This window comes from Lycium barbarum, chromosome 9, assembly GCF_019175385.1.
Source record: "Lycium barbarum isolate Lr01 chromosome 9, ASM1917538v2, whole genome shotgun sequence".
NCBI lineage: Eukaryota > Viridiplantae > Streptophyta > Magnoliopsida > Solanales > Solanaceae > Lycium > Lycium barbarum.
The window spans coordinates 28,981,733-29,053,821 of record NC_083345.1 but is presented as its reverse complement, the minus strand read 5'-3'; the positions used below and the strand labels follow the sequence as shown (position 1 = coordinate 29,053,821).

Here is a 72,089-nt window from a genome sequence, read left to right as displayed (position 1 = left end):
CGTTGTAAAATAATGTGGCGTAGGGAGAATCACTAACATTCCCAAACGTAGAGAGTTAGTCTTATGATACGCTCAAATTACACCTTTAATTAGCGTAAAGCGGACGATGTCAAATATGGTAACCCTACTAGGTTGGGGTCGAATCCCACAGGGAATATGGTGTGAAAAGGTTACTAAACTCGTAGAATGCTTAATTTAGGTCTAATGTCTTAATCCGATGATTTTTGTAAAAGTTTGGTTGTTGATGACTAATTGCTAACTAATTGCTTTGGGTTGTAATTTATGGTAAAAGAAACCAAGGTTGTGTCCCCGTTAGATAAGGTGTATGATCATGGGTATTGATCTCGATATACTTCTAATTGATCATTATATGAATGCACTTAACCTCTATATGAATCTCTACTATTTCTCAATAAATAAAGATTATCTCTTTCTGTGATTTTCCCAAATATAAGAAAGTAGCTATGAAGAACAGTTAAATATGCCAAGTAAATTCTTCTTATTTCTAAGTGAAATTATTAAATAAAGTTTAAAGCTTTGAGTTCTTGCTATTTATTCTTACCAACCCTAATTGTTTTCCCAAACAAATCAAGATTTATGGCATTAATCAATGTTTGCAACCATTAATTATGAATGAAGAATGAAGAATAAATAAGCCCTAATAATCTATTATGTGAATATCAATCACAAAACACCCATCATTGGGTTCACAACCCTAGTAAGGGAATTTAGCTACTCATGACAAAGAACAAGAAATAAGAAATTGAAGAATTCATAATTGCTTACTTTGGAAGAAAAGAGGAATTGGTAATACTTGAATTGATGTTTGAATCTTCAAAAACTAGAGAAACTTCAAATACGGTCAATAAAAGTTGTTCGTATTTCACATCTTCTTAGCATGCCTTTCTGGCTCTGCTTAGCCTTAAATACGCCCATGGAGTACGGCTCGTATTTGAGAATACAGTCCGTATACTGAGTTTACGGCGAACTTCTGCACTTTAACTGTTGTCATTCTATATCTGCTCCATTACCTGAAAAGCACTAAAAACACATTAAATAGACACTAACTTGCTTAAAAACAAGTAAAACTTCTCGTAAAATGGTCTTGGATGTGCCATAACTTCCGGGCACATTAACACCCCCAACTTAAAGTCTTTGCTTCTCCTCAAGCAAGCCATACAACACAACGACTAAATCTAACACCTAGATATCACAGAGTAAGAATGTCTACATTGGATTTGACTCTCAACTACCGGCACTCATATTGTTCTTCCAAGAACCACCCCATTTTTCGATTTTCAGACCATATACACAACCCAAGAATGCTATGACTAACAATGAAGCTTCAATGCATGACATTACATTACCGAACATATTATGATGCACACAAACGCTACTTTAGGTGGTCACTTTATTTTGCTCAATTCTCATCCTTATGCTCTCACATAGGCCAATGAATGTCCCAACACACATATATACAACAAGAATGGGACAAAGACGAAAGAGAAACACTCACACTCACAAATAAATCCATATCTACACATGCAAATACCATAGACTTGCCCTTATTTTCTATGTTTACATCTTAGGCTCGTTCGGTTGTGATCACATTAGGACTTGTTTTGGCTTGTAATGTAGGCTTAGGGACGGGTAGGATACTTTTTGGATATTAGTGACTCACCCTCCTTGAACACTACAACATCTCTTCACCTTAATTCACCTTTTTTCTTTCCAACACCTTTATTTTCTTTCAAGCTTTCGACTTCGATGTGGTTTTATTCCTAACTAACTTGCAAATCTTTTTATGTTACCATTTTTTGATTTTTTTTTATATATGCAATTACCACATCGAATCTCCACTAGCAAACTGCACCAACCCTAACTTATGTTTTTAACATCTACTCCACATTTAATTCACCCCCAACTTAGGCATTTTGCCTCATCTATCTAGTAGCATCAAGGAGGGAACGGGTGCGAAGATGGATTAATTGCACAAAGGGTAAGGTTTCATAATTGGCTAGCCAAGAAAAAGGTCAAAAGGCTCAAAAAGGGAAACTAGGGATATTTGAAATTTTTGGTAAGGCTTATGTAGGCAAAGTGACTATTTACACAAAGAAAGCCTAAGATCATCTCACAACCAAACTAACTTTCGTATTTCAAACACGACCAATCGAGCAAGTTCTAGATTATACATGCATAAATAGAACCAACTAACAACTCACACATATATTGGCATAAGGACAATTAGTTTTACACTTTGTGACCTCCTAAGTAGTCATTCATCACACACAATACCCCAATAATCATAATGTCATATAAAGAATCAATCATGTCAACCAATAACTATTCTAAGTATGCATTTTTCAAATTTCGAGGGGTCCAAAATTTCCAACAAACCATAACAACACGCCATCAGTCACAGAGTAACACCAAATAATTCAAAACTACTCTATTCAACCTAAGCAACAACCTAAACATGCCAGTTTCAACAAAAACAAATCCCCTCAGGAAAAGAACTCTGGCAAAGAAAAGCCGAGGGGGTTCATAAACATATATTTATAATACAACAATACCAACACTCCCGCCCCCAACAAAAAAAATCAAGCACTGTCCTCAGTGCGCCAATAATAAGATCCAAAGTGAAAGGGAGTCGTACCTGGGCGCCCTAGGAGCTGTGCATATCTCAAGACTAGCCCGCTGCATCAGGCGGCTGACTAGTGGATTCTCCCGGTCAGCGCTGCGGCTCGACTAAGGACTCAAGGATGGCCTGCTACATCTCCTTTTCCTCAGTCTTCTTCAATCTCTTGGCCAACTCCTCAGGATCCTCAGATGTCTCTCGGACCCTCTTGCCTTTGTCCCGCCAACGGGACGCATCATCCTCATCCTCCTCCTCAAACCCTAACAGATCCATCACCGGAATGATACTCGGCAAGGTGATACGAAGTGCTGGAACTGGTGCGGCTGCTGTACCTGGCACTCTAAGCGCCTTAAGCTCCTTTTTCAACCTCTCCAACTCACTCCTCAAAGAAACATACTCCCCACCTGGTGTGGTCTTCTCTTGAGTCATCAATCTAGACTCAAAGCTATCTAGTCTAGCCTGATATACTTCGTGCTTCTTCTGGAACTCCGCACAGATCTCTGTGGTGGCCTCTGTAACTAATGTCTGCACTATCTTCACCATTTTTGGATTGAACTATTGCAAGAGTTTTGTGACCTTCCTTCACTACCTTGAATGCAATCTGACTGTAATTAGAATGGGTGAAGTGAAGTAACTCCAACTCTGGATCGGGAGGCTCGACTGATGCAGCAGCTGTGGAAGACCCTGAGGGAGGACCCTGTGTGGCAGATGTACCACGGGCTGTCTCGGCTGAGGAGGCCGATGGGTCAACCGTCTGAGCTGCACCCTCAGTACTCGCGACAACCCTCTATGGAACACTAGTAGTAGTAGCAACAGGCTCAGTAGTCGTATCATCAAATTCAAGCTCTATCAGATCAGTCCCAACAGCATGGCTCAGACTCCACTCTAACTGAGCGTCGTCGTCATCACCGGACTGATCTGCCTCGTTGTCTTTCTTGCTCGGAACTTTATTCTTTCTCCAATCTCCCACATGGATAGCCTTTTTTGTGTTGTCCCATTCCGGAAGCTGAAATATTCTCGGCCTTCTGCACAATTCTGTGATAAGACACGAAAATACCATGGTTTGCTTGGGCTTGTGTGCCCTCACATGTAGCTCCTCCGCAATGAGCTCTCCAATATTCATCGGATACTGTGACATCAATGAGGCAATAATGACAGCCTGACTGGTAGAGAGGGTGTTGTCCACCTGGGTTGGAGTAATCCGGTACCTAAGCAATGTCCACCAAAACTTAGCTTCTGCCAACAAGCAACTCTTAGTAATTTTTACTTTTCCATCATTTGTCCATTTTTGCTTATGTGGCTCAGATGTGATCGTGGCGACAGTCCACTCCCTCACAAATTTGTTGTCTTTCCTGTCCCTCTTGTCTAGGTACAGGCTCAGATCGGTAGGTGCCACATACTCATTGCCAAATAGAACTTTGTTGATGACCTTGGAGGAAATATCAACATGGGAATTTCGGACTGTCACATTTTTCAATATAGGCATTTGATGCCAAGCGCCACTAGGCTTCTTCATAGACATCAACACAGCCCCATATGCCGCATAGAATTCCCTCACGATGGTGCGGAGCATACTCTCCTGGTTCGTGAGTGAAGACATCCAGCTTGTACATCTTGACGGTCTCGTCCAGATGTGGATGTGCCGAAACCCCATCGAAAATCAGTTGCCGCTCCACGAATATTTTCCTCTGTGGCTTTCCCCCAGTTTCTGTCCCAGCCATCCATTGATCATACAATTCCTTTGACCTTTTGACCGAGAATTGAAGTTTTTCTTCCTCCAGTCATTTGGTCCTGACGGCTAATTTACGACCCTATGGCGGTGTATCATCATTTGGAGCATGACTAGCACTTGGCTTCTCTGAGCCACTCTCCCGCTCCATTTGTTAGGTTTCCCCCCTGCTTGATACTTTCGCGTCAAGATCCCCCTTTTTAGATTGGGAGTCTTCCGACACGGACTTGGATGATGTTATGGTTAGAGGCGTAGATGTGCCTTGCGTGGGGGTCCCTCTGACCTTCAGTAGTGGTATAACTTTTGCGCACTCGGATCCTGATTTTTCCCCTTTCGAATTGGAGGGTTCATCTCTCAAATTAAAGTCCGAGTGAACTTTCTTTCTTGTGCCTTTGCGTTAGGCCCCCACTTTCCTTGAATTCTTTTTCTGACCCATTCCTACAAAAGACACATCTTAGTAACTTCAATGGAACAACCAAACAAAAGTGAAAACAAAATAACTGTACACAAAAACTATGTTTTGTCTGTGACCGTAAAGGCAAAAGACGAACCATAAACTGAAATACGGTCTGTAAACTGAGATCGTAAACTGCTTATTTCTTTGGATGACCTTTCTGTCCATCAATTAAATGCTTAAAGACGGACTTTAAACTAAAATATGGTCCGTAAACTGAGGTCGTTTTTCGCATTACACAGTCACAGACATAGAACATGTTTTGGTTGTTCGAGTTCATTGCAAATCCTGGTTTCACATTTTTTTGGGGAGTGGGTTACTCAGACTTCACCCAATTTTCTATGGAATTCTCATCAATTACTCATGAGTGATGCCATTGGTGGGCATACCAAAACCTCAAATTTGAAATTCAAGGTGTGGAATGACCTCCAACCCATTTGGGTCTTATTATTATACTTCCCAAGAGATTCAAAAAAAAAAAAAACTAAACATCATTAACCCCACACAAGATCATTTACCAAGACATGTTCATACTTAATTGCACAAAACCCTAGTCTAATCAACACCTACTAACTAGTTCATACTCAATTGAGTAAAGTAAGAGTGGAGATTTTCAATCATACCTTTAATGATGAACCAACATATGACAACTTAAAGGATTTGAGAGAACAACTTAACGCTAAACAATTAAACCAAGGGCAGAAAGAGATTAGGGATTTTTTTTTCTTCCAAATTTAGTGAGAGTGGATGGATTTCAGAGCGTGGATTGGTATATTTATGGAGTTTAGGAGCTGAAAGATGATGGGTTTGTAGTGGGAAGTCGTGGGGTTGTGGTGGAAGAAGGGAGTTATGGTTTGAATTCGTGGGAAATAGAATTTAAAACGGTATATATTCTTTTTCTCTGCCCATAATTTAAATGACTGCCCCCCCCCCCCCTTTTTCTTTTCTAAATATGGTCTGTAAAGGGATTTACGACCCGTATTTAGAGACATCTATTTAGGCAGTACACTGTATTGTGCCATGAAGGATTACGACCAGATTACTGGCCATATTTTAAAATACGGTCCGTATTCCATGGTCGTAATTTTTCATGTTACAAAATAGTGCTACTGTTTTGTGACATTGTTAAATACGCCCTGGTTTACGACCCGTATTGTGAAATACGGTCCGTCAACTCCAGGTGTATTTTGCAATGTTGCAAAACAGTCTCTTTGATTACTTAACTTACCTGCTATTCATCAATATTTTCTACAATATGTTCCTGCACCAAAACAACCATTACACAATATTCAACAAAATAAAAACAAAAAGAACATACACATTACACTTGGGTTGCCTCCCAAGAAACGCTTAAGTTAACGTCGCGGCATGACGGTGGTACTCATTCACTCCTTATCAGCAAACACCGAGCTAGAGTTCGTTCCGAGGTGCTTCAACCGGTATCGGTCAACAATTCTATCCCCATCAACCATCCCATGATAGTGCTTCACCCTCTGCCCATTCACCTTAAATGTCTGAGTTTCATCTTCGGACTTCCGTTTAATCGCCCCATGGGGTGAAACACCTACTACCTCAAACGGACCAGACCACCTTGATTTTAGCTTGCCCGTTAGCAACTTTAAGCGAGAGTTAAACATCAAGACTAGATCACCCTTGTAGAATTCTCACTTTAGGATTTTCTTGTCATGATACTGCTTTATCCTATCTTTATAAAGTGCTGCACTCTCATATGCCTGGTACCAAAATTCATCCATCTCATTGAGTTGAAATAACCTTATCTTGGTCGCCTCTTCCCAATCTATATTCAATTTCTTCAAAGCCCACATAGCCTTATGCTTAAGTTCAACCGGCAAGTGACAAGCTTTTCAAAAATGAACTTGAAGGGTGAAGTCCCAATCGGAGTCTTGAAAGAAGTCTGGTATGCCCATAGGGCATTATCGAGCTTGCGGGCCTAATCAGTCCTGTTTGCATTCACCGTTTTAGCTAGAATACTCTTGATCTGTGATTAGATACTTCAACTTTCCCACCTGTCTGAGGATGATAAGGTGTTGCCACCCTATGTTTTACGTCATATTTCTCCATCAATCCCGCGAAAGCTCTATTGCAAAAGTGGGACCCACCATAGCTGATTATAGCCCTCGGAGTACCAAATCGAGTTAATATGTTCTTCTTGAGGAATCCCATGACACTCTTGGCCTCATTGTTAGGTAAAGCCACAGTTTCTACCCATTTCGACACATAGTCCACAACAACCAAGATATATTTCATGCCACAAAAACTCACGAAGGGTCCCATAAAGTCAATCCCGAGACATCAAACACTTCTACCTCCATCACAAAATTCATAGCCATCTCTTGCCTTCTACCTATATTCCCTTGCCTTTGACAATGATCACAAGACCACACTAATAGATTTGCATCATGAAAGATAGTCGGCCAGTAATAACCGCATTCAAGAACCTTCGCAGTAGTTCGGTTACCATTGTGATGACCCCCAACAAGAGAGTCATGGCATGCCTTTAGAATCGCCATCACTTCACTTTCGGGAACACAACGCCAAATGATGTTGTCAGCGCAATTTCTGACCAAATAAGGCTCATCCCAATAGTATTGGCGAGAATCTCGCAAGAAAATTTTCTTTTGGTAAGCTTTGATCTCTTCTAGAACTATGCCTATTACCAAATAATTGGCAATGTCAGTATACCACGGTGCTACCTCCATTGATACAACCAACACCCTCTTATCTGGAAATGTATCATCTATATCTAGCTCATCAGAAGGTTTTCCAGCTTCTTTAAGCCGAGTGAGATGGTCAGCAACCTGATTCTCAGTTCCCTTGCGGTCTTTCACCTTAAAGTCAAACTCTTGCAGCAATAACACCCATCGGATCAGTCGCAACTTTGCTTCCTTCTTTGCCATAAGATATCTCAATGCTGCATGATCAGTGTATACCACTACTTTGGACCCCAACAAATAGGCCTGAAACTTCTCAAAAGCAAAAACTATTGTAAGCAGCTCTTGCTCTGTCACTGTGTAATTCATGTGGGCAGCATTCAGTGTTCTGCTCGCATAGTAGATCAGGTGCATAATTTTATTGTGCCTTTGACCAAGCACAACACCTATCGCGAAACCACTAGCATCACACATTAATTCTAATGGAAAGGACCAATCAGGAGCAACAATAACAGGAGAAGTAGTGAGGCGCTCCTTTAATTCATCAAAAGCCTTGCGGTACTTGTCATCAAACATATACTTAGCCTTTTTTTCAAGAATCTTGCACATCGGGTTAGCAATCTTAGAGAAATCTTTGATAGACCGCCTATAGAATCTAGCATGTCCCAAGAAACTTCGGACACCTTTGACTGAGATCGGTGGAGGAAGTTTTGCAATCACATCTATCTTCGCTTGATCGACCTCAATTCCCTTTTCAAAGATTTTGTGACTAAGGATGATCCCTTCTTTCACCATAAAGTGGCACTTCTCCTAATTTAGCATGAGATTTGTCTCCTCACATCTCTTTAGTACTTGACCCGGATGGTTAAGACAATCATCAAATGAATCACCCACAACAGAGAAATCATCCATGAACACTTCTAAGAAGTCTTCTACCATGTCAGAAAAGATCGACATCATGCACCTCTAAAAAGTGGCTGGTCTATTACACAACCCAAAGGGCATTCGGCTGAACACAAACGTCCCATAAGGATAAGTAAAAGTCATCTTCTCTTGATCTTCTAGAGCAATGTTAATCTGATTGTAGCCAGAGTATCCATCTAAGAAGTAGTAATAAGACCTCCCAGCCAGCTTATCCAGCATCTGATCTATGAACGGCATGGGAAAGTGGTCTTTACAAGTGGCAGTATTCAGCTTCCTATACTCCATACACAGACGCCATCCAGTAACTATACGAGTGGAGATCAGCTCATTCTTTGCATTAGGCACCACAGTGATACCTCCTTTCTTAGGAACACATTGAACAGGACTCACCCACTTGTTGTCTGCAATTGGATACACTACCCCCGAATCTAACCATTTTATTATCTCCTTTATCACGACTTCTTGCATGTTCTCACTCAATCTCTTTTGATGCTCCACACTAGGCTTGCTATCTTCGTCCAACTTGATTTTGTGTTCACAGATCCTAGAAGGAATTCCCCGAATGTTTGCTATGGTCCAACCAATGGCACGCCTATATTCACGCAATACCTCCAAAAGTCGCTCAATCTATTCCTCATTCAGTAATGCTAAAACAATCACTGGCAATGTATTATTCGGACCAAGGAACTCGTACTTCAAATGTGATAGGAGCTGCTTAAGCTCCAACTTAGGTGGCTCAATGATCGAAGGCTTTGCTGGAGGGGTGTTCTATTTTTCAGATCAAGATTTAGCTTCTTTGGGTGGTAATAATATGAACCCAACCCATCAAGAAAATTAACTGTCTCCATATAACCCTCCATATCTTCAGTATCAAAGTTCACAAGAATACCGGCTAGAGCTTCACCCAAAGTTTCTTCTTCCATCTTGAACTCCACCTCTTCATTAACAACATCAAACCAATCAATTGCCGAAATGCTCTCGTAAGCGCTTGGTAACTTCATCCCCTTGATATCCTGAAAAGTAACTTTTTCATCATACTCCAAATCCATCAGAGCTCTCCCTGCAGCAAGGAAGGGTCTCCCTAGAATAATAGGAATGTCCCGATCAACAACACAGTCAAGAATCACAAAATCAGCGGGCAACATAAATTTACCAACCCGCACAAGAACATCATCAACCACGCCAACAGGCCTTTTAGTAGACCTATTAGCCATCTGTAACCTCATAGTAGTCGGCCTTGGCATCCCCCAACCTGATTGTTTGTATATATCAAGTGGCATCAAATTAATACTCGCCCCATTATCACACAAAGCATGAGCAAAATCATGGTGCCCAGCAGAACAAGGAATGATGAACGCCCCAGGATCTCCCTTTTTCTAAATAGTAGTTGTTGAAATAATAGAACTCACAGTGTGAGTCAAACTCACGGTTTCATGTTGCACAGTTTTCTTCTTGGTCAGTAGGTCGTTCAAATAAATAGCAAAATTGGGCATCTCCTTGACAGCTTCCAAGAAGGGAAAATTCAAAGATAACTGCTTCAACTGATCATAAAATTTCTTAAACTTAGCATTTTCCTTCTTCTTTACCAACCTTTCACAGTCTGCTTGGTCGTGTCATCAGCCTCCTTCACAATCTTTGGAATATCAGCAACCTTCTTGTCTGTAGGATTCTCTTCAACAATAATAATATGTTCTTCAGACTGTACCTCTTCCTCTTCATCTATTGGCTCAAGATCAACAATCTTCTTATCAGCGCCTTGGAGTATTCTACCACTCCTAGTACTGATAGCAAACACACGATCTACACCGCCTCACCCGTTCTTTGGATTTAGATCAGTGTCACTCGGAAGTCCTCCCTTTTTAGGAGGGTGCTGCTCTCAAGAAATATCCTGCATTTGTGACTCGAGCTTCTGAATAGCTGTTGTGTGGGAACCCACTGTCTCTGTCAGCCCAGATAAAGTCCTCTCAAACTTTGATTGATTTGCCAGAACCTTCTCAAGCATTGCTTCAACCTTCGAACTACCTTGCTCTGCTGATTTCCCTTTTGGTGGTATATAAGGATTGGAAATCGTGTTCCCAAAATTGTTGCTGTTCTTGTAGCTCCCTTGGTTCGCACCACCATAATTGTTATTGTAGTTCCCTAAGTTGTTGTTGTTATAAGCACCTTTACCTTGTTGAGGTCTCCATTGATTTTGAATCTGGTAACTACCTTGGTAGTTCTGTCTTTGATAACCCCCTTGAGAATTATTCACATAGTTAGCATTTTCTACCTGCATAGGAGGTCCCTTGTGAAATGGACCCTCTTGGGTTTGGTACATCCCTTTCAGCATATCTGCATCTTCCACACAAACATTCACCTTCTTAATCTGGGTTTCATTTAAATTCTTTGTTAGCAAGGAAATATTTGTTGCAACCTCAGCCAATGTTTGCTGGGTATCTAGATTTTCCTTTACCATATTCTGGATCATAGCACTACCGTAAGGCACAATGTCAGCATTGTTTGAGTGTCAAGCCTGATTGTGAGTGGTCAGCCTATCAAGTATGTTGGTCACTCGTCGGTATGATTTATTCATGAAACAACCATCAACTGCATTGTTAGCAACGGATTGTGTCACTGGATCCATCCCTCGGTAGAACTTTTCCATTAATATGTTCTTCAGAAAACTATGATTCGAAATCATTTGCAAATACTCTTTGAATCTCTCCCAAGCTTCATATAACTGTTCCCCCGGTTGTTGCTTAAATTCATAGATCTTGTCATGAATCTCAGCCTTCTTGTTAGGAGGGTACCATTTCTTGAGAAAGACTGTTGCCATCTCTGCCCATGTAGTAATAGAATTCCGGGGCAGCTTCTCAAACCATGCTCTTGCATCTCCAGTTAAGGAATATTTGAATAACCTCAGCTGAATAGCATCTTGCGGAACGTTATTTTGGATGTGATTAGCACACACATCCATAAAATTTTGCAAATGACATTGAGGGTCATTCTCGGTAGAGTTCTGAAAATAGCCCTCAAGATTCAACAACTGTTATAGAGAGGAGTCAATTTTTACACTTGCCGCTCTACACCGAGGATGAACAATATCAGAGCATAGTCCTCCTTCGGAATAAGATCAACGGAAACATTTTCTTCATCTGATTCATTTGCCTGATTATTCAATCGATTCTCCTAGTTACCAGCACGTTGGTTTTGCTTATTCTGATTCATGTTCACCTGGTTTACAAGGAATAGCAAACAAGGTGCGATGGAATAAGAAAAATACTTCAATCAAAGCAAATACTATTTAGTAATTTCAAAATCGTATTCCCCGGCAACGGCGCCAAAGTTTGATACACTCAAATTACACCTTTAATTAGCATAAAGCGGACGATGTCAAATATAGTAACCCAACTAGGTTGGGGTCGAATCCCACAGGGAATATGGTGTGAAAAGGTTACTAAACTCGTAGAATGCTTAATTTTGGTCTAATGTCTTAATCCGATGATTTTTGTAAAAGTTAGTTGTTGATGACTAATTGCTTTGGGTTGTAATTTATAGTAAAAGAAACCAAGGTTGTGTCCCCGTTAGATAAGGTGTATGATCATGGGTATTGATCTTGATATACTTCTAATGGATCATTATAACCTCTATATGAATCTCTACTATTTCCCAATAAATAAAGATTATCTCTTTCTATGATTTTCCCAAATATAAGAAAGTAGATATGAAGAACAGTTAATTATGCCAAGTAAATTCTTCTTATTCCTAAGTGAATTTATTAAACAAAGTTTAAAGCTTTGAGGTCTTGTTAGGTATTCTTACCAACCCTAATTGTTTTCCCAAACAAATCAAGATTTATGGCATTAATCAATGTTTGCAACCATTAATTATGAATGAAGAATAAATAAGCCCTAATAATCCATTATGTATATATCAATCACAAAACACCCATCATTGGCTTCACAATCCTAGTAAGGGAATTTAGCTACTCATGACAAAGAACAAGAAATAAGAAATTGAAGAATTCATAATTGCTGAGGAATTGATAATACTTGAATTGATGTTTGAATCTTCAAAAACTAGAAAGTATTTGATGTTCTAAGTCAAGAGACAAAAAAATAATAATTGATTACAATTAAAACCCTACAATGGCTATTTATAGGTTCTGAAAGCGTAAAAGTTACAGATTTGCACTTTGGTCCCCGTTGGTACAAAATACGATCCGTATTTTTAAATACGGACTGTAAACCACAGGGTTTCCTTTGAGAGTTGCTCAACTGCAACCTCTTGAAATACGGACCGTATTTTGATTTACGGTCCGTCTTCTGTATAGTAACTTCCAAAACTTCAACTTTCTGCCAAATATCTAAATGATTAAATACGCTTTGAAATACAGACCGTAAAGTGGAATATGGTCCGTAAAAGTTGTTCGTATTTCACCATCTCCTTAGCATGCCTTTCTAGTTCTGCTTATCCTTAAATGCGCCAATGGAATACGGCCCGTATTTGAGAATACGGTCTGTATACTGAGTTTACGGCCAACTTCTGCACTTTAACTATTTTCATTCTAAATCTGCTCCATTACCTGAAAAGCGCTAAAAACACATTAAATAGACACTAAGTTGCTTAAAAACAAGTAAAACTTCTCGTAAAATAGCCTTGGATGCGCCATAACTTCCGGACACATCACCTTACATACCTTAATTCTGGCCTTTGAGCATAATACAACGTTCGTCACCCCTTTCAACTTTAATCTATAGCAACACAAGTCAAAGGGATTCTATATTAGCAATAACGTCCATGCTTTAGTCACCTAAGCATTTTATCAAACACTTAGTGGTAAAGCTCCACAACCTTCATTAATGGTATTTTCTTCACCCAATTCCTATTCTATTACTTCTAGGTGATTCTACAATATCAATTTGATGAAATTAACATCATTCTTCATCACCCATATGATTACAACAATCATGAGTTAATAATCCAAAACCCTAGCATAGTTCATATGATACTCTCTATCAAACCCATTTACTATTCTCCTAAGAACTCATCAATTCACAACCATAAGTGATTAGAGAGTAGAAGCATTACCTTTTTTGAAGTTCAATCCTCTTGAATTCTGATTCTAGGGTTCTTTTGTCCAAGAGATTCAATCGATAATCTATAGAATTGATAGGGATTCTAGCGTTAATCTTTGTTAGATTGATGTAATAATCAATAGGGTTTGAGTAGGAACTCACCTTGGATGCTTTTTTGAAGCCCTAGGGTGTTTTATCTCCAAAAAGACGGTTTAGAATGAAGTGGGAAAATGTTTTCATAGTTGGGTACATATAAAATTCGAAAAAAGGTCGTTTCAGGAATAATTTGGCCTGGTGTCGCCCCGAGCGTCGCAGGGGACAGCTCACTAGGCCAATATTATAGGAACTGATTATTTTTACATTTTTCAGTGATTTTGGCCTGGTGCGGAGCCCGGGGCGTCGCCTAGGGAGGCGCCCTAGGCCATTTCGGACAGCGTTCGGTAAAAATGACATAACTCCTAGTACAAAGCTCCATTAAGCCTCCAGGATATATCGTTGGAAAGGTATTGCAAAGATCTACAACTTTCATGTTTTAAGTTTTCTCAAAGTCTCAACAGAGTTTCACGAAATTGAGCTGGAAAGCAGACATATCAAAAATTTAACCCATTCTATCAAATTTTAAGCGTCTTACTATTAGCCATCTTGCGACGATCATATCTCCCTGATCCAATCTCTGTTTGGCCTCTTACTTATATGGTTGGAATGGTATTTCTGCGTACTACAACTGTCATTAAGGGTACTTTCCCAAATTCCCAAGTAATCAAGGGGTTATGGTTTCTCAAAATAGGCTTGTCAACAATTTTCGGAAAACGTTCAAACCTTCAGTTTTTACACTAAAACTATAACGATACGAGTCTAACCTTAGTTCTAAGATATGAGGTGTAACACTCTATGTCTGTATTCTTCTTTATTTGGATTTATTCACAGCTTGAATAAATCATGTCTTCAGCCTTGCCTCACTCTGTGACTTGGATTATGTTCCTGCTCTGTGTTGGACCATGTTTGTAGACCTTGTTCATGTGCTTTGTCTGCAACTCTCTTTAGTTGAACAAAATACTTCTAAGTCATTGTCTTCTGAGTCTTGAGTCACCTTCACCTTCTCTTCTCATGATCTCCTCACGTCTGGGTTCATTCATCCACTGCACCTGATAACCTGGCATTCCTCTGTTGCAACTGTTGACTCTTTTGATAGAACATGCCTTCTTTTATTCCTCACTGAACTGCTCTGTGATTAAGTCATCCTCATTTCCTTGAACTGGTACTTGTCTGCATGTGTTTTGACCAGTTCCTCGCTCCCTGTGCTTACACCATTTCACTGGTCTTGCCTTGAGACACATATGTCTATGGATATGCATGTTTCTCTACTGCTTCATTGCAATGGAATATATGTCTATGGACCTGCTCTGTCCATCCTAAGCTGCTTGCTTTTTCAGGCCTTTCAAATTTGTCTGGAACCTCTGCTTCAGAACCAACTATCTCTTTAACTACTCATATCAATGTCTATTCTTATAACTGTGCTTTATTGCTTGGAATATTATTGTCATTTCATCTGCTTTAGTTCAGCTTCCATCATGCCCTTAAGCTAGTTTATTAGTTCCAAGTTTTTACTTTGTCAATCATCAAAACTTCACCCATGACTTTATGCCATCAAATTCCCTTTTTGATGATGACAAACATCTATCTTTCAGCAACCGTGTAACCTATGTTGACACTTAATTTTTTACTTCCCATAATTTATTTCAATCACTCAGAGTTCCCGGATAATAAATAAAATGAACAGGGCATTTTGAAAGCTTTAAATGACTTTTATAAATTGTCCAGGTCAATATCTCACTCCCTTAAATTGATAACAGGGATTTTCATGTATCATAAATTTATTAATGAGTATTTCCATGATATTTTATGAGATTTTGTTGAATTTAATTAATTAATTAAAAAAAGAAAAAAGAGAGAGAAGGGTTTTCATTTATTTAATTATTTAAAATTACAAAAATTTTGCAAATACTTTATTTCCTCTTAATCCATGAAGTTTGAAAAATTTAAATAATTTAAGTAATTAACGAGTTAACTCTTTACACTTCTGATTTTTATATAATTTGCATTATTTGTCAAAAAATAGGTATAATTGCCGATAAATGCTTTAATTAGGCTAATTAGTTAATTAAGTGATAATTATTGCAAAACTGATCCTTTTTATATAAATATATACTTTTGCCTTGTTCACGATTAAATTAGTCACTTCATGATTTAAAGAATTTAGAGTTATTTTTACAAAATCAACCTGTTAATGTTTTTATTTGAAATAATCAGTTTAATTTAATTTAAAAATTTGCTAATTAGGCCAAAAAGGCCATAATTGAAATAATCAGGCCTAGTTATAATTTTAAGGCCATTTTAGGCCCATTAACAATTTTGGCCGACTTTTAAATTATTAAATAAGATAATTGTGGCCTAATTTTTCCTATAATTAAAACTTCTTCAATTTTCATATTTTTCTAATTATTTATTTTTTTTAATTTACTAGATATACATATACCAAGTATACATACATATATATATATATACATGCAAGGCATATATCTATGTATACACAAACACTTTGGCCTTTTCTTTTATACTCAGAATTTGGACCGAGTCCAGCCCAACGCCAAGCTGAGACCCTGGCCAATCTATTGAAAGCGCATAAAAGGGTAAAGCCCCCCCTCCTCAGTTTCATTTTCCTCTTTTTGCAAAAAATATAAACTCTCCCCTCCCTTTTTCCCCTGATTTCTCTCTCTCCTATTCTTGTGAAACCCTAACAGCCCCTTCAGTTTTCCTTTGCTTGTCTCTACCAAAAATGGCATATTTACAAAGATTTGCTGACAAGCACAACTATTACATGCTTGTTATAGTGAAAGCATCAAAAGTTCTACTCTATTTCGTATTCCTCTTACACGAAAATGGTAATGGGTCCTTATTTTACTCTTTATTTTTCAGGTTTGTAGTTAAAATCGTGATTTTCTTTTGTTTTAAGTTATTTTGCTTAAATTTCTCGCAGGTTTTTGATTGGTTCATGGTTGTTGGGTCAGATCTGACTTCTTGGGTCAATCTGACCGCATGCGTTGCTAAATCACTAGATCTGGGCCGTTGGATTGTTGTTTGCTGAGTTTTGGTTGTGGAAAAGTTTTTATCCCACATCGTTGTTATTAGTTTTAGTTGAACTTTTGGGGTTCTATTTTATAGAACCCCAACCCTTTTACAAAAATAAGTTTTTGAAGGTCGGAAAGTTGAAAAAAAAGTTTGGAAAGGTAAAAGAGGCTTTTGTCTGAAAGGAAATCTGAGTCTCAAAGTCAAAAAATTTTAAAAAGTCTTTTTAGTCTTTAAAGAGTTGGAGAAGTTAAAAGGATGGCTAAACTTCAAAATTTTTTAAGCCTTCATTAGTAACATTTTAAGACTTCTCCAAGTGCTAGGTCTTTATGATTTGAATTTTTTTATTTCTTTTGCTCAAGTCTGTGTGGTTGGGTTGTTAGTTTTGGGCAGCACTTAAGGCTTTCAAATTCGTTTTTGATCAGGCTGCACCACAAAAGGGTAATGCTCTATCCTGTTTATTTATTTTGGTATTTTTCAGTATTAATCTATATGTTAATAATTCATTAATGTTGTTTAGTTGTTGATTTGCCTATAATTTAGTTGAGCTTTTCTACTGAATAGATATTAATTAAGATGTAGATGTGAAGGATGTCCCTCTTTATTTTAAAAGTCTTGTCTGACATTAACAAGTGGTCTTTGTGAAAAAGGTTGAATGTATGTGCCTAAACAATAAAAGGATTGTTTAAATATATTGAGATAAGCTCCATGTATTCTCTTATATGTTGAAAGTTGCTACCTTTTGTTGTTCGATGCTTAAGTTTGATGAGAATGTGGTCACCTAAGTCATGCCACTAGTTTTGATGAACTTTAAGCTAACATTAATCCTGATTGAATGTAGTAGAACACTAAAAAGTAGAGATATCTGTTAGAAGTACTTGAAAAAATTGTCCTTGTCTTATAAGAATGTGACTTTGTTTTTCTTTTCTCTTTCCTGATTTTGTTCTTGTGTGGGTTTGTATACCTGTTTGATGTTAACTAAGTAACACGAGTTTGTGATTGGGGTAAAACATAGGAAGGGATCATGATTATTTTAAAACACAACTTAGGGGGAACTAGACATGTCTATAAGAAATTTGTGAAAATAGGCTTAGGTATTTGGAGTTGTGTTTTGCTTACACTTGTGTGGGTCTGGGGTCTCCCAGTCAGGATAATTTTAAAGGAAAGTGACATTCTAGAGTAGGATGAAGTAGTCTAAAATTAAATTGGAGATTTAAGATCACTAATAAGATAATAGGGTGTCAAAAGTTCCATTAGGAGTTCATGAAAGTCTATAAAATTGTTGAGCTTGTTTTGAAAAAAAAAGGGAACACCATATGCCATTAGCAGGACAAAGTGTCATGTTTGATTTCATTTGAATAGAATTTGAACTCTGCATTCATATTATCTAACTTTCTCTCTAATTCATGTTTGATTTTCCCAAAACGAGGTTTAAGATAGGGTAAAGGTAATTTGATGTCTTGATGTACATATAACTATTTAAAAAAGGTTGGTCAATTGGAGATGGAACTGTTTTGAACCTGAAACTTCATATTCAACTTGATTTTTCTTAGAACTCTTAAGTGATTTGATTGTTGCAGTTTTCTTAAGTGTCAATGGCTAAAAATATTCAGTATGGCCTCACACAGAGTAGTTTTAAAACTGAAGTTGATTGGAACTATTTTGTTTATGTGAAGAATTAGGGGTCTAGGTGAGACTTATTTTTAGAGGGTGGGCAGTGGCAAACCACCTTTGTCCATGAGTTTTTGTGGTTGGTATTTGATAGGAGAATAAGGTAAAGGGGTGGGTTTGCTTTGGGAAAGTAAGAGGTGAGCCTAGGTGTGAACTGATGGTAATGACCAGTAGAGCCTGGATCCCTTTTACTGAAGGTAAGGTGTAGGGAAGGGATGGGGAGATGATGACCTCACCCTATCTGGCCCTTCCTTCCAGACCCCAAGGCTTCCCTAACTCCCTAGAGTTTGTTTCTCATGACTATGGAGTTCAGTGAGAGTTGATAATTAACTAAGGATGGTTTGCCATGCCTTTGGGGGGGGGGGGGGGGGGGGCTTTTGTGATTTCTAGTTACCCAAAAGCTATGTTAGAATAGAAGGACAACTATCTGCTACACCTTTGTCATGCCTTGGGACTTTTGAATTTATGTTGTCTAAAACTAGTTTGAAACAAAGAGTAGGTGTTTGTCATGTCCTTATCATGAATAGAGAGTTTGAATAACCATTAACTAAGTCCTAAAGAGGTGAATTGCTCCTTTGGTGTTTGAATCCATGTTTCTCTTCTTTTCTTGAGGTTTGGCTTGTCTGATATGTTGTTTGCTTTTCTGAAAAAATGTATTTTAAAGTTGGTATGGTTTTTTTATATGTGGACTGTCATCATCTGAAGACATTTAACTTGGTTTGAACTTAGAAATGAACACTTGATTGATCTTAAGTAGGTAAAGACCTTTCATTTCTTGAACTAAATAGTATAATTTAGACTAAAAGAACAAAAACTGTGATCTATCTAGTATTAATTGGTCCTGCATCATTAGTATTTTTAAAAAATCCTGTTAAACACAGAATTAGGAGAATTAAATGACTAACGTATTATGCCTATGCTTAAATGAATGGTGTTAAATGGGAGTTGGTCTGATGTTGAATATGGAGGTGTTATAAGTCTTCCTAAGGGAAGTATAGGCCACTTGGTTTAGACTGGTCTTTTAAAGACACCTCAGGAGGGGCAGAGAAGAGCCAAGCTTAGCTTGGCTCATAGTATCTACGCCCAAATGAGGAGTGTCATGACCAATCTATATGCCATGGGGGACATTCTTATCCTAAAGGGATATGACTTCCTTAAACCCTGTCATTTCACTTAAGAGGTTAGGAATAATAAATGTGATCCATTCAAAAGGGGTTGGTCTTTAGTTTGTTTCTAAAATAATAAACTGGTTTAGGATCATTGGTAATAAAATGTCCCTATTTAGGAGTTTAAAGAATTGTGAATATGTGAAGGTTAGTATTTGAACTTTATGCCCTTTTTTTTTCTTTGGGACTTGTTGATACAGATTTAGTTTGACTTTGCTTCTGTCTATCTTAAGTGTTAATTGGTATGAGGCTTTGTTGTAACATGATCCTGCTATTACTGTATTAAAACAAAGATTTTTCTGTGGTCTTTCATGAGATTAGGAGACTGTGCAGTATCAGTTCCATTTGAGGTTGCTTGATCCAGGTTTTCTTGATGTTCCAATTCTTTTAGTGTAACTATAAATTACAGAATCTCCCCCTTGGCTTGTACTCTCCTGTTGTACTTCATGTGATCACCTTATACAAATTCTAACTTCATGCTATAAGGACTGCTAATATATGGAATTGATAAATCACTTATTTTGATGTGTATGAAATTTAAAGTTGGACTTTAGTTAATTTTACCTTGTGTATGGTAATTGAACATGCAAGAGTATGGTTAAACATAGACCCTACCTAGATTTGTAAAAGAAGGGGAGTATACACATGGTATACACTTAGTATACATATGCCATGTGTATAGCAAGGATATACTGTGTTTATACCTATAAGAAAGTAGGCTAGTTATGGGAAGTCTACATATGTGAATAAAAGAATATAACTTGTTTGGGACATTTATTTGACAAAGAATCCAGAAAGTGTTGTATATATTGAATATGTATCATTACATTACAGTACTTGTTCCAGTCTTTCGTCTTGATTCTGAATTCATTTAAAAGCCACTTGTACTCAAAATATTTCCCACAGGTTGATACTTGTGCACAACTTTGAGATTATGATTATATACTATGGCAACACTAGTTTGTTTGGTAGTTTGAGGAGGTTTTGGGGGATAGGTCTAGCCACTCCCCGATATCCAGCCATGGCGGGTGTTCATGAAAACCCTTGGAACCTGTGCGGTGTCGGGAACAAGGGTAGTGACAACCTTTTCCATTGGTATCTTATGGTTTGAGAATTTCTAGTGAAGCAATGGTATATAATTAAGTCCTTGGTTGTGCACTTGTGATCAAGTGAGGAGATATGTGTATGTGTATGTACATATTATGTATGATTATGGTAGAATTAGGTCCATCAAACATAGATAAAATTGGGAATGTATATGTATACGTATATACATGTATATATGAATGCATAATCTTGATAGTATTAGATCCATAAAACCTATACTAATTTAATTCCATCTTCTTTTTCCCCCTACTGCATGACCATTTGGGCCAGAGTCCAGCCAGCCTGTTAGGCCAAAGGCCCAACGGGAATATTCTTTCAAATTGTTAAGTCTAAAAGGGAAGCTAGTATTATGAAGGTCCAACCATGGTGAAAATGGCATGAAGGCTCAACCATAGGTAAAAATGGCTTTTAAGGGGTTTGGTACACCCCCAGCTCATTTCTTTTTCCTCTTTTAAATTTCAGCATGTCCATTTGTTCTCTTATTTGAAATGTTGTACTTGTATAAACTCACATTATTATTGGAATCTTTACATTATGAATTAGGCATCTTAGGTGAACGGTGCATATGCCGTTTAGTTAGACCTTAGGCCCCAACGCTATTTTAAAACCTAGATTAACGTAAACATTTTCCAAAAAGAAATAAAAATGGCTAAGGTAATAAAAGGATCAGTCCCATCTTTTACAAGAAAAATACGTTGCTACCATCTGTTTTTCTCAGAATTAGACTAAATCAGATTTCTTGTAAAAAACTGAGAAAGATGCTCTTTTCTAGTCAAGTTCCAGTCTTTTTTAAAGAGTTTTTTCAGAACTAGGTGAATAAAATACCCCACAAAACGAGTTCCATCCTTTTGTCAAAAAATTAGGCTAAAAAGGGATTTTCAAAACTATATGAACAAAATGCTTTACAAAAACGAGTTTTGTCATTTTAAAAATTAAATCAGACGGAGGTATGGTTTTAGAATTGTGTAAATAACATATTTTAAGAAAATTTAGTTCTGCCTTTTTGTACCAAAAATCAGATGAATCAAAGGTAGTTTTTAAGCATATATATATAATTCGTTTATACTAAGGTGCATACATAATTTTCTGGCAATAAATTAAGGCAAGTTATAGAATTTGAGGGCCAAGGCCTAACCCAAAAGGTCGTGTTTCAGGCCCCATCTAACCAATTTCTTTCGGATAAAGCAAAACACAAAAAATATGTTTTGGGCTTAGCCTGAGGAAAAAATGGATTTTGGACCAAAAAACTAAGCAAACTTTCAGCATTTCTAAAGAAGGCGAAATTTGGGCCTAAGCCCATAACAAATATTGTTTCTCGTGATATATAAGTAAATTGAACGTTTTAAGACAAATTCTTGGAATCAAGATAAATTAATTTGATTGTATAGACCAACTCTTGCAAAATCTATGCAAAACATTTTTTTTAAAGAAAAAATGAGCAAGTCCTAAATAAAGGTGTTCTAAAAACGTACTAAATGGACTAACCCTGACCATGTGTGAGTCTAAGCATGAACGAATTTCATTACTCCAAACTTTTAAAACGACTTTTACCTTTACAAAACAATATTATCCTTATTTGTAAAAGGAACTAATCTTATCCGGATATTATAAATCCGAACCTAAATACCCTTTATGTAAGGGGAATATATCCAATTCTTTTCAAAAAATGATATGCAACATGACAAACTTTTGCGGGAAACAAACACCAAATAAACAGTTCATGCAAATACTTACACATTGGAATTCGAAGGTCAACCGTATAGTACAGATCCTTAATACTAGGGTGCCTAACACCTTCCCTAGGGGATCACTAGAACCTTTACCTAGAACTTTAGATTAAGAAGGATTTTTCACGGCGTATGAATAAACTCTTCAAAATTGGTTTTCCTAATTTCCTAAAAATTAGGTGGCAATTCTTTTAAAACAAAGTCCGAAAGAGCACCAACGATTTCGAAGTAGCTTTTCCGAGCGCTAACCCCGCCCGCGAAAATGCGAACCGTTTCCGAGTCTACTGGGGACTTAAAGGTTCTAACCATAAGGATTCCAATATAATGTGGGTATATTTGATTTAACTGGTTATGTGTTTACTTTCCCGCAATTATCAACTGTCATTGCATGGATATCATAACTCCCCCACTCCTGGCTTTTTTATTTTACACTTTGTTCCAAAGGAGACTTCACGGAGCACGCGGTTGTACCTTCACTATAAAACCAAAATACTTCTTTTAGAAACGTTATGAGGCAGGGTTGGTTCGTGGTCGTCCAACAATCCTGACGGTTCAACCCCAGTTGTCTGCTTAGGTTCCCAGTCTTTTGCAAAAACCCAGTCTAGTAAAACTAGGATAGAGCTAAGCCAAATCCCTACCGAACTAGAGCATTCATACCTAGACAAGCTTTGGGCATCTCAGACCTACCTAAAGCTCATTAAGAGAGACCACCATGTGTTCGGACGGTCTATGACCCGAAGAACACCACATCTCATTTGTGTGCTGTGTGGAAGCATGTTTAGTGCCTATGTGGTGAACCATTGACCCTGTGGGGATAGGAGAATCCTAACAGTGTTCTATTTTGTAGATGGAAGGCCGCATCCGTTTTGACATAATCGTCGAGGCTCCAGATTTATTGAGGGTTTGGTGGGCATGGTTAGGCGATGCTCACAAAAAGACAATTAGCTGCACTCTAGGTCACCGGCCGACTATCATGACAATGAAGGGTCGTCTGAAACTAATAGAGGTGTTTTCCAGGCATTGGGATGATAAGGAAATGTTGTTTTGCTTCGGTGAAATTGAGATGACTCCGACCCTGGAGGAAATTAGGGATGCTATAGACACCAATAGAACCTGTCTAAGAATACAACACAGACCGGATCACCACCTATTATTTCCACAAAGGCCCACAGTTAGCCAAATCATGAAGTTCCTTGCACTAACTGAGGCACTCTGGGCACGGGGACCCACTGTGGCCTTTAGGGACCTGTATTGGAGATTTGGAGATGTCACCGAGTATACTCTGTATCAAAGAGAGTTCAAGAGTAGAGAAGAGTGGGAAGCTATTAGACCCTTGGCGTTTGCCATAACCTTGCTAGGCATTATGGTGTTTCCACAAGGCGAATCGATGGCCATAGACACCCGAGTGATCTACTTAACCCCTGCTATCTTCTATGGTATAACCAAGGATCAGGAAATAAGGTACTTTAACTTAGCACCCATTATCCTGGCAGACATTTTTCTAGCATTAGACAAATGGAATAGCTTCCGATATTTCCAAGGATGAAGCATGTTGTGACAGTGGTGGATTATCAAACACATCAACATGGCTAAGGAAGTCCAGTATCTAAGCAACCACAACAGGGTAGATCGTCTTAAAAATTATTGCCCGAACCTTGGTTACATGTCCAAAGGGGCATGGGTCGGCCTCTTTGAGGAATTGACTGCAGGTAGAATCTAGTGGATGTTTCCTGACTTCATATCAGAAAATGTGGTGGTTCAGGGCAAGAATTATCCTTTTGTGCTGTTAACAGAGGTTCGAGGAATCCACCCTTATTATCCTTCTCGGTTTTTTAGGCAATTTGGTAGGAGGCAAGTGATACCTTAAGTAGGAAATCCTGAGCAATTCACATTAAGCACACAGGGCAGAAGATAAAGAACGTCGGGGTAATCCTCAGACAATGGAATGGTCGCGTGAGTTGGTCCCCAAATACTTTAGCTCCAGACAGGTTCGAGGCAGGGTGTGACCCGGGATATCATGAATGGCTACAGGGGCACTAGGCCTATGCATTTATCCTAAGGCCCGCAGCTCCTCACGATTCCTAAGAAGAGGAGCGTCTGAAGGAATGTTTAGAAAGCATAGATGAGCACTTAGCCCAGATTTTACAAGATTCAGATCTGGTGATCGTCAAGATGGAAATGTGCCAAGCACGACTTCAGATTGAGACCACCTTTCAGAGGGTGAAGATGGCTAAGACAAGACAGGCCTCGACATCAGCCACTGGAGGAGAACCCTGCTGATTTACTGTTTTACATTAAGCCCCTTGTCGGCTTTATCATCTTTGTAATCCCTTCGGGGAAGATATTTTTATTATCATTTATTAACTAATGATGATTTTTTTGGGGCAATGGTTCACTCTCACAAATGGCACTTGCATGCTTCGATCGATTAGGAGAGCCTTAACTCAAAAAAGGTTTTAGGAACGCGCATGGTATAAATATCTGCCAAACTATATGAACGCTTGCAACGTGTTTCACATGCCTAATTGCTATGTGTGTTATCATATATTAAGGCTTGAATACATTTGATCGGATGATCCAAAAACTACATACTAAAAGAAAAACCAAAAGCTTAAAACTTACCCAAATTCATCTCCATAAAAGGTTGACTTACAATGGCAAACCAAGGAGAACAAGAGACGCGGACTCTAGGAGAGACAACATAAATGCTGAGAGATAAGTTGCTACAAATGCAGAAGCACCTCCAAGAAATAGAGATGAAAATTGAGGAAGTGGACCGACTGCTAGAAATGGTGGGGAACCCGCTAGAGGGCATACCCCAGGAACAATACTACGGGAATGTCCCAGAAGGAGTAAGGGATTTGGTGTTGAATTACATACCTTTAGAGAGGAGGCCCATGACTCCTAGAGAAGAGACTCCAGGAGGAATGAATGAAAGAAAGGAGCTGGATCAGATCATTGGGTAACAGAGTCAGACCTACAGGAGGGATCAGAGCCTCAATAGGAAGCCTCTAAACCTATTGAGGAGGAAGAATCAGAAGAGGGAGAGCCTCAGAACATGGAGGAGGAGGAAGTAGAGCCTATTGACATAGACGCTAAGGGGGAAGAAGATCCATTTGGGATGTTTCCTAAGTTTGCAGAGGAGGAGAATGATACCAATGAGGAATCTGATTATTATGCCCCAACCAACGAGGGATCTGATTTCTATGCACCCTCACCCATGCTGGTGCCTATAACCTCCACCATGGCATCAGAGAATTTTGGAAGGGAGGGCCTTTCTAAACCTTCTTGGTGGGGAATAGCCTTCAAAGCCCATTCCTCCCCATTCAGAGTGGCTCCCCGCCCTGTCACCTATATGGAGGTATACGAGAAGATGGTTTCCACAGGAGTACCTTGCACCACTTGGACTAGGTTGCTGCCGCTTGAGTTGGTGTACGCATACAAAAGGTGCCCGTTCCACCACAACCAGGCTGGTCATACCCTGAACGAATGTCTGAGGTTGAGGAGAAGAATTTGTAGTCTGATTGATGATAGGGTCATTGGAACTTTGTGGGGACCACACACTTTACTAGTTCATTACCCTATTATCCCTGGAGAAGGTGTCACCGCTGGTACTCAGATCTGGCGATACGATTTCACTATCTTCGAGGAACCGTACGCCCACATATTCTTAACTCTGGCTAGTCTAAGGAAGATTAGACCCGTGGAACCTGTCAACAAGCCCGCGCCATTAGGGCCTAATAGGAACAAATTTTGCCTATATCATATAAGAGCAATGGGGCACGACATAGAAGAAGAGTGCCACACATTCAAGCTCAAACGTAAACACAAGATCAGTACAGGAGAGATCTTGGTCATCTTACCACCACAGTACTGAGATAGAAGGAAAATGGGAGAGCGGGTTCGTAAGGACAAAAACTCATGGAACTGTATTTTTTGGTAGATAATAGGTGTTCATATTTTTTCACATAAAAAGTTACCCCCTCCCCATAAATTTTGTAAGGAACCGCACCGACGTGACATCCCTATGGAGGGATACGCAGGAAGTCCTTGCCGGGCCTGGTCTGGAGATGTGTTTAGCTAGGTTTAACTTAAAGGATATTTAGGAAGAATATATATCCTTCTTTTGTAAAGCGAACAACGATACAACCTGATTTCCCCTGGTGGGATACGTAGGCAGTCTATTAAGACTCGACCCATACATAATATAAATTATAATTCCCCCATTTTTCGTTTAACTTCTATAATAAGGAAGGCTTTGCCAGAATAAGTCAGCTACAAAACCCACTGGACCAAGATCCACCCAAACATCAAAAGCCCATAAACATCCGAACCTTTAGAACAAAGGATCAAAAGTGTTCAAGCTTAATATATGACTTTATGTGTTATGTGCATTTTGAATATCAATATGTGATATCCTGCTTTTATACTTTATGTCAAGTAACTAGGTTTGTCTACCATTGAGTTGTTCTTGTCTCATAGAAAGAGGCTGATTAGCGTAGTATTGAAAGCTGGCCTACTTCATAAGATCCAGAGCCGCGTTAGCATCCGTCGCAGACAAAGGCAAAGAGAAGATGACGGGTACCCCCGATAATAGAACTGAGCTCGCTCTCTGTGACAGAGATGCCCAAGACCCATAAGAGGTATCATCTCAAGAAGATATGATTGCGACATGACTGACTGCTGTTACAGCTCTACAAGAAAAGGTAGCTAGGAATGAGGCAACAAATACGGACAAGGACGCCTCGACAGAGGAAATAAGGCCTCATCCTCAATTCCCTCCGCTGAGCTCACCAATGCCCGATCACTTTCCAATATACCCACCAGGAACTATCCCACCTCCACTAAGCTCCAACAATCCAAACCATGTTGGTCCTTCCTACCGCACTCTTCCACAAACAAAATACACTCAAATCCCAGGGACCACTCACTCAGTCCCTTCTTACTGTGTTCCTCATCCTGTTCATGTTAATTCGGTAAGCCAATTACGTACTCCAGCTCCACCAACTGGACAAACCGCCACTGCCCCGCTCAACCATACCACCCACTAGGTCTCATTCTTCACTGCCAACATCCCCAACAAATGCTCCCCAGGGCATAAGGAGCTAGACCATTATGATGAAATGGAAAGGGCCTGGAGAGCTAAACAACATAAGTGGGAAAGAGATATGGTGAAAAACATGGAGGAATTACTGGAGAAATCCAACAAGTCTGCAAGAAAGGCTACAGTCCTAAGGTATGATGACCTATGCATGCATCCGGATCTGGACCTGCCAGAAGGGTTCAAAATACCAAAATTTGAGATGTTCAATGGAACAGGGAATCCCAAGGCACTACTCTGATCCTACTACGACCAATTGATCGAAGTAAAGAAAAATGAACCTCTAATCATGTGACTATTCAATCGTAGCCTAGCTGAAAAAGTCCCAGAATGGTTCGCAACTCAAGATATGCTTCAATGGCACACCTGGGAGGACATGGCAGAATCCTTCATGGAAAGATTTCGCTTTAATGTCAAAACAGTACTAGACCGCTATTATCTTGAAAAGGTCAAGCAAAAATTAACAGAAAACTACAGAGAGTTTGCCAGCAGGTGGAGGGCCGAGGCAGCTCGCATGCAGCCACCAATGTATGAAGGAGAGCTACTCTTTATGTTCATCATATCCCAGAAGCCTGATTTCTACAACAGAATGTTGTCCATGGCTGGAAGACCGTTTGCTGAGTTGGTCAAAATGGGAGAAGCTATAGAAGATGGTCTCAAATTCGGGAAAATAGTTAGCTTCTTCAACAAGGCATCTAGACAAGCTACTGCGAGAATCTTCTGCAAGAAGAAAGAGAACGTGGCAAGCATATCCCACATTCTAAACCCAAGCCCAAAAGAACCACAATCCACCCACATGACTACACCCCACATAAATTACCCAACCCTTATGTATTTCGCACAACCAAGCTTCACCACCACCGTACTAGCTTACACGGCTCCACCTAGTATCTATATGCCCGCTCCTACTTACCGAGCACCACTCTAACAAAATTACCATCCAAATAACCCACCATAAATATATCAACCACTCCAGAACTACCAAAATCAACCGCCACCCCAACATACAATACTCCATGTCCTGCTTTCGAGAAGAGGCCGGCAAGGGAGTTCACAACGCTCCTCGAGCCTAGGGCTCGGCTCTTCGATAGGCTATTGGCTACAAGCTTGATTCAGAAGGTCCCACCGAAACTAGCATAGTCGAGACATAGATTTTACAGGGCTAATCAGACCTGTGCCTATCATTCGGGAGGAAATGGGCACAGCACGGAGGACTGTATAAATCTCAAGCATAAAATCCAATATCTGATTTACAAGAGGGAAATCGTCTTAGAAACCGCAGCTCCTAATATGAACACAAATTCGTTACCTAATCATAGAAACAACGGAGTCTACATGATTGAGAGGAATGAGGACTGGGAAGCTTGCAGAGCGTTAATACCCAGAGTAGTCGAATCCCTGGAACACACAGTAGCCTCGTTCACACTCCAGGAGTGTCCAAATTTCAAGGTTCTAGTCCCAACGCCGGGATTCACGAAAGCAACATCGAGATTTAGAGCCTTGATTCCAGCACCTGTGGTAGCACAAGAGGCATAACAAATTGCTCTCACGCCCAACAACTGAAGGAGAAGTTGAGGATTTCTGCCGGCGCATGCAGCCAAAAGACTACTCCATCTTCGAGCATTTGAAGAAAGCACCGGCATAAGTATTGATGTTGTCCTTACTAGCCAGCTCCTCATCACATAGGTAGGCCCTCATAAGAGTGTTGGATAATGCACACACACCAGTTGGTATGAGCAGCGACGATTTGGCTGGGCTGGTAGCCCACATCGTTGGAAAACACAAAATTTGTTTCTCAAAAGAGGATTGGCTAGCAGAAGGGACTTCCCACAACAAAGAACTTAACATTACCGTGGAATGCCATGGTAAAGCAATAGGGAGGGTGCTGGTGGATAATAGATCATGCCTCAACATTTTCCCTGTCACCACATTGACCAAGCTTGGCCGCAACGTAGGCAAGATTCGCCAAAGTGGAACAAATGTCATAGGATTTGATGTGTCACACCCTAACAATGGTAGGGCATGACGGGCACCTGACTCTCATCAGAGTCGAGCGAACCTTCAGACATACGCTCTATCAAAACCGGCCATTTTAAAAACTTTTAAGAACATAAAACTTTTCCCAATAGAAATCATTATCTTTATAACGATTATGAAAACTTTCAATCAAATAAGTACGTTAAAACAATTCAAATCATCTAAAATACATACTCTTTTAAAACCCACAAGTAACTCAACTGACATCACTTTGTCAGCATCTCGACAAGTATACCACAGGATTCTGTCTGCAGAAGTCTCTAAGAAGTAAATTGAACATTATGAGTCAGGACAGGGCCCTGACATACCCGTAATCATACATATCTATACATGATTCGGCACAGCTTCAGAATGAGGTGGAACTTGCCAATCCCAGCTGACGTCCAAGAATTCTAGCTATACACTTAACCTGCCAAACAATATGAGGTTGTGGGCATAAAGGCAGCGTCCCTAGCCAAAAGGATGTCAGTACGGACAATGTACTGAGTATGTAAGGTGGTAACGAATCATAATTCGACTCAGGAGAGAAGAAATCACAATCTAACTCAATACCTGTAGCCTTCGTTGGAAGAAACATAAATGTGCACACGAAGTCTCAAAATAATCTTTAAGTAAATAATGGAATCCAACACACATGCCGCTTCCGACATGTTAACACAATGGTCCCTTCGGACAGCCCCTTCTGACGGCCGCTTTCGGCGTAATAATGATGGCCCCTTCGGGCAGCTGCTTCCGGCTTAATATAAGCATTGTATCAACACAAAATCAATCCACAAATATCAATTTCAATTCATATGATAAGTCACTAATCAATTTATCACAATCCAGTTATTAGCCTTAGTCTTTCATAAGAAGTTATCAAATTTGTATCTCACTAGACTTAGGAGGACATACTTCCAGGTTTGAGGGTAGAATTGTTATGAAATTCTTACTACTTATATTCTACTCAGTTTCCTCTTATTGACCTACCCAAAGAATAAATGATCATATAAATACAAAGGGATGATACTATGGAATGTAAACATAAATAGTAAATGAAATGAAGTAGTAAAAATCTCGCACCCCCTTCGGAGTGGTTTTGAAAATCAAACTTTATGTTTCCTTTAGTATAAAACTCATTTCCTCAAAATCATTAGTAAAACCATATACACAACTCAACTTGGCACCTTATGGGTGTTCCTTTCGGAACAAAATATGAGTATAATATAAATAAGCCATCACGAGAAACATATAGACCTTACTCGTCTAAGAATGGAATCATATGAAGTATATATGGAATGAATAACAACAAGAATCATGCCGAAAATAGAAAAGTTTGCCTTACATACCTTGTCACTTATGTGATCAGCATTTTCCCTATAATCTTCGCTTCCCTCTAATTCCAATTCAACTTAACAACACAATTAGCAACCAACAACAACAAGAACCATCTCATATAAGCCTCTATAAACTCAAAGCATCAAATCCCAAAGATATACACCAAAAACGCTCGGTATACGCTTTGTATACGATATCTTCATACACTTTATTCTCCCAAATTCAAGAACAGCAACTTATCAACAACATCAAAAACAATATTAACAATCATTTTATATCAATATCCAACTAATTCTATCCATTTAATCATACCAAAACAGCCCCCAAGTTATTTGATATCGAAAAATGATAACCGAACTTTCAACGTCGTTTTCTTTATTGTAACCTGTCAAATCTATCAATGATCATGGTAAGAACATCATTAACATCTTAAAAATACCTTATATGAGCAGCCACCACGAAACCAACATCCCCCAAGTTCAAATTTTAGCTTAAAATGACGGCAACAACTTGTACTACACTTTACTGTTCACGAGCCTCGGGATTCGACCTCGAACTTGATCAAAACTTGGTTTCTCTCTCTAAGGGCTCTCTTCCCTCTCTATAAAATGTTCAGGTCATTTTGGAGTTAAATTGGAAGAAATGGCACGAATTTCTCCCTTATATAGGGGTCTTGGGTCGGTTCCCACCAACCTTGAGTCGGGTTGGGCCAAGCCCATTGCCCAACTTGACCTTTTTGTCTTAAAACGTCTATAACTATTTATCTCTATGTCATGTGAAGGCCCAACACCTATGGTTGGAAAGGTATTTCAATTATCTACAACTTTTATTTTTGCAGTTCTCCCAAATTCCCAAATAATGATGGGGTTATGGCCTCCCAAATCAGATCACCCGAAAACGTAACTTAAAAACATTTTTTTGGAGGGCTTACACTTGGATTTGGCTCAAGGGTCCTTCTTGAGTTGTGTTTAACTTCACATATATTGTCCATATAACTTATCATACGTCCTTTATAAAAACCCCATATGTGGGCCCCACCTCAGCTTACGGTTACGAGGGCTATATATCTTTTAACGTATCATTCCAATCATATCGTACGAATTCCAAATATCATACTCATGCTATCCTCATGCTAATACAGTAGGATGCCATCCTTTATACTTGTAATATTTTCTCCTCCTTAAGCTCATATTAAGCCGTCTGCAGTCTTAGTAACGCGAAATTTTCCGGGGTATAAAATTCTTCCCCTCTTAGAAACATTCGTCCTCGAATGTTAAATGAAGACTAATACTCGTATTCAATTCCAATGCTTACTAATATCACTCAACCCTTCACAATTCCTAACGTCCTTTTCAATACTTATCTTTCCTCTATAAGCTTTAAATTCCCTTATTGATGCTTTTAGTTATATTGATTTCTTTAAAGGATACATTACTCTCTTTCCTCAAACACATATAATCATGTTTCTTTCTCTTCCTTGTTTCATTCTTAACTCGTTAAAGCTTACTTTTTTTTATACTAACTCATCTCTCGAATGACTCCTTGCTTATCATTGCTTCCCCCTCTTAAGTCTCTTCTCATAATATTATCGCATTATCCGAATGACATTAATCATAGTTCATCAACCTTACTTCTAATCCCCGAGAGAACTTATCTTAACCCTCGACTCACTTCTATATCCTCGAGTAATTTCAACCTAACTCTCAAACTCATTCCGAACCCATTTCATAACCCTCCTTTCAGCCGATTTACAACTATTATTAACCTTTCATTCTTCAGTTTACACTTGTGTACATAGCACACACACATATATATATACTGATCACAATCATTTTTAACAAAACTTTGGTAGAACGTCCTCTGTAATTTGTACTACCCACCTGTACACAGCTAACCAACAAGCCTCACAGGGCAACAATTAAACATGCCTCACAGGGCCACAATCATATTACAACACCCTATATATACCTGTACAAATGCTCTTCACAATGGCATTCTCAATTCGATAAGAAGTATTCCTTTCTTACTTCAATCCTTAACCTATAGTACTTACCTGAAATAGCAATCATTAATAATCAGAGAACTTACCTTTCTTACGAGCAATTCCAATTTCGCAATCATAGCTGCACATTACAATCACTTAATCAAAATTCATATCTTAAAGTTAGTGGCAAGGATTCAAGGCCTATAACACAGCTCTATAGCACAATCAATGATCTGAATGAAGGGAAACCATCCTAGATGCCTAGTAGCCTCCTGTTCATTAGTGTGGTCGACAACACACCTATAAACAAGACTCTACCTGACACGACTTTGTAAACAACCCCTAGAACGAACTGCTCTGATACCACTTTGTCACACCCTAACAATGGTAGGGCATGAAGGGCACCCGACTCTCATCAGACTCGAGCGAACCTTCAGACATACGCTCTATCAAAACCTGTCATTTCAAAAACTTTTAACAACATAAAACTTTTCCCAATAGAAATCATTATCTTTATAACGATTATGAAAACTTTCAATCAAATAAGTACGTTAAACCAATTGAAATCATCTAAAAAAGATACTCTTTTAAAATCCACAAGTGACTTAACTGACATCACTTTGTAAATATCTCGACAAGCATACCACAGGACACTGTCTGCAGAAGTCTTTAAGAAGTAAATTGAACATTATGAGTTAGGACAGGGCCCTGACATACCCGTAATCATACATATCTATACATGATTCGGCACAGCTTCAGAATGAGGTGGAACTTGCCAATCCCAGCTGACGTCCAAGAATTCTAGCTATACACTTAACCTGCCAAACAATATGAGGTTGTGGGCATAAAGGCAGCGTCCCTAGCCAAAAGGATGTCAGTACGGACAATGTACTGAGTATGTAAGGTGGTAACGAATCATAATTCGACTCAGGAGAGAAGAAATCACAATCTAACTCAATACCTGTAGCCTTCGTTGGAAGAAACATAAATGTGCACACGAAGTCTCAAAATAATCTTTAAGTAAATAATGGAATCCAACACACATGCCGCTTCCGACATGTTAACACAATGGTCCCTTCGGACAGCCCCTTCTGACGGCCGCTTTCGGCGTAATAATGATGGCCCCTTCGGGCAGCTGCTTCCGGCTTAATATAAGCATTGTATCAACACAAAATCAATCCACAAATATCAATTTCAATTCATATGATAAGTCACTAATCAATTTATCACAATCCAGTTATTAGCCTTAGTCTTTCATAAGAAGTTATCAAATTTGTATCTCACTAGACTTAGGAGGACATACTTCCAGGTTTGAGGGTAGAATTGTTATGAAATTCTTACTACTTATATTCTACTCAGTTTCCTCTTATTGACCTACCCAAAGAATAAATGATCATATAAATACAAAGGGATGATACTATGGAATGTAAACATAAATAGTAAATGAAATGAAGTAGTAAAAATCTCGCACCCCCTTCGGAGTGGTTTTGAAAATCAAACTTTATGTTTCCTTTAGTATAAAACTCATTTCCTCAAAATCATTAGTAAAACCATATACACAACTCAACTTGGCACCTTATGGGTGTTCCTTTCGGAACAAAATATGAGTATAATATAAATAAGCCATCACGAGAAACATATAGACCTTACTCGTCTAAGAATGGAATCATATGAAGTATATATGGAATGAATAACAACAAGAATCATGCCGAAAATAGAAAAGTTTGCCTTACATACCTTGTCACTTATGTGATCAGCATTTTCCCTATAATCTTCGCTTCCCTCTAATTCCAATTCAACTTAACAACACAATTAGCAACCAACAACAACAAGAACCATCTCATATAAGCCTCTTTAAACTCAAAGCATCAAATCCCAAAGATATACACCAAAAACGCTCGGTATACGCTTTGTATACGATATCTTCATACACTTTATTCTCCCAAATTCAAGAACAGCAACTTATCAACAACATCAAAAACAATATTAACAATCATTTTATATCAATATCCAACTAATTCTATCCATTTAATCATACCAAAACAGCCCCAAGTTATTTGATATCCAAAAATGATAACCGAACTTTCAACGTCGTTTTCTTTATTGTAACCTGTCAAATCTATCAATGATCATGGTAAGAACATCATTAACATCTTAAAAATACCTTATATGAGCAGCCACCACGAAACCAACATCCCCCAAGTTCAAATTTTAGCTTAAAATGACGGCAACAACTTGTACTACACTTTACTGTTCACGAGCCTCGGGATTCGACCTCGAACTTGATCAAAACTTGGTTTCTCTCTCTAAGGGCTCTCTTCCCTCTCTATAAAATGTTCAGGTCATTTTGGAGTTAAATTGGAAGAAATGGCACGAATTTCTCCCTTATATAGGGGTCTTGGGTCGGTTCCCACCAACCTTGAGTCGGGTTGGGCCAAGCCCATTGCCCAACTTGACCTTTTTGTCTTAAAACGTCTATAACTATTTATCTCTATGTCATGTGAAGGCCCAACACCTATGGTTGGAAAGGTATTTCAATTATCTACAACTTTTATTTTTGCAGTTCTCCCAAATTCCCAAATAATGATGGGGTTATGGCCTCCCAAATCAGATCACCTGAAAACGTAACTTAAAAACATTTTTTTGGAGGGCTTACACTTGGATTTGGCTCAAGGGTCCTTCTTGAGTTGTGTTTAACTTCACATATATTGTCCATATAACTTATCATACGTCCTTTATAAAAACCCCATATGTGGGCCCCACCTCAGCTTACGGTTACGAGGGCTATATATCTTTTAACGTATCATTCCAATCATATCGTACGAATTCCAAATATCATACTCATGCTATCCTCATGCTAATACAGTAGGATGCCATCCTTTATACTTGTAATATTTTCTCCTCCTTAAGCTCATATTAAGCCGTCTGCAGTCTTAGTAACGCGAAATTTTCCGGGGTATAAAATTCTTCCCCTCTTAGAAACATTCGTCCTCGAATGTTAAATGAAGACTAATACTCGTATTCAATTCCAATGCTTACTAATATCACTCAACCCTTCACAATTCCTAACGTCCTTTTCAATACTTATCTTTCCTCTATAAGCTTTAAATTCCCTTATTGATGCTTTTAGTTATATTGATTTCTTTAAAGGATACATTACTCTCTTTCCTCAAACACATATAATCATGTTTCTTTCTCTTCCTTGTTTCATTCTTAACTCGTTAAAGCTTACTTTTTTTTATACTAACTCATCTCTCGAATGACTCCTTGCTTATCATTGCTTCCCCCTCTTAAGTCTCTTCTCATAATATTATCGCATTATCCGAATGACATTAATCATAGTTCATCAACCTTACTTCTAATCCCCGAGAGAACTTATCTTAACCCTCGACTCACTTCTATATCCTCGAGTAATTTCAACCTAACTCTCAAACTCATTCCGAACCCATTTCATAACCCTCCTTTCAGCCGATTTACAACTATTATTAACCTTTCATTCTTCATTTACACTTGTGTACATAGCACACACACATATATATATACTGATCACAATCATTTTTAACAAAACTTTGGTAGAACGTCCTCTGTAATTTGTACTACCCACCTGTACACAGCTAACCAACAAGCCTCACAGGGCAACAATTAAACATGCCTCACAGGGCCACAATCATATTACAACACCCTATATATACCTGTACAAATGCTCTTCACAATGGCATTCTCAATTCGATAAGAAGTATTCCTTTCTTACTTCAATCCTTAACCTATAGTACTTACCTGAAATAGCAATCATTAATAATCAGAGAACTTACCTTTCTTACGAGCAATTCCAATTTCGCAATCATAGCTGCACATTACAATCACTTAATCAAAATTCATATCTTAAAGTTAGTGGCAAGGATTCAAGGCCTATAACACAGCTCTATAGCACAATCAATGATCTGAATGAAGGGAAACCATCCTAGATGCCTAGTAGCCTCCTGTTCATTAGTGTGGTCGACAACACACCTATAAACAAGACTCTACCTGACACGACTTTGTAAACAACCCCTAGAACGAACTGCTCTGATACCACTTTGTCACACCCTAACAATGGTAGGGCATGAAGGGCACCCGACTCTCATCAGACTCGAGCGAACCTTCAGACATACGCTCTATCAAAACCTGTCATTTCAAAAACTTTTAACAACATAAAACTTTTCCCAATAGAAATCATTATCTTTATAACGATTATGAAAACTTTCAATCAAATAAGTACGTTAAACCAATTGAAATCATCTAAAAAAGATACTCTTTTAAAATCCACAAGTGACTTAACTGACATCACTTTGTAAATATCTCGACAAGCATACCACAGGACACTGTCTGCAGAAGTCTTTAAGAAGTAAATTGAACATTATGAGTTAGGACAGGGCCCTGACATACCCGTAATCATACATATCTATACATGATTCGGCACAGCTTCAGAATGAGGTGGAACTTGCCAATCCCAGCTGACGTCCAAGAATTCTAGCTATACACTTAACCTGCCAAACAATATGAGGTTGTGGGCATAAAGGCAGCGTCCCTAGCCAAAAGGATGTCAGTACGGACAATGTACTGAGTATGTAAGGTGGTAACGAATCATAATTCGACTCAGGAGAGAAGAAATCACAATCTAACTCAATACCTGTAGCCTTCGTTGGAAGAAACATAAATGTGCACACGAAGTCTCAAAATAATCTTTAAGTAAATAATGGAATCCAACACACATGCCGCTTCCGACATGTTAACACAATGGTCCCTTCGGACAGCCCCTTCTGACGGCCGCTTTCGGCGTAATAATGATGGCCCCTTCGGGCAGCTGCTTCCGGCTTAATATAAGCATTGTATCAACACAAAATCAATCCACAAATATCAATTTCAATTCATATGATAAGTCACTAATCAATTTATCACAATCCAGTTATTAGCCTTAGTCTTTCATAAGAAGTTATCAAATTTGTATCTCACTAGACTTAGGAGGACATACTTCCAGGTTTGAGGGTAGAATTGTTATGAAATTCTTACTACTTATATTCTACTCAGTTTCCTCTTATTGACCTACCCAAAGAATAAATGATCATATAAATACAAAGGGATGATACTATGGAATGTAAACATAAATAGTAAATGAAATGAAGTAGTAAAAATCTCGCACCCCCTTCGGAGTGGTTTTGAAAATCAAACTTTATGTTTCCTTTAGTATAAAACTCATTTCCTCAAAATCATTAGTAAAACCATATACACAACTCAACTTGGCACCTTATGGGTGTTCCTTTCGGAACAAAATATGAGTATAATATAAATAAGCCATCACGAGAAACATATAGACCTTACTCGTCTAAGAATGGAATCATATGAAGTATATATGGAATGAATAACAACAAGAATCATGCCGAAAATAGAAAAGTTTGCCTTACATACCTTGTCACTTATGTGATCAGCATTTTCCCTATAATCTTCGCTTCCCTCTAATTCCAATTCAACTTAACAACACAATTAGCAACCAACAACAACAAGAACCATCTCATATAAGCCTCTTTAAACTCAAAGCATCAAATCCCAAAGATATACACCAAAAACGCTCGGTATACGCTTTGTATACGATATCTTCATACACTTTATTCTCCCAAATTCAAGAACAGCAACTTATCAACAACATCAAAAACAATATTAACAATCATTTTATATCAATATCCAACTAATTCTATCCATTTAATCATACCAAAACAGCCCCCAAGTTATTTGATATCCAAAAATGATAACCGAACTTTCAACGTCGTTTTCTTTATTGTAACCTGTCAAATCTATCAATGATCATGGTAAGAACATCATTAACATCTTAAAAATACCTTATATGAGCAGCCACCACGAAACCAACATCCCCCAAGTTCAAATTTTAGCTTAAAATGACGGCAACAACTTGTACTACACTTTACTGTTCACGAGCCTCGGGATTCGACCTCGAACTTGATCAAAACTTGGTTTCTCTCTCTAAGGGCTCTCTTCCCTCTCTATAAAATGTTCAGGTCATTTTGGAGTTAAATTGGAAGAAATGGCACGAATTTCTCCCTTATATAGGGGTCTTGGGTCGGTTCCCACCAACCTTGAGTCGGGTTGGGCCAAGCCCATTGCCCAACTTGACCTTTTTGTCTTAAAACGTCTATAACTATTTATCTCTATGTCATGTGAAGGCCCAACACCTATGGTTGGAAAGGTATTTCAATTATCTACAACTTTTATTTTTGCAGTTCTCCCAAATTCCCAAATAATGATGGGGTTATGGCCTCCCAAATCAGATCACCCGAAAACGTAACTTAAAAACATTTTTTTGGAGGGCTTACACTTGGATTTGGCTCAAGGGTCCTTCTTGAGTTGTGTTTAACTTCACATATATTGTCCATATAACTTATCATACGTCCTTTATAAAAACCCCATATGTGGGCCCCACCTCAGCTTACGGTTACGAGGGCTATATATCTTTTAACGTATCATTCCAATCATATCGTACGAATTCCAAATATCATACTCATGCTATCCTCATGCTAATACAGTAGGATGCCATCCTTTATACTTGTAATATTTTCTCCTCCTTAAGCTCATATTAAGCCGTCTGCAGTCTTAGTAACGCGAAATTTTCCGGGGTATAAAATTCTTCCCCTCTTAGAAACATTCGTCCTCGAATGTTAAATGAAGACTAATACTCGTATTCAATTCCAATGCTTACTAATATCACTCAACCCTTCACAATTCCTAACGTCCTTTTCAATACTTATCTTTCCTCTATAAGCTTTAAATTCCCTTATTGATGCTTTTAGTTATATTGATTTCTTTAAAGGATACATTACTCTCTTTCCTCAAACACATATAATCATGTTTCTTTCTCTTCCTTGTTTCATTCTTAACTCGTTAAAGCTTACTTTTTTTTATACTAACTCATCTCTCGAATGACTCCTTGCTTATCATTGCTTCCCCCTCTTAAGTCTCTTCTCATAATATTATCGCATTATCCGAATGACATTAATCATAGTTCATCAACCTTACTTCTAATCCCCGAGAGAACTTATCTTAACCCTCGACTCACTTCTATATCCTCGAGTAATTTCAACCTAACTCTCAAACTCATTCCGAACCCATTTCATAACCCTCCTTTCAGCCGATTTACAACTATTATTAACCTTTCATTCTTCAGTTTACACTTGTGTACATAGCACACACACATATATATATACTGATCACAATCATTTTTAACAAAACTTTGGTAGAACGTCCTCTGTAATTTGTACTACCCACCTGTACACAGCTAACCAACAAGCCTCACAGGGCAACAATTAAACATGCCTCACAGGGCCACAATCATATTACAACACCCTATATATACCTGTACAAATGCTCTTCACAATGGCATTCTCAATTCGATAAGAAGTATTCCTTTCTTACTTCAATCCTTAACCTATAGTACTTACCTGAAATAGCAATCATTAATAATCAGAGAACTTACCTTTCTTACGAGCAATTCCAATTTCGCAATCATAGCTGCACATTACAATCACTTAATCAAAATTCATATCTTAAAGTTAGTGGCAAGGATTCAAGGCCTATAACACAGCTCTATAGCACAATCAATGATCTGAATGAAGGGAAACCATCCTAGATGCCTAGTAGCCTCCTGTTCATTAGTGTGGTCGACAACACACCTATAAACAAGACTCTACCTGACACGACTTTGTAAACAACCCCTAGAACGAACTGCTCTGATACCACTTTGTCACACCCTAACAATGGTAGGGCATGAAGGGCACCCGACTCTCATCAGACTCGAGCGAACCTTCAGACATACGCTCTATCAAAACCTGTCATTTCAAAAAATTTTAACAACATAAAACTTTTCCCAATAGAAATCATTATCTTTATAACGATTATGAAAACTTTCAATCAAATAAGTACGTTAAACCAATTGAAATCATCTAAAAAAGATACTCTTTTAAAATCCACAAGTGACTTAACTGACATCACTTTGTAAATATCTCGACAAGCATACCACAGGACACTGTCTGCAGAAGTCTTTAAGAAGTAAATTGAACATTATGAGTTAGGACAGGGCCCTGACATACCCGTAATCATACATATCTATACATGATTCGGCACAGCTTCAGAATGAGGTGGAACTTGCCAATCCCAGCTGACGTCCAAGAATTCTAGCTATACACTTAACCTGCCAAACAATATGAGGTTGTGGGCATAAAGGCAGCGTCCCTAGCCAAAAGGATGTCAGTACGGACAATGTACTGAGTATGTAAGGTGGTAACGAATCATAATTCGACTCAGGAGAGAAGAAATCACAATCTAACTCAATACCTGTAGCCTTCGTTGGAAGAAACATAAATGTGCACACGAAGTCTCAAAATAATCTTTAAGTAAATAATGGAATCCAACACACATGCCGCTTCTGACATGTTAACAGAATGGTACCTTTGGACAGCCTCTTCCGGCTAGTATCACAATATTCCCTTCGGACGGTCTCTTCTGGTATAATAATGATGGCCCCTTCGAGCAGCCGCTTCCTGCTTAATATAACCATCATATCAACACAAACTCAATCCACAAATATCAATTTCAATTCATATAATAAGTCACTAATCAATTTATCACAATCCAGTTATTAGCCTTAGTCTTTCATAAGAAGTTATCAAATTTGTATCTCACTAGACTTAGGAGGACATACTTCCAGGTTTAAGGGTAGAATTGTTATGAAATTCTTACTAATTATATTCTACTCAATTTCCTCTTATTATCCTTCTTGACTTGTGTTTAACTTCATATATATTGTCCATATAACTTGTCATACGTCCTTTATAAAAACCCCATCATGTGAGCCCCACCTCAGCTTACGGTTACGACGGCTATATATCTTTTATCGTATCATTCCAATCATATCGTACGAATTCCAAATATCATACTCATGCTATCCTTATGCTAATACAGTAGGATTTCATCCTTTATACTTGTAATATTTTCTCCTCCTTGAGCTCACGTTAAGCTATCTGCGGCCTTAGTAATGCGAAATTTTTTGGGGTGTAACATGATAGATCTCAAAGTGATTCCCTTGGAGAGATAGACTTGCAGATCCAGGTTGGACCTGGTACTTTCACAGTAGAATTCCAGGTCATGGCAATCACCGCCAACTATAATATGCTCTTGGGAAGACCCTGGATACACTCCGCCGGTGCAATCCCATCAACTCTGCACCAAGCCATAAAATTTAAATGGCAAGGATGGGAAATTGTGGTCGCAGCTGAGAAGGATATTCAGAAGTATCCTTACAACATCATTCCTGTGATCAAAGGGAGCCCTTACTCACCAAACTTTCGTGTAGTCGAATACGTTGGAGCCACTCATGCAGAGGAAGAGGTTGATATGCCCATGCCAGCAGTCTACGGAATGATTGCCTCCACCATGCTGAGTAGTGGTTTTGAAATAGGAAAGGGTATAGGAAGGGACCTCGAAGGGATAACAGAGCCTGTCCCAATCTCGAAGGAAAATTACCACTTCAGTTTAGGGTATACTCCTAGAGAAGACAAGCTCACAAGGGAAATAAAAAGAGAGCCACAAGGAACTTACTCTAACCAATTCTGGGTTTGCACCAGTCATTCCCCAGAAAGATGCCTATGTTGAACGAAGAAGAAATGGATGGGGGTCTAAAGTAACTGTTCCAAGAAGAGGGATGCTACACGGTCATTGAAGAAAGTCAAGAGACACTCTGTCACTACCCAGCTAGGGGCCGCCACGGGTACCCGGGGCTAGCCGCCGAGCACCACTCGCTCTACTACTCATCTTACTCATTTAATGCTCTATTATCAATTTATACTCAACTCAGGAAAGCAATCATCTTTCATTTGAGAACATAAAAATACTTTTATATACACAAGCCTTTAGGCTATCAAAATAATATATATATATATATATATATATATATATACACACACACACAGTAGCAATCTCGTGAGACCATCTAACCCACACTGCGCATCTACGAGCCTCTACTGGAGTGCTAAACATAAGGACGGGACAAGACCCCGTCATGCCTAAAAATAAATATACATGAACGTACACAAAAGAATAATCAAGCACCTCCGGAACAAAGGAGTGCTTTTAATCGGCTGACAGCTACTACGGATCTGGGTCGAGCTCTCCTCCTTGTCTACCTGTGTGCATGAACACAACGTCCAAAGAAAACGGACGTCAGTACGAACATTGTACTGAGTATGAGAGGCATAAACAATGAAATAAGACAATGATATACAAGAAGTATCAATATGGAATAATTGTATCTGTCTGTCAAGTGTAAAAGAAATAGTGCATGCTGGCTTACTCATAATCATCATCAGGTCATGTATGCATAAGTATATATAAGTTGCCCGTCCATATAGGATTGGTGTGATAATCATAACATTAGCCTGTGTCCAGGCCTCCCGCGTCCGGGGTACCATCTCATGCCGCCCACTAGTGGTGTCTGCCCATGCAATTTGGCCATGGTGTATAGTATAGCTGCCCGCCTTAGCGGTGACTGCCCGGCCAAATAAGCACGGTGTTATATCATCATCATACACGCTCGTCATAATATCCTTATCGTAACATACTTATCATAATACATGCATAGGGCTTAAGAACAACTTTACTTTATCGGGGTGACGTATGATCGTGATCCCCCGATTTCATTATGGAGCAATTATTGACATCTTGCCTCACCTTGAAGGAAGTAGCATATAAGGTGAGTGTAAGCAATAAATAATATCATTAACTTTATGGAATCATCGTATCATACCTCTTATCTTATATTTCCATTCATAGATATAGGCTTTTAGCTTTTCGGAATATAGGAACTCATAAAGAGGAAAGAAAATCATGCTAGAAGATTCATGCCATTAGAAAGAAAGGACTAGGCCCACATAACTTTGACGTTTAACTAAGCTATCGCTTGCTTGTTCTCATTCGATATCACGTTTCTACCTTCAAGAGAGAATTCGCACCAACGTTAGTTAATTCGACTATAAAAACGTGGAGCTCATGAACCATCTCTTTCTTTTCCGGAGGGACTTCACATAAACTGCCCAATGACCGGCGGCTAAGCGCATCGGCTACTACATTCGCTTTTCCAGGGTGATACAGAATGTTCACATCATAATCCTTTAACAATTCTAACCACCGCTTCTTCTGCAGGTTCAACTTATTTTGCTTGAAAATGTACTGAAGACTTTTGTGATCTGTATAAATATCAACATGCACACCATACAAGTAATGCCTCCATATTTTTAAGGCATGGATAACCGCAGCCAATTCGAGATCATGAGTTGGATAATTCTTTTCATGTTTCCCTAATTATCTTGAAGCATATACATATCACAAGAGCCTCCAATATATTTTTAAACAGAAGGAGCTGAATTTACGGCAGAGGCGGTGGTTAGAATTATTAAAAGATTATAACGTGAATATTTTGTACCACCCCGATAAAGCAAATGTAGTAGTTGATGCACTTAGCCGCCGATCCATGGGCAGCTATGTGGAATCCCTCCAGAAAGAAAAGAGATGGTTCAAGAACTTCACCGATTAGCAAATTTGGGAGTGCGTATAATTGATTCGGGCGATGCCGGGATTAGTATAAATGATTCCACAATTTCGTCCTTGAATATGGAAGTGAAAGAACGGCAGTGCGAAGATTCACAGATATGTCGTTATAGATACATCTCCTGGGAAAGAAAAGTCTCCGTTTGAAGTTTCTATGGATGGAATTCTTAGGTACCGAGGCAGTTTATGTGTGCCAAATGTGGCGGATTTGCACCGACAAATTCTAAAAGAAGCACATTGCTCTCGATATTCTATTCACCCAGGTGCAACCAAAATGTATCATGATCTCAAGATGATGTACTGGTGGGGCGGCATGAAAAGGGACATAGCAGAATTCGTGACACAATGTCCAAATTACCAACAGGTAAAAGCTGAACACCAGAAGCCGGGAGGCTTGTTGCAAGCGATGGAAATCCCTACCTGGAAATGGGAAGTGATAAACATGGATTTCATCGTGGGATTACCCCGTTCCCGTGGCAGGTATGACTCTATATGGGTGATCGTGGATAGGCTGACGAAAGCAGCCCATTTTCTTCCAGTCAAGACGACGTACTCAGCAGAAGACTATGCAAGGTTGTATCTCAAAGAAATTGTGCAACTCCATGGAATCCCATTATCTATTATCACAGATAGAGGAGCACAGTTTATAGCTAAGTTCTGGAAGTCTTTTCAAGAAGGTTTGGGCACGCAAGTGAAGTTTAGCACGGCATTTCATCCGTAAACTGATGAGCAAGCCGAGCGTACTATTCAAACCTTAGAAGATATGCTACGGGCGTGTGTGTTGGATTTCGGTGGTAGCTGGGATGACCACTTACCCCTTATTGAATTTGCATATAACAACAGCTATCATTCCAGTATTCAAATGGCTTCATATGAAGCTTTATATGGGAGGAAATGTAGATCTCCAATTGGATGGTTCGAAATAGGAGAAGCACAACTAGTCGGCCCTGAATTGATCCAACAAGCGATAGAAAAAGTCAAGGTGATCCAAGGTCGGTTATTGACAGCCCAAAGTCGCCAAAAGTCCTATTCGGACAACCGCCGGCGAGATTTGGAATTTCAAGCCGGTGATTGGGTGTTCTTGAAAGTGTCGCCAATGAAAGGGGTGATGAGATTTGGTTAGAAAGGGAAGCTAAGTCCCAGATACATTGGACCCTACAAAATCATCCGCAAGGTGGGTCAGGTAGCCTATGAATTGGATTTGCCTTCGGAGCTTGAATCAGTCCACCCAGTTTTCCACGTTTCGATGCTCCGCAAGTGTATTGGAGACCCCACCAAGATTGTCCCGATAGATGATGTGCAAGTGACAGAACGGCTTATCTATGAAGAGGTGCCTATTGCTATTTTAGATAGGCAGGTGCGGAGACTCCGAAATAAAAAGCTAGTTTCAGTCAAAGTCTTATGGAGAAATGATAACCGGGAAGAAATGACTTGGGAAGTAGAAGAGAGCATGAAGTCCAAGTACCCACACTTATTCCAACCCCCGGGAGAGATCCAAGACGAAACGCCGAGGATATGAGGTATGTACGCTTTATTTTTATGTTTTTGGTCGTGTGTGGCCACGGATATGTTGATATTGTGATGTAGCCCTGTGAGGCGATGATATTATTGGTTGTTGTGACAGGTTGGTGGTGTCAAATTACAGGGGGAACTCTGGCGAAAGTTTTGTAGAATCCCGAGTGTTTAACATTCGAGGACGAATGTTCCAAAAGGGGGGAAGAGTGTTACACCTCAGAAATTTTCGTGAGCCAACAATGAATAGACCAACGAAGGGCATGAGTGTGCGATGTTTTACGAAGTAGGGGATGACTATTTATGAACTTTGGAAATAAGAAAGTTGCAGAATTTCATTTCAGCCCAGTGGTCGTAAAATGGAATACGGCCCGTAAAGTGATTTACGGACCGTAAAGTGCCATAGTCCTTCAACATTTCAAAATTTCAACTTTCTGTCAAATGCATCAAATGGTTAAACACGACTTGGAATACGGACCGTAAATTGAAATACGGCCCGTAAACTGAGTCATAAGCTGCCATGATCTTCAGCCTACCTTTCTGGTTTTGATATGCTTAAATACGGTCGTGGAGGATCGACCGTAAACCAGTATACGGCCCGTAAAGTGGGGTTTACGACCACTGTACACCCCGACTGCTGTTCATTAAAAATCAGATTTTGAGTTATTAAAAAGGGACCCTAAGCTCATTTTATTTCATATCTCACCTACACGGTTCAAGAACTCTCTAGAGTAATCCAAAACACCTCATCCACAAGAATTTAAGAGAATCAAAGGGAGATCAATATCAACCACATTAAATCCATGAAACAAAGTGTGTGAAACTCAAGTGAAGTTCATCCAAACTAAGAAATTCCAAAAGAGGTGAAGTAGGGTTTTAGTGCTAAAGGAAGAACTCCACTCTAGGCTTGTTCCACCACCATCTAAGGTAAGTTTCATGACTTTATCATTTTGTTTAAGGTATTGGAAAGCTAAGATACTTGAATTGTAGAAAGACATGTAAAATGGGTCTTAAATGGGAGAATAGTGTCATAATTGAATGGTAGTCGTATGGAACCATAAACGTTTATGTGCCATGATTATGAATATGTTGTAAATGATGTTTAGACCAGGAAATAAGCATTATATATGAGAAAACGCGATAACGAACTATAACCATAAATGTGGAGAAAATGGAGAAAAATGGTGGATTTTTCTCAACGTATATGAATGACGATTGTTGATACGATATTGTGAAGTGTTGTTGTAAATGTGTAGGAGTTGAAATAGAACGTGGGGAAAAGTTAGTAAAAACAAAGGAAATGCTGCCCAATTTTTCCTAGAAATAACGATAATTCTCATAATCGATTAACTAACGTTAATGCGAACTCTCTCATGAAGGTAGCGACGTGATATTAGAGGAGAACACGTGAACGATAGCTTAGATAAACGACAAAGGTATGCGAGGCTAGTCCTTTCTTTCTATGGCATGAATCCTATGACATGATTCTTCTTTCTTCTTCACGACTCTCCTATGCTCCTAAAAGTTAAGAGTGTAAGATCATGAATAATGATACGAGATAAGAGCAATGTCATGAGTTCAGTAGTGATATGATGGAATTCCTTGATTACACTCACCTTACATACGAATTCATTCAAGGTGAGGCAGCATCTTTATAAATGTTCATAATGAAATCGAGGGTTCCCGATCTTACGTCACCTCGATAAAGTATGGTTATCTTAGAGTCTTTATGCATATGTTATGATGAGTGTATTATAATGAGCATGTTATGATGATATTACACCGCGCCTAGTTGGCCAGGCAGTCACCGCTAAGGCGGGCAGCTTATTACACCATGGCCAGTTGGCATGGGCAGACACCACTAGTGGGCGGCATGAGATGGTACCCCAGACGCGAGAGGCCTGGACGCGGGCTAATGTTACTGATTATCACACCGCACCTATATGGTCGGGCAGTTTATATATATATATATATATGATATGCATACATGAGATGATGATAAGCTTAAAAGTAAGTCAGCATGCATTACTTTTCATGTAATTCCCAGTCAGGTTCAGATGCTCCATACTTGATGCCTCCCTTATTTCCTTGATGTATTATTATTGTTCATGCCTCTCATACTCAGTACAATATTCGTACTGACGTCCGTTTTCTTTGGACGCTGTGTTCATGCCCACAGGTAGACAGGGAGGTGAGCTCGATCCAGATTCTTAGTAGCTGCCAGCTGATTGCGAGCACTCCATCGTCCGGTGGTGCTCATGATTATTCTCTTGGTATATGTATATTTTGGGCATGGTGGAGTCTTGTTCCACCAATATGTATAGTATGTCAGTAGAGGCTCGTAGATGCGCGGTGTGGGTAGATGGTCTCACGAGAGGCTTTTATGTGTATGTATATATTATTTTGATGGCCGAGAGGCTTATGTATATAAAAGTATTTTTATGTTCTCAAATGAAAAGATGATTTTCTTATGTCCTAAGCATGAATTGCTAAAAGAGGATTAAATGGGTAAGGTGAGTAGCAGAACGAGTGGTGCTCGGTGGCTAGCCCCGGGTACCCGTCACGGCCCCTAGCTGGGTCGTGACATACATGAACGTACAAAAAAGAATAATCAAGCACCTCCGGAATAAAGGAGTGCTTTTAATCGTCTGACAGCTACTACGGATTTGGGTCGAGCTCTCCTCCCTGTCTACCTGTGGGCATGAACACAGCGTCCAAAGAAAACGGACATCAGTATGAACATTGTACTGAGTATGAGAGGCATAAACAATGAAATAAGACAATGATATACAAGAAGTATCAATACGGAATAACTATATCTGACTGTCAAGTGTAAAAGAAATAGTACATGCTAGCTTACTCATAATCATCATCAGGTCATATATGCATAAGTATATATAAGCTGCCCATCCGTATAGGATTGGTGTGATAATCATCACATTAGCCTGCGTCCAGGCCTCCCGAGTACAGGGTAAAATCTCATGCCACCCACTAGTGGTGTCTGCCTATGCAATTTGGCCATGGTGTATAGTATAGCTGCCCACCTTAGCGGTGACTGGCCGGCCAAATAGGCGCGGTGTTATATCATCATCATACATGCTCGTCATAATATGCTTATCATAACAAACTTATCATAATACATGCATAGGGCTTAAGAACAACTTTACTTTATCGGGGTGACGTAAGGTCGTGATCCCCCGATTTCATTGTGGAGAATTTTTGACATCCTGCCTCACCTTGAAGGAAATAGCATATAAGGTGAGTGTAAGCAATAAATAATATCATTAACATTATGGAATCATCAGATCATACCTCTTATCTTATATTGCCATTAATAGATATAGGCTTTTAGCTTTTCGGAATATAGGAACTCACAAAGAGGAAAGAAAATCATGCTAGAAGATTCATGCCATTAGAAAGAAAGGACTAGCCCCAAATACCTTTGACGTTTAACTAAGCTATCGCTTGCTTGTTCTCCTTCGATATCACATTTCTACCTTCAAGAGAGAATTCACACTAACGTTAGTTAATTCGACTATAAAAACGCGTGACTACTTCTAGGAAAAATTGAGCAGCACTTCCTGTGTTTATAATACTTTTCCCATATTCTATATCAACTCCCAAACGCTCACAACAACATTCACAATGTTGCAATCAACAATCATCATTTATATACATTGACCACAATCCACCATTTCTCTTCCATTTCTCCACATTTATGGTTATAGCTCACTATCGTGTCTCCTCATGTACAATACTTATTTCATGGTATAAATGTCATTTATAATGTATTCATAATCACAACACACCAACATTCATGATTCAATCCAACTACCATCCAACCATGACACTATTCACTCATTAATGACCCATTTCCTATGTCCTTCTACAATTCAAGTATCTCAACCTTCCAATACCTTAAACAACATGGTATAGTCATGAAACTTACATTAGATGATGGTTGAACTAGCCTTGAATGGAATTACTCCTCTAGCATCAAAACCCTACTTCACTCCTCTTGGGTTTTCTTGAGATAGATGAACCTTAGCTAGGTTTCATACACTTTGTCTCATGGATTTGGTGTTATTGATCATGGATTTCCTTTTATTTTTCTTGTAAATGAAGAGTGGAGAGTATTCTAGAGGTTTCTAGAGAGAAGTTACGTGGAAATGAAATGAATTAATGAGCTTGGGTCTCCTTTTTAATAACATAAAATCTGATCCGGAATGAACAGTAGTTGAAGTGCACAGTGGTCGTAAAGCCAGTTTACGGTCCGTATTCCAGTTTACGGGTCGTATTTCTTGGACGTATTTAAGCATAACAGAACCAGAAAGGTATGCTGGAGGTCATGGTGATTTACGATCACGGTTTACGGGCCGTATTTCAATTTACGGTCCGTATTCCAAGTCGTATTTAACCATTTGAACATTTAGCAGAAAGTTGAAGTTTTGTAAGTTGGAATACGACATGGCATTTTACGGCCCGTATACTACTTTACGGTCCATATTTCATTTTACGATTGATTGGGCCGAAGTGCAAATCATCAACTTTCGCGTGTTCAGAACCTATAATTAGTTATTGTGGAGCATAACCTATCTCTTATTCCCATTGCCTTTGAAATCTTACTTAGGGTCGTCGAACATCATTCCCTTCTGATTAAAGCATCGTATACTCGTATTCTTCGTTAGTCGATTCGTTGTACGTTCACGGGGAAATTTCTGAGGTGTAACACACTCGACAGGTTGTTATATCTATGAGTCAGCAGGTTGACTCGTGATGGCCCTCGAGGCCCATATTCATGTATGGTTACGTAATGTATGTATGTCCAGTGGTGCTCGGAAGGTAAGGTCCGGGTGCCCGTTACGGCTCTCCGGTTTGGGTCGTGACAAAAGTGGTATCAGATCAATTCGTCCTAGGGTTGTCTACGAGCCGTGTCTGTTCAAGTCCTTTTTATGGGTGTGTTGTGCACCACACTTATAAGCAGAAGGCTACCGGGCATTTAGGGTGGTTATCTTTCCTTCCTATCTTAGATCATGCGATAGAGCCATGTTGTAAGAGTTCATTTTTACTAACCACGTATTGTGATTACAGTAATGCCTATGAGAAGAAAACCTTCGGCTATCCAGAAGGGCAAAGCAGCAGCAGATGAGGGTACCAGTCAGGTGCCATGGTTTACTAGGGGCAAGAGCAAGCTACAGAGGGAGGCTCCATCTCAAACCTCCCATACCTCACCCTCTCCAGAAGAGCGTAGAGAAGCTCCAGCTCCAGCTGTAGCATCCCCAGTTCCTCCACCTGATGCACCTGGTCTTCAAATGAGAGATGTTATTCAGTTATTGACTCGGTTAGTGGCCGCTCAGGCCCGACATCAGGGTGCAGGTGTTGGTTTTGCTGATAGGGATGTCAGTGTGAGGGTTCGGGATTTTATTAATTTAGACCCTCGAGAGTTTTTTGAATCTAATCCGAAGGAGGACACGCCGAATTTTATAGATCGAATGCAGCGAACCCTGAGGGTGATACGTGCTACTGATACTGAGTCGGTAGTGTTGCCTTCTTATAGACTGAGGATATTGCGATGCAATGGTATGAAACTTGGGAGTTGTCCAAGGGAGAGTATACCCCTCCAGCAGTATGGCAGGAGTTTACCGAGGCCTTTATCTGTCATTATTTACCACCAGAGATCCAACGATCCTGAGTTGATAGATTCCTAAACCTTAGACAGTAGAATAGAAGTGTTCGAGAGTATAGTCTTTATTTTGATTCATTGGCTAGGTATGCTCCCACTATTGTAGCTGAGATGGCGGATCGGGTTCAACAGTTCATGATTGGCTTGGGACCACACCTGATTGATGATTGCATGACGGCCGCACTTCAGACAAGTATGTATATTTCTCACATTCAGGCATACGCTCAGGGCCTCGAGGAGCGTAGCAGAAGTGGAGGACTAGGAGTGAGCATGATAGGGGCTAGGGTAAGAGAGCTAGATCTTCAAGTTCCTTCAGTGAGTTCAGAGGTGGTCAGAGGCCGCAGTATCCTAGGCCTTCAGCCCATCTAGTGGCTAGTGCACCTTCATAATTCACAGGCCAGAGGTTCAATCGATATACTTATTCAAGACAAAGTTAGGGTTCCTGAGCCTCAGGTTCTCAGTATAGGGGTGACTCAGGCCAGATGAGGCTTCCTTTGCCACGATTACTTAGTGTGGTAAGTTTTATGTTGGACAGTGCCGCTTGGGTTCAGATGCTTGTTATGCTTGTGGTCAACCAGGCCACACGATATGGGAGTGTTCGTCGAGAAGTGGTAGAGGTATAGTTCAGCCCAGAGGATCCGTAGCTGGTTTGTCCTCATCTGTACGCCCTCCTGGGTAGGGTTTTCAAACATTGGCTGGCCGTGGTAGGGGTAGAGGTTGAGCGTCTAGCTCGAGCATTCCTCAGAACCGTATTTATGCATTGGCTGGTCGACAGGATCTTGAGTATGCGTCTGATGTTGTTACAGGTATACTATTAGTCACCTCCCATGATGTATATGCATTGATAGATCCAAGTTCTACGTTGTCGTATGTTATTCCTTTTATTGATTGTAAGTTTGGGGTAGAGCCTGAGTTGATTAAGCGATTTGAAGTGTCTACACCTGTTGGTGACCCAGTTATAGCTAGACGGGTATATAGGAAATGTGTAGTTATAATTTGTAATCGGTATTGACACCTAATTTTTGACCTCCCATAATTTATTTCAATCACTTAGAGTCCTTGGATAAGAAATAAAATGAGCTATGCATCTTAAAAGATTTAAATGATTTTTTATAAATTGTTCAAGTCAATATTTTACTCCCTTAAATTGATAAAAATGAATTTCATGGCATCATAAATCTATTTAGAAGTTAATGGGCACTTTTATGATATTTTATGAGATGCCTGTTAAATTTAATAAAAAAAAAAGGGATCTTTTGTTTAGAAGATAATCATTTATTTAATTGTTTAAATTCTCAAAAAAAATCAAAATTTTGCAAATACTTTATTCCTTTTTGTCACGACCCAATCTGATAAGTCGTGACGAGTGCCCGACCTCTACTGACTAGGCACCCCTAAATCCCTACCTGAATCGCACTGAGCAACATAGTGGCCCATAAATAACTTATCATTGAGCTATACTATCTCCTGTAAGATTAACACAACAGACTCTGCATCAAGAACTCACAAGCCGACTAGGCCGCTACATATGCTGTACCACAAAAATGGGAGCCGACAAGGCTACATAACATCCCAACTACATACAACTGTCTACAGACCTCTATGGAGTACGAGCTGTAGAAAGGACAGGACAAGGCCTTGTCATACCCATATATATATGTCAAAATAGCATCCCAAAAGGACTGCAGCTCCGAGCCAAGTGGAGCGCGCTGTCTGCAACTGAGTGGAAGACCTACGGAGCTGGATCGCCTGTTTGGCTACCTGAACCTGCGAGCATGAATGCAGCGCCCCCCAGCAAAAGGGACGTCAGTACAAAACAATGTGTTGAGTATGTAAGGCAACCGATAACTGCAATTGAACTGAAAACAATACAATATGGAGGCCAAAGAATACCCTGAATATCTCACCTGACCTGGCTCATATGAAATGCAACATAATACTATTATATGTCTCACTGACCAATTGTCCAGGCAACTGTAAAATCTCACTGACCCGTCGGCCAGGCAATCTGTCTTATTGACCCATAGGCTAGGCATATCTGTCTCACTGACCCATAGGCCAGGCATATCTGTCTCACTGACGTAGGCCAGACAATCTGTCTCATTGACCTGTAGGCCAAGCAATCTATCTCACTGACCAAGTGGCCAGGCTAAAGAAAAAATATATATGTATATTATGTAGTATATCATACATATGTTGAAAAACACTGATACTGTAACATATCTCTTCTATCTCTCTATAAACTCAAGGGCAAAGGGATGAGATATGGCCTCTCGGAAGGAATAACATAACACTCGAAAACTGTGCAATAATATGACAAGCTCTACTTTGACAAATCCCTAGTCATAAGGTTGATTACATTTTTTTACCATATATGGAATAATGCCAAGAAAAGAAGGAACAACCTTAACATACCTTTTGGGTCTCTTTACTGCTTAACGCTTATCCTTCCAAGCTCGTAAATCTACATTCAAGAGAATTCATACTATTGTTAAGCTTATCGTCATATGCTTTTCTTAAGCCATCAAATTAAATACTTTTAAAATCTGTCAAAATTCGGGCAGCATCTCCCCTGTTTATATCCCTAGCTCGAAATCACAATACCAATAACCAACAACAATAACAACAACACTAATATCAACAACACTAATATCAACAACATCATCATCAATACGAAAATACTCCATAAAACATCCCATATGATGTTTACCTGATTTCTCAACCAAATAATTCATTATACGACCATTTAATAGTTCTATCTCCGTAAATAAACCTAAATCAATATCAATAAGGAGAGATTATTACCTTATTCCCACTAGATCCGCAATATATTCACCTTGATTTCAAGCCAAGATTCATCGTAATACGATATTATAATCGCAACTATACACTATCCGAACGTAAATCCCGAGATTTCACTTGATTGGACTAAAATTTTATGGGTGGAAGTTGGGGGAATGTTCTATAGTGGGTTGGCACAAACCTAGGATTTTGCACACTGTAGCAGGCGCGTTCGCGCACTGTAGCTGCACGCCTCTGTCCGCTGGCCTAACTTGTAACATCAATAACTCTCTACTCCGATGTCATATCAATGAGCGGTTTGTTTCATTAAAAACTAGACTTCATGAACTTCATTTTAGGCTTTTACTTTACTTCAAAACTCCTGATATACTACGAGATATACTACTGTAAAGTTGACCAAAAATTTATGTTCAAAATTCTGCCAAATTTTTCCAATTTTAGACACTTGCTTAACGTTTTTTAAGAGTATTCCTTATCCTTATAAGGGTTCCATGACCTCTCGGAGCTTACGTTAGTTTACTCATGACGCAAACGATGCGAAAGTTTTTGAGGTGCAACACTTTTAATCCATAAAGCTTGAGTAATTAACCATTTAACCCTTTAAATCTTTAGTTTATGTATAATTTCATGATTTGTCAAGATATGCATAATCTCCCATAAATTTTTTAATTAGGATGATTAATAGATTAGGTGATCTGTTACAGCTTGGATATTTCGAGTTATTTGCTTTGTGAGTGGACTAATGCGAGCATAAAGTGGACATGAAGTCCTTATAAGGTTGAGGTGAGTAATTGATAACTTTAAGTGCGTACCTTAAAGTTTTGGAGTCATATGAATCGGTGGAATTAAGTTTGTCGAAGGAAGTGGAATTTGAGTCATGTTTTGGGAAGATTTCGCGTCAATCGAGTTATAAATTGTTTAGTAATGCCTTGATGGGGAGCTATAGGGCCCCTAAGATTGTTAATGAAGTGTACACAAGTGCCAAGAAGGTTCCATAAGGATTGGAAGTCAAACGAATTGAAGGGGGAAACTTATCGGAAGTGGGCAGTTTGACGGACCATTTGACGGACCGTAGGGTGTTTGACGGCCAGTCAAATTATGGAGCCACCACCGTGAAACAGTCACAGTGACTCCTATTTTGCTGGCCTATTTGACGGTCCATTTGACAGACCGTAGGAAGTTTAATGGTCCGTCAAAGTGGACGTCAAAATGCCCGACAGGATTTTAAGTAACGCTTTACATATTTCATTTTACCTCATTTGGGATCATTATTTCCCAAAATCAGATCCTAGAGCTCTCCAAAACCCTCTCTCCGAATTTATACACTAATCCATACTAAACCAAAGAGGATTAAGAGATTTAAGTGCTAAAATGCTTACTAGGGTTTGTCAACCTCAAGCTTTCCTTTGGTGTTGATGTTGGAGACTTCACTCTAGTGGAGTAACTTGATCCAAGGCTTGTTCTTGTGTGATTAAGGTAATTTTTTACATCTCTTGCATATGGTTAAGGGTTGTTTGATTGTTTTACCATTTGGTTGAAGGAAGGAAAGTGAAAAGAGAGTTCAAGTATGAATTTGAGGATAGTATGAGTTATAAGTTAACTTGAATTATAATTCTTTGCATGTTATGAGTATAATCTTGTTGTGGGTGGTACTAATGATGTTGAGGAAGTGTTGTATGTAAGTATATATGGCGTTGTGTTGTAGTTATTGTTATGGGTTGATTATGAAAAGGGTTTTGGGGATTGAATGGAGCCTAACTTGAATGAAGTCTCTTAATTATGGTATTGTTATTAATATCGTTATTGATTGGGAGTTGTTTTTGAATTGGGTAGAAGTAGATGAAATAGGGAAAATGTTGTCCAATTTTCGTTAGCTCACGAATTATACTAGTTTGAGCTTAAAAGTGTCTTTGAAACCTAACCTTCGTATAAACCCTCTTGAATGTAGATTTCTCGCGCTTTGGAGCAGAACGTTATGTAGTTAAGAAGAAATAAAGGTATTTAAGGATAACCTTTCTTTCTTAAGGCATTAACCTATTGTTGTATACATTGTTGTATACCTATACGTGAAATCCACAATGTCTTCCATGATAACTCCATTCCTAGAAGCGCTAAAGCTCATAGTTCTTGGTACTTTCGTGACATTACTGATCCCATCCTTTGATAGTTGATCCTCCGAGAAAAGATATAGTGATAATGATGATGATGGTGTTGCTTTTACTTATGTAATCCTATATGTATGTGTATATATATATATATATATATATAAAGCTATACTGTGACACCGAGCCTATATGGCCGGGTATGATATCTATTGTGCATAAACCACTGATTAGTTAGGTACGAATAACGTCGAGTCCCATTGTGGCCGGGTACGTTTCACACCGAGACTTAAAAAGGTCGGGTATGTTATAATGATGATGCTATTTATATATGTATGTATATGTATATGTATGGAAGGTCTTATTTAGAGAAAAAGGTAAGTAAGTATGATGTAACGTCTCAAGAGGTACAAACAGTTCTTCTATCTTATGTTACCTTTCATATTTTTATCATGTTATTACATATGCCTTACATACTCAGTACATTGTTCGTACTGACGTCCTTTTATTTGTGGACGTTTCGTTCATGCCCGCAGGTGGACAGGGAGATAGACTCGACCCTTAGGCTGCTTCATCAGAGATTGTCTAGAGGAGCTCTATTTAATTCGGAGCTGTAGCTGTTGGTACTATTATTTTGTGTATTTATATTGGCATGGCGGGGCCCTGTCCCATCTTTATGATGTTACATACTCTTTCTAGAGGCTCGTAAACTGTTGGGTATAGCTAGATGTCTCTCAGCCTTGTCGGCTTATATTTTGTATATCATTTTTATAGCCTTGTTAGCATATGTCTATATATATATATATATATATTTGTATTATTGATGCATAGGAATTGTGAGTTATCCATGCAGCTCACCTAGATTAGATTGTGAAGGTATGATGAGGGGTGCTTGGTGAGCTAGTTCCTTGCCCGTCATGGCCCTCCGGCTGGGTCGTGACAAAAGTGGTATCAGAGTAGTTCATCCTAGGGTGTGTCTACGAGCCGTGTCCAGTAGAGACTTGTTTATGGGTGTATTGCACGCCACACTTATAAATAGAAGGCTGCAGGCATTTAGGAATTAATGACCGTCTTTTCTTCATAGATCGTACGATATGGCCGTGATATGAGAGTTTTCTCTTTCTTAACCGTGTGTTATGTTTTTAGCGATGCCTATAAAGAGAAAAGCTACAGCATCCCAAAAGGCGAAGACAGTGGCAGGAAGGCGGACTGAGAGAGTACCACCAACAGATATAGAGGAGGGTGAGTCCCAGAATGAGGTTTCATCTCGGTCCTATCACTCATTACCTATTTTAGAGGAGCGTGAGAGAGCTTCAGCCCCAGCCCCCACACTCCCAGTTCCCCCACTAGATGCTTCGAGCCAAGAGATGAAAGAGGCCATTCATTTGCTGACTCAGTTAGTCACTGCTCAGGCCTAACGGCAGGGTACGAGTCATGGTGATAGGGTTTTTATTGCCAGAGCCCGTGATTTTATTAGCTTGAACCCTTTGAAATTCTTTGGGTCCAAATTGGATGAGGAACCTCAAAGCATTATTGATGAAATGTTGAGGACACTTCAGTTAATGCATGTTTCGGACGTCAAATCGGCAAAGTTGGCCTCCTATAGATTACGGGATGTTGCGGTTCATTGGTATACAGTTTGGATGTCTTCTAGGGTAGGCAATGCATCTCCCCTGGTATGGCAAGAGTTTGTTGATGCTGTCCTCCGACACTACTTGCCACCAGAGGTTCTGCGAGCTAGAGATGACAGGTTCTTAAATCTTAGGCAAGGATGCATGAGTGCCCTAGAGTATAGCCTCCGCTTCAATTCTTTGGCTAGGTATGCTCCGACCATGGTAGCGGATATGGGAGAACGTGTTCATCGATTTGTGAGTAGCTTAGGGCCATACTTGATGGATAAGTGCTTAACTGCCGCACTTCAAGCGGAATGGATATTTCACGTATCCAGGTCCATGCCTAGAAATTGAAAGAACGACAACAACAGTAAAGAAGTGAGCGTGAACATGATAGAGGTTATAGTAAGAGAGTTAGATCTTAGGGTCTGACTAGTGAGTTCAGAGGAGGGCAAAGACAGCAGTATTCTAGGCATTTAGGCCATTCCATGACTAGTGCACTTCCACGATTTGTGGGCCAGAGATTTGATAGGCCTATCCACTCTGGATCGGTTTAGAGTTTCAGAGCTTCGGGTTCTCAATACAGGGGTGACTCGTGCCAGGCAAGACCACCCCTACCAAGATGTTCTCAGTGCGAAAAGCTACATTGGGGTCAGTGCCGATTATGTTCAGATGCTTGCTATGCCTGCGGTCAGCTAGGCCATATGGCGCGTGACTGCCCCCCATGAGAGGTAGTAGAGGTATGGTTCAGGCCACGAGGTCAGCAGCTGGGTCTTCATCATCCATACGCCCTCCGGGACAAGGCTCGCAAACACCAATTAGTCATGGTAGAGGTAGAGGGGGAGTGCTCGGTCCTAGTGGTCCTCATCACTGTATTTATGCTCTGGCGAGGCGACAAGATCTTGAGTCCTCCCCTGATAGTGTCACATGTATATTATCGATATTTTCTCATGATGTATATGCATTGATTGATCCAGGCTCTACACTGTCATATGTTACTCCTTATGTTGCTGGTCGATTTGGGGTGAAACCTGAGTTAATTAAACATTTCAAAGTATCTACACCCGTTGGTGATCCGGTGATAGCTAGCTGAATATATAGAAATTGTGTAGTTGTGATATGTGAGCATCATACTATGGCTTACTTACATGAGTTGAAAATGGTGGAGTTTGATATAATTATGGGCATGGATTGGTTGGCTTCTTGCTATGCCAATGTGGATTGTAGAACAAAAATGGTTCGTTTCCAGTTTCCGGGAGAACCGGGTTTGGAATGGAAGAGAAATACAGCGTCTCAGAGAGGTAGGTTTAGTACCCATCTCAAGGCAAGGAAGATGATTGCTAAAGGTTGTATTTATCATTTAGTCCGCATTCAAGATATAGAAGCCAAATCGCCAACTCTTCAGTCTGTCCCTGTAGTGAATAAGTTTCTGGATGTATTCCTGGATGAGCTTCCAGGAATTCCCCCAGAGCGAGAGATTGATTTTGCTATTGATGTGCTACCAGAGACTAAACCCATATATATTCCTCCTTATAGGATGGCTCCTGCAGAGTTGAAAGAGTTGAAGGAACAATTGAAGGACTTGCTCGAGAAGGGCTTTATTAAGCCTAGTTCATCGTCGTGGGTAGCACTTGTGTTCTTTGTAAGGAAGAAAGATGGCTCTTTGCGAATGTGTATTGATTACAGACAGCTGAATAAGGTGACGATCAAGAATAAATATCCACTTCCAAGGATTGGTGATTTATTCGATCAATTGTAGAGTGCCAAATGGTTCTTTAAAATAGATTTAAGATCCGGGTATCATCAGGTAAGAATCACAGAGAAGGACATTCCAAAGACAGCCTTTAGAACTGGATATGGTCATTTTGAGCTCTGGGTAATGTCATTTGGGCTAACTAATGCACCGGCAGTATTCATGGATTTGATAAACAATGTGTTCATGCCTTTTCTAGACCTGTTTGTGATTGTGTTCATTGACGATATCCTGGTATATTCTCGGTCTGAGGCAGAACATGCAGAGCATTTATGTACTGTCCTTAGAGTTCTTCAGGCTCGGGAGCTATTTGTAAAATTTTCAAAGTGTGAGTTTTGGTTGAATTTTGTAACCTTTCTGGGGCATATTATTTCAGCTGATGGCATTCGGGTGGATACCCAGAAGATTGCAGCTGTGAAGACTTGGTCGAGACCTACGACACCTACGGAAGTTCGTAGTTTTCTGGGTTTGGCAGTTTATTACAGAAGATTTGTAGAAGACTTTTCTTCTATTTCTGCACCACTAACAAAGCTGACTCAGAAGGAAGCTAAATTTCCATGGACGGATGCTTGTGAGCATATTTTCAAGAGTTAAAGAATAAGTTAACTTCGGCCCCGGTTCTGACACTTCCTGAAGGATCGGAAGTCTATGTCATCTATTGTGATGCTTCAGGCGTTGGGTTAGGATGTGTACTGATGCAGCATGGTAAGGTGATTGCTTATGCTTCAAGGCAATTGCGAAAACATGAGAAAAATCATCCAACCCATGATCTTGAGCTAGCAACAGTGATTCATGCATTGAAAATGTGGAGGCATTATTAGTATGGTGTTCATGTTGATATTTAAACAGATCACAAGAGCCTTCAGTATATTTTCAAGCAGAAAGAGTTGAATTTACGGAAAAGGCGATGGTTGGAGTTGTTGAAAGATTATGATGTCAGCATTCTGTATCATCCTGGGAAGGCGAACGTCGTAGCTGATTCCCTTAGCTAAAGATCTATGGGTAGCTTATGTGATGTCCAGCCAGAGAAGAGAGAGTTAGCATATGAGCTCCAGCAGTTACCTAGGGGTTCGGGTAATGGACTGGGGCAATATGGGAGCTACTATTAAGAATTCAGCCATTTCGTCACTAGTAGTTGAGGTGAAAGAACGCCAGTATGAGGATCCCATACTGGTTCATTACAGAAATACACTTCCTCAGATGAAAAAGATATCTTTTGAGATTTCTAAAGATGGAGTTCTCCGATGTCGAGACAGGTGGTGTGTTCCCGATGTTGCAGGATTACATCGTCAGATCTTGGAAGTAGCCCATTGTTCCCGTTATTCTGTTCATCCCGGAGCAACGAAAATGTACCATGATCTTAAATCCATATATTGGTGGAATGGGATGAAGAAAGACATAGCAGAATTCGTGGTTCAATGTCCTAACTGTCAGCAAGTGAAGATTGAACACCAGAAGCCCGGTGGGTTGTTGCAAGCTATGAAAATTTTGACTTGGAAATGGGAAGTGATTAATATGGATTTCATTGCAGGCTTACCTCGTTGTCAGCATAAGTATGATTCTATATGGGTAATTGTGGATACACTTACGAAGTCAGCTCACTTCCTAGCAGTTAGAACTATATACGCAGCTAAAGATTATGCAAAGCTCTATGTCAAGGAGATAGTACGACTCCATGGTGTTCCAGTATCTATTATTTCCGATAGAGGGACACAGTTTACAACTAATTTCTGGAAGTCTTTTCAAGAATTTTTGGGGACTTAGGTGAGTCTTAGTACCGCATTTCATCTACAGACTGATGGACAAGCTGAGCGTACCATCCAGACTCTTGAGGATATGCTACGGGCGTGTGTGTTGGATTTTAGAGGTAGTTGGGATGAACACTTACCTCTTATTGAGTTTTCTTATAACAATAGTTATCATTTCAGTATCCAAATGGCCCCGTGTGAGGCTTTCTATGGATGCAAGTGTAGATCACCGGGTGGGTGGTTCGAAGTGGGAGAAACTAAGTTAATAAGGCTTGACTTGATCAACCAAGCCATAGAGAAGGTCAAGCTTATCCAATATCGGTTATTAACCGCTTAGAGTCGTCAGAAATATTATACGGATAATCATCGACAAGACTTAGAGTTTTAAGTGAATGACGGGGTATTCTTGAAGGTATCACCGATGAAAGACGTTATGAGATTTGAGAAAAAGGGAAAGCTTAGTCCTCGGTATATTGGGCCTTACAAGATTGTACGCAAGGTAGGCTAGGTGGCTTATGAATTATATCTACCTTCGGATTTGGAGTCAGTCCATCCGGTTTTTCATGTATCGATACTTCGCAAGTGCATTGGAGATCCTTCTAGAATTGTACCTGTAGATGATATCCAAGTCACCGAGCGATTGTCCTATGAAGAAGCTCCCATTGCTATTCTAGATAGACAAGTTCAGAGGCTCAGAGCCAAAGATATAGCTTCAATTAAAGTTTTATGGAGAAACAATAATAGGGAAGAGATGACTTAGGAGGCTGAGGAAAGTATGAAGTTCAGGTAGCCCCATTTATTTCCACCCCCAGAAGAGACTCAGGTAGAGACGCCATTGTCCTCAGGTATGTAATGGTTTCTTTCGATGATATCTTGATCGTGCGTGGCCATTGTTGTTGTTGTTGTTGTTGTAGCCCTGTGAGGCGATGTATAATTTGAGTTGCTATGATAGGATGGTAGTGGCATATTAAAGGGGAAACTTTGGTAAAATTTTTGTAGAATCCCTAGGGGTCTAACATTCGAGGACGAATGTTCCTAAGGGGGGAGAAATGTTACATCTTGAAAATTTCGAGTTGTTTGCTTTGTGAGTGGACTAATGCGAGCTTAAAGTGGACATGAAGTCCTTATAAGGTTAAGGAGAGTAATTGATAACTTTTAAGTGCATACCTTAAAGTTTTGGAGTCATATGAATCGGTGAAATTAAGTTCGTCGAAGGAAGTGGAATTTGAGTCATGTTTTGGGAAGATTTCACGTCAATCGAATTATAAATTATTTAGTAATTCCTTGAGGGGGAGCTATAGGGCCCCTTAGATGGCTAATGAGGTGTACACAAGTGCCAAGAAGGTTCCATAAGGATTGGAAGTCAAACGAATCGAAGGGGGCAACTTATCGGAAGTGGGCAGTTTGACGGACAATTTGACAGACCGTAAGGTGTTTGACGGCCCATCACATGGTGGAGCAACCACCGTGAAATAGTCACAGTGAGGCCTATTTGGCTGGCCTATTTGACGGACCGCAAGAAGTTTGACGGTCCGTCAAAATGCCCGATGGGATTTTAAGTGACGTTTTATATATTTTGTTTTACCTCATTTGGGATCATTATTTCTCCAAATCATATCATAGAGCTCTCCAAAACCCTCTCTCTAAGTTTATACACTAATCCATACTAAACCCAAGAGGATTAAAAGATTTAAGTACTAAAAAGCTTACTAGGGTTCGTGAAACTCAAGCTTTCCTTTGGTGTTGATGTTGGAGACTTCACTCTAGTGGAGTAACTTGATCTAAGGCTTGTTCTTGTGTGATTAAGGTAAGTTTTTACATCTCTTGCATATGGTTAACGGTTGTTTGATTGTTCTACCATTTGGTTGAAGGAAGGAAAGTGAAAAGAGAGTTCAGGTATGAATTTGAGGATAGTATGAGCTATAAGTTAACTTGAACTATAATTCTTTGCATCTTATGAGTATAATCTTGTTGTGGGTGGTACTAATGATGTTGAGGAAGTGTTGTATGTAAGTATATATGGCTTGTGTTGTAGTTATTGTTATGTGTTGATTATGAAAAGGGTTTTGGGGATTGAATGGAGCCTAACTTGAATGAAGTCTCTTAATTATGGTATTGTTATTAATGTCGTTGTTGATTGAGAGTTGTTTTGGAATTCGGTAGAAGTAGATGAATTAGGGGAAATGCTGTCTAATTTTCGTTAGTGCATGAATTATACTAGTTTGAACTTTAGAGTATCTTTGAAACCTAACCTTCGTATAAACCCTCTTGAATGTAGATTTCTCAGGCTTTGGAGGAGAACGTTAAGTAGTTAAGAAGACATAAAGGTATGTAACGCTAACCCTTCTTTCTTAAGGCATGAACCCTTTGTTGTATACCTATACGTGAAATCAATAATGTCTTCCATAATGACTCCATTCCTTGAGGCGCTAAAGCTTATAGTTCTTGGTAGTATCATGACTTCACTAATCCCATCCTATGATAGTTGATCCTCCAAGAAAAGATATGGTGATAATGATATATAAAGCTATGTTGTGACACCGAGCCTATATGGCCGGGTATGATATCTATTATGCACTGATCAGTTAGGTACGAACAACACCGAGTCCCATTGTGGCCGGGTACGTTTCACACCGAGACCTAAAAAGGCCGGGTACATTATAATGATGATGCTATTTATATATGTATGTATATGTATATGTATGGAAGGTCTTCTTTAGAGAAAAAGGTAAGTAAGTATGATGTAACGTCTCAAGAGGTACAACGGTTCTTCTATATTGTGTTACCCTTAATGTTTTTATCGTGTTATTACATATGCCTTACATACTCAGTACATTATTCGTACTGACGTCCTTTTATTTATGGATGATGTATTCATGCCCGCAGGTGGACAGGGAGACAGACTCAACCCTTAGGCTGCTTCATAAGAGATTGTCTAGAGGAGCTCCATTTGATTCGGAGCTGTAGTTGTTGGTACTATTCTTTTATGTGTTTATATGGGTGTGGCAGGGCCCTGTCCCGTCTTTATGATGTTACATACTCTTTCTAGAGGCTCGTAGACAGTTGGGTATAGCTAGATGTCTCTCAGCCTTGTCGGCTTATATTTTGTATATCATTTTGATAGCCTTGTCGGCTTATGTCTATATATATATATGTGGGGGGGGGGGGGGGGGGGGCTAGTTCCGGACGCCCGTCGAGGCCCTCTGATTGGGTCGTGACATGATCGTTATTGCAAATTGATTTTTTATTGTCTAAATATATTGTTATGGCCACAATTAAGTTAATCAGTTCATGATTTAAAGAAATTAGGGTCATTTTTTCCAAATTAGCCTCGTAATGGTTTTATTTGAAATAACCAGTTCATTGGTTCAAATTTGTTAAGGTCATTATTGCAATTTAATTTCAAAATTGTCTAATTAGGATAAAGGAGGCCATAATTTAAATAATCATGCAGATTAGAATTAATAGAGGCCATATTTTTAGGTCCATTTACACAGTTCGTCATTTTTTAAATTACTTTAATAGGATAATCATGTCCTAATTTCATCTATAATTAAAATGTTGTTACTAATAATCGTCTTAATTGTCAAATTATCTATTTTTCCCTATATATGCATATACTAGGTATAAATATACATGTATACACTAGGTATACATATATATATGTATACGATAAAAGGGGCCTATCTATTTCATTTTGAAAAAAAATGGGACCAGGCCCAGTCCACTCGATGGACCAGACCCGGCCCAACTCTGGGATTAAATGAAGGGAGTAATACTCCCTCATTTCATTTTGTTGAACAAACAAACGCAGCCTTTCCTCTTTCTCTCTAAAACCCTAGAGGCGCCGCCCGTTCATCCTACCTCTCTCATGCTAGAAAAGGCAAAGATTCAGTTTGCTCAGACTGTTGACAGTCTTTGTATGATCAAAAGCATGAACCATTAATGTTTAACGCGATTTCATTCAAAATTCTTCCAAACACGGTAATAGATCTTTATTTTTACTCATTTTTCAGATTTTCAGAAAACGTATGATTTTCTTTTGCTTTTAGGTTATATTGTTTATTGTTTTTTTGCGATTTCCTATTGGTCCTTGACTATTGGTTCAGATCGACCAAAGAATGGTTAGATCCAACCACATGCGTTGTCATTCCTTTAGATCTGGGTCGTTAATTTCATTTGTTGAGTGTTTGGTTCTGAAAATGGGATTTGTCCCACATCGTTGATGTTAGTCTTGGATGAATTTTTGCACAAAAAATGGGTCACAACAAGGAGAAAAAAATAGACAGACAGAAAAAATAGATTGAAAAAGAGAGGAAAGAGTTTGAAAGTTGAAGAAGATGAAAATTTCGATTTTTAAATGCTTCTTAGTAAAATTTTAATACTTTGACTGAAATAGTTGAGGGTTTTCTCAATTCTAAAAATATTTGCCTGCTTTATTTTTATTTAGCATGGCTGAGTGTCGAGGTTGGAAGCATAAGGCTCCCAAGTCCATTCTTTTCTTGGCTGCGCACATAAAAGGTAACGCTTGATTCATTTTATTTCCTTATTTAGAATTTGGCCTAGTGTATTTGCATTAGTTATACTTCTTGGTGTCTAATATTTGCTAATGATGGTTCCTAGTATGAAAACCTGTCCCATTTAGTTGTGTGTTTAGTTTATGTTTCACTTAAGGCAAAATAGTAGAACCAGTTGAATGCTATGTTGAAACTCACCTAAAATAGGCTGATTGGATTTCATGGTGGCTTGTTTATGTGACTTAAATGTTTCTATGTCAACTGTGAAATGGTGTGGTTGAGATACCTTGAACATTCATTTTTTCTTCCTTCTTAAATGACTTTACTCATATAGAATAGAATAAAGTTAGGACTAGTTAACAGCTTGCTTATTTTATCAACTAATATGCAGATTGAAAATGGAATCAGGTTCGGTTTGGTTTGTGGATTGGTAAACTATTAATGAAAACACCTGTGATCATGTTCTCACTTAGTTTAGGCCTGAATGTGTGCTAAATTGCCTATGTTTTGTAGCAAATCTTAAAACTAATGTGATTAAGGATTTAGAGTATGAAATCTGTTTTCTTTGGTTTGAATAATGCTTTAATCTCTTGTCTGAACTTGTGACATAAACATATAATGCTTATGACTTATCTTGGTATAGTCCATGTCACAAGTCCTACATTTTGAAAAATGTTCTATCTCGAAGTGTTAAGAAGTTTGGTAAAAGAAGGAAAAGGAAAGGATAAACCTTTAGGAACCATAGGACCAAGTCATTACTTGAAGTTAATTAAGATCAATCTAATTGGTCTAATAAGCAAGCAAGATGGTTATTAGTCTTTAACTTGATTACTGATCACTTTGGGAGTTAAAGATATAAAAATGGAAGGAGACAGTTGTCAAGGACCTGAAAAATCTATTCTGCTATATCTGATCTCTTATTTTTTTTCATTCCTATCATTTGTCTTATCTAATTGGTTAAGTAACTTGTGTCATGAAAGTAGACTGGTATGCTATACACTGTTGCATCTGTATTGATATTTACTGATGAACTGACCTTAGTATAATAGAAGATCCGAAGTGTTCAAATTTAACATGTTTAAAGTATTAGGAGAAGGGTGAAATGAAGTAGGTTGGTCATGTTTGTCAGGTCTTGAATAGTTTAGGGATTGCGGCTTGCCTTTGAAATCTCAGGTCGGTTTTCACTTCTCTGTGTATGAATGAAGAATATGGTTTGATAATACTCATGATCATTGAATGTTTAAGCTTAAAATATGGAGATAAGTAGGTAAAATCTTATAAGTCCTATCAAAGTAAAAGGAGAGAGTAAGGAGAAGAAAAAAAAGAAGGGGGGGGGGGGGGGGGGGGGGACTGTAGCTGAAACCTTAAGAAGGGTTTGCTTTAATACATGAACTATCCAACCTCCTTTTGGCATGTGCTCAAGGGTAAGAGAAGAGGACCATAAGTATAGATGTGTGAGTAAAACCACTTGACAAATGGGGAAGTCTTTAAAGAAATCTTAGGAGAAGATTGAGAAAGGGTCAGGTATCACTTGACCTACAGTATCTTTCTTCCCAAAATAAGAGATTGTCATCGCATGTCCCACAAGTCTATGGGGTGTAACCTGCTACATTTTCACACTTGGTGTTTTATTTTTTTCTGAGTTAAATGGATCCTAAAAATGAACTTCTTCTGCATTAATAATTGTTCACTTAGATCATTAAACCTGGTCTTAATGTTTGATTTTGGACTTAAATGAACTTTGCTGGTCTGCTAAGATATGCCTTAGGGATGGGTTGACTAGGCTAGATAATATATATTAATTTGTAGATTACAGTCATTGCTTAAAGTTGGAAAGAGGAAAAGGCTTCAAGTAGGAATACTGGTTGTTGGAAAATAAGGCATGAAATGTTTTATGTGGATAATATAATAAGGTATAACAGACTCCCTAATATCTTGTTAGGCTGGGTTTGGAATTAAGATCTATATGGAAGTTCTGTGTGCATTGATTTGATTTCATCTGTGTTTTAAAGATGGTTTGTTTTTTTTCCTTGTCCTAAGAAGCATTAAGACATTAAAATAAATTAAAGCAATGGCTTATATCAACTTAGGGTGGCAGAATAGTGTCTTAGGGATATATTTGACGCCTTCTTTGTGATACTCTAGATAATATATCACGTTTTCAACTTTTAGATGTGTCCTTGAGTTTGTTAGTCAAAATCCAGTTAGAAGATAATAGGTGTGTTTCCCCTTTTGTGCAGTATTAAAAACCAGCTAAGGGTATACTAACAACAAGTGAACTTAGAAATAATACTAGGAGAGTTAGGAATACTTGTCCAGTCTGAAAAAATGAGAAAACTAGGAGTAGGCCACTAGTTGTGAATATGTCTAAATGATGTGCATCTTCTTTTAAAATCAACCTGTTTCTTTCTACAATAGAATATGATCAGGGGGAATGGTCTAAAAAGGATTTCAAACTCTGAAATTTAGATGTTGAATCTTCTGTGTATCCTTGGGACTTTTGGTCATTCTAGTTGTTTAGGTGTGTGTGAAAATGTAGTTTTGGTACTTAATACTGTATACTCTACATAGAATCATTAGGACTTAAAGTCTCTTGGCATTGTCTACAGCTGATCTTGGCTTGAATTCCAGTTTGTTTTTGTCTTGACATTTAATTGAATTTTGCTGAGGGCAATGCAACACCTCACTTGTATTTGTTAAGGCTAATAAAGCCATGACCCTTAATATACTTCCTTGGCATAGTTAGATCTACCTATGCTCTTGTTTCTATTGAGGTCATAAGTGATTAATGGATCAGTTGCTTCCCTTGTATGCTACATACTGGTAAATAACTGTCTCAATAAAAGGACTTTGATTTCACCTATTTGAGTTTGTCCATATCATGCCTATTAGGATTGCAACTTTGTTGTCCTGTTTATTTCCTGCATCCTATGTGAGAATCACCTAGACATTAAAATATGATCCCTAAAGAATGGCAAGAACATTTACTTGGGCTATGCATGGGACACCTAGGCTTGTTTGAAGGTTTTGTATGAATAACTCCACATGATCTCTGTAGATGCCAAATTTGATGTTCTTCTCTATTGTATTGTACCATGTCTCGAGGCTGGTCTATCCTATGTTTACATGCCTTTAATTACGTCACCATATCTACTTGATTCAACACTGCTTGGGATTGTGCTACTTCTATGTGAGTGTCTATGTTGTGACTGTTTGGTTCAGCTTAGTTTTGGCCAAATTATGTCCATACAGATTACTTTCTTTTTATGTCTAATTCATATTTAGTGCCTTGGACTTGGTTCATAAGAGTAATACACCTGCTGAGACCATCCATCTCTTCCCTTCTTGTTCTCTTCTGTTCTTGTTGATTTATAATTGTTTTATAACTGTGTATATTAAACCTATCCTATTTATTCCAAGCCATGTATGTGGATATGTGGATCTGTGTCTTCCATGGCTATTTTGGTTGAGAGAGGCAGTTTAGGTGGGAGGAGGGCTTAGTTTGAATCTTCCCTTGGTGACCAGCCATGCCAGAGGTTCATGAAACCTCTTGGAACTTGTGCAGCATCAGGAATAAGGGGGGTGATGACTTGGTCTTCTCACCACCCAGGTTTGGGATTGATTTTAAGGACATGGAAATACATATGCACGTTATATGAGCTTGTGAATAGATAGGATATTATGCTTGTATGTGTGTGTATTTGCATATCTCATAGGATTTGTAAATGAATACGACACTGTGTATGTATATGTGTATAGTTATACGTATGATAAGAGCAGTAAAATATAAACTAACCGGGGTCTTTCTTTCCCTCTTCACTGCATAGCCTTTTGGGCTAAGCTCCAGCCACCCTATTCGGTCAAAGGCCCAATATGAAAATTCTTTCAAGTTCGTTTAGTCTAAGAAGAAAAGAAAAAGGGGAAGCTAATCTATGGAAGGCCCAGTCATGGGTGAAAATGACACGAAGGCCCAACCATGGGTGAAAATGGTTACTAGGGGTTTGGTACACCCCTAGTCTACGTTAATTATATTATTTATGCCATCTCTACTTGCTTAATGTTCTTTTTTTTTGTATTGTATTCATACTTGTAAAAACCACATATGTTATTGGGATCGTTTATGTTTTGAATTCGGTATCTTAGGCAAACGGTGCATATGCCGTTTAGATTGACTCTAGATCCTTAAAACAATTCTTTTAAAAAATTTGGAAACACGTACTGATTTTTAAAATATAAAATAGGAAGCAAACTGCGTTTGTCTTAATAACAACAAGACTAAAGAGACTTTTGGAGGACAAAATAGTACAACTTATTGTTCTAAACTAAAAGGGATGAGTAAATTAGACAAAAATCCTTTTTTAAATGATGAAACATGTTTTCCGGGTTTTGAGTTGGTAAATTATGGTAGTTTGGGCCAGAGCCCACCTAAGTTATTTTTATAAGAAAACCAAATGTTCAAAAAGTATTTTCGAGCTAGAGCCCATGCAGCTTTGTCTTTTTTGAAAAAACCAATGATATAAATCATTTTTTTTTTGTTAAAGCCCACTTGATTCTTTCTGATATAAATCTATTGTTGATAAATTTTGGACCAAGGCCCACGTTTTTTAAATAACTAAATTAAGGTATTTTGGGCCAGAAAACAAATGGACTTCAAATTGAAATTTTTCCTTAAATAAATCTGACACTTTACTCAGAAAAGGAAATAATAAGCATCTTTTCAAAGATATATAAGTCGTTTGGCCATCTAACTCAATTCATTTTTAAGAATAACGTGCAAGCTGACATCAGGCTATTCGCCTTTTATCTGCATCTCTAGGCTGCTGCTGTACTCAAAGGCGAGGGGCTCCAGAAGTGGATGCGATCGGCCTATATGTCTAAAAGTATGAAGAATCTCCTTTTGGTAAAACTAAAACGGTCCAATTTTTATACACCCATAGTTATAAAAGTTTTAGGTAAGGATGTTCTAGAAATGTATTAAACGGATTAACCCGGTCCATGGTGAGTCTAGCATGACGAAAACCTATTCGCCCGGAATTATAAAATAAATAAAATTTCTATCTTTTTATAGAAAACTACTATCCCAATATATAAAAGGACCTAGTTGTATCCGGATATTATAAATCCGAATCTAAATACCCCATATGTAAAGGGAATATATTCAACTCTTTTTTTAAATAATATGCAAAGAATGACAAGATTTTTACAGGAAATAAACACTAAATAGACAGTTCATGCAAATACTCACACATTGGAATTCGAAGGTCAATCGTATAGTACGGATCCTTAATACTAGGGTGCCTAACACCTTCCCTAGGGGATCACCAGAACCCTTACTTAGAACTTTGGATTAAGAAGGATTTTTCACGGTATATGAATAAACCCTTCAAAACTGGTTTTCCTAATTTCCTAAAAATTAGGTGGCGACTCTTTTAAAACAAAGTCTGAAAGAGAACCAACGATTTCGAAGTAGTTTTTCCGAGTGCTAAGCCCACCTGCGAAAATGCGAATCGTCACATATGGCGACTCTGCTGGGGACTTAAAGGCTCTAACCATAAGGATTCCAATATAATGTGGGTATATTTTCTTCAACTATTTATGTGTTTACTTTCCCGCAATGATCAACTGTCATTGCATGCATATCATAACTCCTCCACTCTTGGCATTTATTTTAAACTTTGTTCCAAAGGCGACTTCGCAGAATACGCGGTCGTACCTTCACTATAAAAATAAAAAAATTCTTTTGGAACCGTTATGAGGTGGGGTTGGTTCGTGGTCGTCCAACAACCCTAACGGTTTAGCCCCAGTTGTCCACTCAGGTTCTCGGTCTTTGCTGAAAAGCCCACTCTAGTAAGACTAGCATAGAGCTAAGCCAAATCCTTATTGAACTAGAGCATTCATACCTAGATGAGCTTTGGATATCTCAGATCTACCTAAAGCTTCTTAAGAGAGACCACCCTGTGCTCAGACGGTCTATGACCCAAAGAGCACCGCATTTCATTTGTA

The 72,089-nt window shown here is 39.0% G+C and overlaps 2 long non-coding RNA genes and 1 other non-coding gene across 4 annotated transcripts; all 3 read left to right on the top strand.

Annotated features, from left to right (window-relative positions):
- Positions 1 to 11,077: 11,077 nt before the first annotated feature.
- Positions 11,078 to 11,183, top strand: LOC132612427 (small nucleolar RNA R71). The gene has a single exon (XR_009571788.1). It is a non-coding gene; the product is annotated as a small nucleolar RNA R71 (small nucleolar RNA).
- A 5,015-nt stretch (positions 11,184 to 16,198) lies between these two features.
- LOC132611187 (uncharacterized) lies at positions 16,199 to 57,156 on the top strand. 2 transcript variants are annotated; one of them, XR_009571497.1, is made up of 3 exons: positions 16,199 to 17,041; positions 20,815 to 20,939; positions 56,992 to 57,156. It is a non-coding gene; the product is annotated as an uncharacterized LOC132611187 (long non-coding RNA). The 2 variants fall into 2 exon arrangements; XR_009571496.1 differs by lacking the exon at positions 56,992 to 57,156 and having other exon boundaries at positions 16,199 to 16,416; positions 16,512 to 17,041; positions 20,815 to 22,407.
- An 8,222-nt stretch (positions 57,157 to 65,378) lies between these two features.
- On the top strand, positions 65,379 to 70,262 carry LOC132610982 (uncharacterized). The gene is made up of 3 exons (XR_009571397.1): positions 65,379 to 65,553; positions 66,020 to 66,090; positions 69,914 to 70,262. It is a non-coding gene; the product is annotated as an uncharacterized LOC132610982 (long non-coding RNA).
- Positions 70,263 to 72,089: the final 1,827 nt, after the last annotated feature.